The sequence below is a fragment of the Pelobates fuscus genome, chromosome 3, assembly GCF_036172605.1.
Source record: "Pelobates fuscus isolate aPelFus1 chromosome 3, aPelFus1.pri, whole genome shotgun sequence".
In the NCBI taxonomy this organism is placed as follows: Eukaryota; Metazoa; Chordata; class Amphibia; order Anura; family Pelobatidae; genus Pelobates; species Pelobates fuscus.
The window spans coordinates 276925719-276997807 of NC_086319.1; the positions used below are offsets into that span (position 1 = coordinate 276925719).

At 43.6% G+C, this 72089-nt stretch overlaps 2 protein-coding genes across 5 annotated transcripts; one reads left to right on the forward strand and one right to left on the reverse strand.

Annotated features, from left to right (window-relative positions):
* Positions 1-10558: 10558 nt before the first annotated feature.
* On the reverse strand, positions 10559-19610 carry CIAO1 (cytosolic iron-sulfur assembly component 1). 4 transcript variants are annotated; one of them, XM_063448616.1, is made up of 8 exons: positions 19543-19610; positions 16642-16791; positions 13796-13944; positions 13162-13273; positions 12368-12456; positions 11901-12102; positions 11018-11099; positions 10559-10923 (listed from the first exon to the last, which is right to left on the reverse strand). In XM_063448616.1, exons 2-8 carry the CDS (start codon positions 16778-16780, stop codon positions 10689-10691), a joined length of 1008 nt encoding a protein of 335 aa, XP_063304686.1. In that variant the 5' UTR covers positions 16781-16791; positions 19543-19610; the 3' UTR covers positions 10559-10688. The 4 variants fall into 4 exon arrangements, with proteins under 4 accessions (XP_063304686.1, XP_063304685.1, XP_063304687.1 ...); XM_063448615.1 differs by having other exon boundaries at positions 19518-19563; XM_063448617.1 differs by having other exon boundaries at positions 19539-19561.
* A 17-nt stretch (positions 19611-19627) lies between these two features.
* TMEM127 (transmembrane protein 127) lies at positions 19628-46073 on the forward strand. The gene is made up of 4 exons (XM_063448619.1): positions 19628-19695; positions 38427-38696; positions 39613-39777; positions 43539-46073. Exons 2-4 carry the CDS (start codon positions 38453-38455, stop codon positions 43841-43843), a joined length of 714 nt encoding a protein of 237 aa, XP_063304689.1. The 5' UTR covers positions 19628-19695; positions 38427-38452; the 3' UTR covers positions 43844-46073.
* The last annotated feature ends 26016 nt before the right edge of the window (positions 46074-72089 follow it).

Consider the following 72089-nt stretch of genomic DNA (forward strand, 5'->3'; position numbering starts at 1 on the left):
TAACGGTATTGGAACTTGATTCGAGAACTTCCACAGCTGATGTGTCTTATCCGGAACCAATAACTGCCATCACGCTGCAAAAAACAAACGAGTGTAAGAGGATGGAAGTAGACTTATGTCCACATGATATCATAGTTACCGTATCTATCCATACATAGTATCATAACTATTAATCTATCTTAATATACTATATTGAACATCATTAATATTAACCTATCCTCATCTATTAACCATAAATTATAATATCAGTAAATATTCAGCTATTACCTCAAAACTTCTAATCCCTATCCTCCTGATAAACTAAACAGTTATAGCTGATCTCTAGAAACGTTGACAGAAGACAACCCATATAAACGGGAGTGGAGGGTGGGAAAATACTCGCCTCCTGTCATTAAAATTAAGATTATAAGTACACTACGTTAGCATAATCTACAATTTTATTACATGACAGGAGGCTTCCTATTTTGCATTTTTAAAGCTGAGGTAATAGTGAGAAAGATGCGTGTGTGGTTTGACGAAAATAAAATAACCGGAAAGTATCTTCCCGTGTCCAGTCCGCGGAACGTAATATATCCGCTAGGGACGCTCCCGCCGAGAACGCTCGCGATGCGGCTGCGCCCCTGACAGAGTGAGCTCCGATAAAAAAGTTTCCACTCCTGCTAAGGATAGGATCCAACGTACCCATCGCGCCAGTGTAGTGGTGGTAACCGGTTTATAAGGTTTGGTGTATGACACCAACAGTTGACCTCTATTAAAAGCACGAAGGTTTGCAGTAACCTCCACGTAACGATTAAGTGTGGAAACTACACATAAACGGGGAACCGTAGGAAAAAAGGGATAAAATATAGATGTCGAATTCGTTTTAGTTCTTATAGACACCGTGAAGGTAACCCCTTCTGGTGATATAGAGAAACCGTCCACGTCGAACGCTCGTACATCCGAAACTCATCGAAAAGAGACCAAACATAGAAGTAAAGTGAGTTTGGCCGACAGCTGACGTAGGGATAAATCTGCGTTGTCTGGCCAATTCCTAAGGAAACTGAGGACCACCTCTACGTCCCACATATGATTATACTTGGGTTCCGGTGGTCTGGACAGTTTGATGCCTCGCAGAAGGCGACAAACCAAAGGATCCTGACCCACCGGGGAACCCTGTATTGGCACGTGTGCCGCTGAAATCGCTGATCGTGCCACGTTGATGGAACGATAGGATTTTCCCTCCGTGAAGAGGTGTGACAAATAATTCACCACTGTGGGAATAGATGCTGTAAAGGGATCACAATCCCTTCCCACACACCAGCGGGTCCATGTATTCCATGCTGATATGTAACTTCGTCGGGTACCCGGTGCCCAGGAATCCCATAAAAGGTCTTTAGCTGGTTGCGATAGACCTTCGACGGACCAGGTTCCCCTGAAAGATTCCAGGCTACCAGTTCCAGATTCTCTTGTAGTATTAGTGGATGTGGTTCCCCTTGCGGATCTGTCAGTAGAAAGGGGAACGATGGCAGAAGTAGGGGATGGTCCTGTGTTAGGGCTAATAATTCCGGAAACCATGCCTGACTTCTCCACAATGGTGTGATGAGAATCATCGAAATCTTGGTCACTCTGATGCGATGGATCACTCTCGCTATCATCGCAAAAGGTGGGAATGCGTACGCTCCCTTCGGGGGCCACTGTTGTAGGAAAGCATCTACCGCCTCGCATTGAGGATCCGGCAGCCAGCTGTAATATCTCGGAAGCTGTGTATTCGTCCGAGACGCGAACAGGTCCACAACCAGTGGTCCCCTGATGTCTTTCACCGCTGAAAATATCGACGTGTCCAGTCGCCAGTCGCTGCCGTCTCTCCAATGTCGAGAGAACCAATCCGCCGTGAGGTTGTTTATTCCCGGAAGGTATTCCGCCTTGATCGAAATGTTGCGGGGAATACAAAATTGGTATATCTCTTTCGTCGCCTCTGTCAGGTTTTTTGATCGTGCTCCCCCCAGGCGATTTATGTATTGGACCGCTGAAATGTTGTCCATGCGCAGTAAGATGCAGCAGTTCGTCATATCCTTGGCCAGACTGCGAATCGCAAATGATCCCGTGATCAGTTCCAGACAGTTGATGTGGAGACCCTGTTCCTCTTGGGACTGTGGACGTGTGAGCGCAGTGGGCTCCCCAGCCCCAAAGGCTCGCGTCCGACTCCACTACAAAGTCCGGGTTCTTCCCGAAGATGGCTTTGCCGTTCCAGGCTTCCATGTGGAGTAGCCACCATCGAAGTTCCGTCCGAGCTTCTGTGGAGACGGGAATCCAGTGATCGTATGTGTGTCCTGCCCGTAGGTAGTGAGCTTTCAGCCTCTGCATGGCCCGATAATGGAGCGGGCCCGGGAAGATCGCCTGTATTGATGAGGATAGTAGGCCTACTATCCTCGCTAGTAGTCTGAGAGGTATGGCGTCCCTCCTGAGTATGCGTCAAATTTCCTTCCGAATGGCCGCTATCTTGGATGCGGGGAGGCGTAGAACTCCCGATTTGGAGTCTATCTCGAACCCGAGGAACTGGACTACCTGTGATGGTGTCAATGCTGATTTTTCTCTGTTCACTACAAATCCTAGCGATTCCAGAAAATGAATGGTAAATCTCGTCTGAGATTGAATTCTGGATTTTGATTCGCAGAAGATCAATAGGTCGTCCAGGTAGATGAGACAACGTATGCCCCTTCCTCTCAGATGTGCCATGACTGGTTTGAGGAGTTTCGTAAAACATCATGGAGCCGAGCTGAGTCCGAATGGGAGACATGTGAATTGGCACGGGCGGCCCTTCCAGATGAACCGGAGGAAGGGACGACTCTCTCTTGCCATGGGGACCGACAGGTATGCGTCTTTTAAGTCTAGACTTGTGAACCAGTCGTGTTCGTTCAATAGGTCCCTCAGGAGGTGAATACCTTCCATTTTGAAATGGCGATAAGCCACCAATCCATTGAGTTCTCGTAGATTGATAACTGGACGATAGTCTCCCGTCTTTTTCCTGACTACGAACATGTTGCTGAAGTAGCCTTGGTCGTCTGCGGCGAATTCCACCGCTCCTTTTGCGAACAGGGCTCTTATCTCTGTGTCTATGATGCGTATCTGATTCTCGGACGCCCGTATAGGCCGTGGTCTTCTGGTCTGACATGGTGTCTGGGTGAATTCTATCACGTACCCTCGTACGGTCTGAAGGATCCATGCGTCTGTGGAGATGCGTTCCCATTCCTGTGGAAAAAGGGACAGCCTGCCAGCAGTTACACCAGAATGACATAACGGAGGACAGTTCGTGCCCGTCCTCTGCTCCGAGTGCCTCTGGTACGGAAGGATCCCCGTGTGAATGTGGCTCTTGCCGATGGAAAGAAATGTTGAGTTGCGTATGGACGGCCGGGGCTGGATGGCCAGAAGCGGCTGGTGGCCCGACCCCTCTGCCGACCAGACCTGCCAAAAACACTCCGTTTTTTTTGAGGGGTCCGAAAGACCTGTCTGATGGAGGATTGGGCCTTATTTAATGTAGTAAATAGGCCGACGTGCTTCTTTAGTTCCGCCAGGAAAGGTTCTCCAAAGAGTAGCCCGTCTGCCCGAGGACCTAGCTCCTTCTTTCCCAGATCCAAGAGTTTGGTGTCTATCTTCAATAGAGCCGCCTTACGTCTTTCTGCACACATGGCGGCATTTGAATTTCCCAGGAGGCAGATCGCTCGCTGTGCCCATTCTCTGATATCGTGCGCTTCGAGGGGGGTGTCCCCTGAGTAAGTGCCAGATCAGCGAAGTATAGGATCTTCGCCAGCGGGCCTATCATGTCTAGCATTTTGTCTTGGACCGATTTCATGCCCTTTTCAACTCCCTTCCGTGGGTCTCTGCCCGAGCGGGACATAAACACCCCTACTGTGGTGTCAAATTCTGGTGTGATGGCGATTTTGCCCGGCAGTACGGGACGCGGGCATTCTGCTTTAAGTTTAGCCCGGACTTCCTTGTCCATCGGCTTCCGTAGCCAGAAATGTATAAATTGGGTCAGATGGTCTGGCAGGTTCCATTCGGACGATCTGGGGTGTCGTATCTGGCGAGGGTCGAACATGGGGTTGCCCGTCTCGTCCAGGAACGCCCCGTCTTCGTCTATACTCGGTTTGTGAGAGCCTTTGCTGCCTGAGTGGCTTGCCCATTCTTGACTCTGGCTGAACTCTCCGCATTCCTGCGGTATGTCCTGCCAATCCTCCTCCTCCGAGGGTGAGTTCTCTGCCCTCCATTCGTCCATTATTTCCAACGACGGAGGCGATGATGGTCCCTCATCCCCTGATGAGGGGTCTTGTGTAGGGGAGCGATCCAGGTGTCTTGACTGGCGGCTCCGCTTATGCAGAATTCTTCCCTCGTATCTTGGGAGAGTCATACTGGAGTCCTTCCAGTGGCGTTTGGACGCCGCTGCCTCCGGCTTACGTTGTGTCGGCTCTTTATCCTCCTTTTTTGATGGAGGCCTGGTGTCCGCCGACTCCGGCGGTGACTGTTATCATCTTGGCCAGCGCCTTTTCCACCGATGCTGACACTGCGGCATTGATCATTGCCTGGAAGTCTACTCCTGATGGTGGGGTAGTGTCCGACATTATGTCTGCTTGTTCTTTCCCGTCTGTGGGGAGACAGAGTATACGTCAGTGCGTATATGGCTACACAGTGGCCTCCATGTACAACTGGGGTTCACCCAGGTACCCTGTCTTAAATGTCACTAGGGCTGTGACTAGTGGTTTGTAGAGGGGGTCACCCTCTTATCGACCGGGGTGTACGGTCGTTAATGTTGGGACGGAGCCCGGTAATGGTCGGGACGGAGCCCGGTAATGGTCGGGACGGAGCCCGGTAATGGTCGGGACGGAGCCCGGTAATGGTCGGGACGGAGCCCGGTAATGGTCGGGACGGAGCCCGGTAATGGTCGGGACGGAGCCCGGTAATGTGAGGTATCGAAGACCTCAGTACGCTTGTAATGAGTTCACACTTGTAAGTAAATTTGTGGAAGGTATTTGTCACTGTGAGTTGCGAGGGTCACCCCAGTTGTACTATGGAGGTGCCGCATACAATAAAGCGTACTTTTATTTATTTATTTTTATTTTTATTTTATTTTATTTTTTTTGATTTGTGTCTTGTGGGTATGTCATCAGAGTTTCCACATGTCTGAATCAGTCACTCTTGTGTTCATCCAATTTGTTAAGTAATGTAGCCTGAGCCTGATGGGAGTTATCCTGCTGGCTAAGTGTTTGGCAGTATACAGATCCACAGTGCAGTCTCTCCAGCCCAGAACTGTGATCCTTATATAGCATGTATAATATGACCCCACATACAATCCTTCCGTTTATTAGGTGGAAAAGGTACACTGTTTATACTTGTAAAAAACGTTTTATAATCTGTGTGCCAGTTCGAGGTTCTCGTGCCCCCCCACCCACCCCTCAGAAACCTGGGACTATGAGGGGACCTTGTGGTCCCGCGCGATCGCGGTAAAATGCCACGAACCGCGAGAGACCAACAGGTCAGAATCAACAGAAAACTGATCCCAGTAGGGGAGAACAGCAGTATGGCAACAGCAGTTATTAGTCCTTTAGGGTTTAGAAGGAAAAGCAAAGGAGAGGGGGAAAAGCAGAATAAAAGGGGGGTGACAGACTGGTAAAATCACAGTACAGTGCCCAAATGATTTAAAGGGACCACAAGATAAATAGCATTACATATATAGAAAAACAGTAGAGCGCTAATACTCTGACCTGTGCCTTGGCTGGAAGCAGCAAAGAAAGAGGAAGTCATGTGACATACAGGGTTTTATATATGGTTATGTAGACTGTTATGATTGGTTTAAAGTTTGATGATTGACTTGTGCTGCTGGAAGCATGAGTAAAGAAAGTCATGCAAAATAGGAAGCCTCCTGTCATGTAATAAAATTACAATTTGCAGGACCTGCCTGATAACCCAGTCAGAAAGTCCAGGGAATTTAATTTGCTAGCACTATATTTACCGTGTAACTTTCCAAGACACCCTAAAACCTGTACATTAGGGTGTACTGTTTTATTCGGAAGACTTCGCTGAACACAAATATTAGTGTTTCAAAACAGTAAAATGTATTACAATGATGATATCGTCAGTGAAAGTGACATTTTGTGCATTTTTCAGTGAAGTCTCCCGTGTACCCCTCATGTACAGGTTTTATGGTGTTTTCAAAAGTTAGAGTCAAATATAAGGCTTGCGTTTCAGTCTTTTCACATTGAAATTCGCCAGATTGGTTACATTGCCATTGAGACCATATGGTAGCCCAGGAATGAAAATTTCCCCCTATGATGGCATACCATTTGCAATAGTAGACAACGCAAGGTATTGCAAATGGGGTATGTCCAGTCTTTTTTAGAAGCCACCTAGTCACAAACACTGGCCAAAATTGGAGTTCAAACTAGTTTTTTGCATTTTTCACACACAAATATTAACACTAACTTTGGCCAGTGTTTGTGACTAAGTGGCTACTAAAAAAGAGTGGACATACCCCATATGCAATACCTTGGGTTGTCTACTATTGCAAATGGTATGCCATCATGGGGGTAATTCTCATTCCTGGGCTACCATGTTCTCAAAGGCAACGTAACCAATCTGGTGAATTCATTGTGTAAAAAAAAAACTGAAAAATGTAACATGCTATATTTGACCCTTTAACTTCCCAAAACACCATAAAACCTGTACATAGGGGGTACTGTTTTATATGTGGGACATCGCTGAATACAAATGTGTATTTTATTGAAGTAAAAGCAAACAGTATTATGACATTCACAGTTAAAATGTCATGTAGAACTAAAATAAATTATTTTCTCCTTTTTTTTTTTATCCATATTAAATTGTTTTTTAGCTAAATATTTGATAAATGAAAGCCCTGAATAAAATGATATATAATAAGTGTGGTTGCACTTAATATGAAAGAGCTGAATGACGGTTGAACAGACATATAGTCAAATTCCAGGTTTTGTTTTGCTCTCCAATGTTAAAATTCGTGTAGTGTAGAGGTAAAATTAGTGTATTCTCCCTAACAAAGGGGCCCTGATAGAGGAATTGCAGAAACAATGGATTTATGAGACATCATATAAAACCTTGTTCCCCCCTCTGTACTATACCGGATGACCTGGGAGCTCTGGCACACATGGAGATCTGGTAACGCAACAAATGCTATTAACAAGGCTCTTAACAAGTAATGTACGAGACCCGGTTGTATTGAAGTATACCGTGGGGCTGATGGGTCGATCTGTAATCGCAGCTATATGGGTATAAGATTGTCTTCTGTTGAGCTGTTCAATGTCGATATGTTGTTTGACTGTCTTATTGTGATGCAACCTCCCCTAACCCTCCCCCTCCCCCCCATAAAATTACGAAAACATTTACTTATTGTAAGACTACAGATGTGTTTACCATGTCCTTGAATGCAGTCCCTTTCTCTTCTGTACCCTGTTGGATGTGGTTAAAAACGCAATAAAAACTGTCAAATTGAAAAAAAAAATTAGTGTAGCACGAACCGATATTGGGGTACTGTGACATAATGGGCTTAAAACACAATATGGCCATATGGTGTTAATGAATCCCCATATTTGTTTGCTAGACGATTTAAGTAGCATTTTAAAATTGAAATCTGTATTTCTGATCATAATGTAATTTTTTTTTATTTTTTTTAAGACTTTGACAGAACCTTAGACATCTTTATATATTACATTGTTTAAAATGTTGGCCAATTTTCTCTCTCCCTTCAATTTAAATAAGTTGCCTAGTTAAGAAAAAGCTTTTAAGAGCTTGAAAGAAACTGTGATAAGTTATGCAATGACATTTACATACTTGTAACCATAGCACACAATATTGTCACATAGGAGCAGTGTGAATGTGTTAGAAGCACAGTCTTGGAATATATTTTGTGCTTTTCCTGGGCCCTGACACATTAAAGGGATATTCTAAGCTGGAGCATGTACATTTTAAGCATAAGAAGTGGGCAAATATATATTCCTTCTTGTAAAATATGTTTGGCATAAGAAATATTGCCTAGCTTTAAAGGGACACTCAAGACCCCTAAAACACTTGATTGTTTTTACACTAACTGGGGTGCAATGGTAATGCGGAATTTACATTTCTGTATCGTCCACAACCATTCCTTGCAGCCCAGGGAGCAATGATTTAGATGTGCTGAGCTGACATACCAGGCGGAGGAGACTGAATACTCTCATCTCCATAATGCATGACTTCTCTACATTGAGGGTAAAGTGAGATATGTCAGAGCCACACAACAGGTGGATAGATTAATAGGGGGAGGTTGAACAAAAAAGAAATATGAAAATGAGAAGGAAGTGGGATGCAAAGGGATATAGGCAGAATACAGGTAAGAAGAAGAGGAGGAGGATATATAGTAAGCCCCTCTCACATGCACTGCAATGAGCTTGCAAAATCACAATAAACCGTTACATAGCTGAAAAGAGACTTGCGTCCATCAAGTTCAGCCTTCCTCACATATGCTTTTGATCCAAAAGAAGGCAAAAAACCCAGTCTGAAGCGCTTCCAATTTTGTGTTTAAATTAGGGATCGACTGATAGATTTTTTTTTTTTTTTGAGAAGAGGCCGATAGCCAATAACTTACTGATATTCTGTACATTTACCATTTTGAAAAAATAAACTTTCTATGCAAATTTATATAATGCAGAGTGTGTGTTTTTGTAGGTATGTAATGTGTGTAAAATGGGGGGGCATTTATATTTTTTTGAGCCCCCCCCCCCCCCCCCCCGCTTCTTACTTGGCCAGGGAGGGAGGATGTGGCATTTCCTGGTGGTCTGGTAGCATGGACTGTGCAGTGGGGGCCTGCAGCAAACACTCTTACCTTCCCAGCAGCTCCCTGTCTAAATCTCGCGGCCAGTGTGCTGCACGGAGGGTTGCCACGGTAACCAGTGGCAATGCTCTGATGGCTGCGAGATTTAGACAGGGGAGCTGCTGGGAAGTTAAGAGCAAGCTTGCTGCGGTCCTGGTCTGTATTATCGGCGGTATCGCTATAGGCAGATACCAATATTGCCGCAAATACAGAATATCGTCAGATAATCGGTCGATCCCTAGCTTAAATGGTATTTTGTCTATAGGAAGAAATTGGCTAAACTGGTAGGCCACATGGATTTGCAGTACATATGGTTCTTCTATTGTATGTCTCTTTAATAACAAAAATGAGACTGTAATCTAAGAAATGTCATTAAATGTATACACTGTAGCTGGAATTATAGCGAATTGAGAGGGAATAACAGATTTTAGGTCCATGTAGTTTCATATGTCTAGCAAGGGTGTATAAAAAGACATTGTAACATTGGTATTAATGAAAACCTTGCCCCAGAGTTGTAATGATTTAACATTCAGGGGTCAGCAACCTATTCGAGATGCCTTTGCACAACACTCAAGGCATATCAGGCGTCCCAATAGAACTTCAGATATTTTCTAATACAAACCAAGCAGTGATTGCAGGTAGTGAGGTACAATCATCAATTTAGGCATTGCAGTACTTATGAACAGGAATCCCAACAGGAGTAGAGAAGCCCTTAGCAGCTATCACCGTTCCTGCCCTTGACCTGTGCCTGGACCCCAGAGATGTCTCCCACACTGCTACATATACACAGCATTGCAGAATAAGCCTCCCCGTCATACAAATAGCACACAAGCACAACACCACTGACAATAGACACACTTATCCAAACAGCAGTCAAATGCAATACCAGAAGTAGTCCCACAACAAACACACCATTCCCCAAGCAGCCCATATTCATAGGTATCATACACAATACCACTGCTCAAAACATATATAATACAATGCTACAAAGCAATCATAAAATACATGCAGAATATGGCAGCATACACACCTCAGTTTAAAAAAAAAAAAATATATATTTTCTCTCTCTCCATCCGACATTCTGGGACATCATGATTTTGTTATGGCACAGTACTTCTTATATTTGCCAGAACCTTAAATGTCATAGTAATGCTTATTTGTAAAAGGCAACATTTAAAATCTTGTTAAAGGAAAAAAAAAAAATCCTGCAGTTCTTTATATGTATAGCCTCATTTCAGTATTTATCCTCCAGAAAGTGATTTCTCCCTCAAAGCGGTGGGTATACATGGAACAATATTCTCAGGCAGGTATGCAGTGTCTTAAACCGCTGCTTACCAATAAAAGTATTTTCCAAACAGCATGTATGAGCATTAGGAAGTATTAGAACACTTTTATTATTACCAAGTTATACACAAACTAAAGATTTTATGTATTGATCCCTTATATGTTAATTACTAGCACACATAAGAAATACCATCCTATTTTGAGATTCATTCTGTGAAATATGTTGACTTGAAATTTAACGAAACAAATGATATTCGGTTTCTCTACCATCTTGTTTCTGTATAACTACCTTTTGACAAAAAAAAAAAAAAACCCAAGGAAAAAACATACCAGAATAACAAATCCAAGGTTAAAACATATCAGTGCAAAAAAAAGTGTATGGAGTAAGAGATCACTCTTCAGACATAAGGAATTGAAATTCCAGAATAGCTTGAATGATATTTGTAGATTAATAAAGCTACAATAAAATCCAATACCCGTGGAAGGCAGGAGATTATCCTATGCTAATATACAGTCAGCTCTTTTGAAGGGCACGACCATTAGATTGTTTCATTTAGAGTTAATCTGAACGTTGGTACTGCCAGAATGCGATCTCTCCATCATCACTACATGAAGCCAGCAAACCAGACTCTTTAGGGTGCCATGCCACACAGTTAACGTCCTGGGAGTGGGCACGAGGCATATGAGCCGTTAGAGAAAAAGTAGGCTGCAGTGGATCAGAGCCGCTGTCTTCCTCAAAAACACGAATTGCATCATCTCCACAGGCTGTGGCAAGAGAATTTGTTGAACGGCTCCTGTATTGAACAGATCAAGGAGAAGATGCAATATCAGAGCAGTTGTCCCATCAAACATGTAAATATTGCACCAAAAGCACATTTAAATCCTCACCAATCTACATCGTAGACGGTCCTTGTATGGTAACCAGTCAAAGTACATACACACTTCCAACTCGCCTCATCTTTGCTCACTCCTAGATCAGAAAAAAACAAAACGTAATTGTTTCATGATGCAGAACAAACCACCTTAAAAAAAAGAACCATCAAGGATGGTTTCTCATTTGCTCACCAGAAAAACAAATCATCAGTGGATGTAAGTATAAAACATACCTCCCCGGCACAGCTCCGTTATTAGAAAATGTTTTAAGAGTAGAATACTTCAAACATGCTTTACTTACCAGAGAAATTTTGCATTGGCTTGTTAAATAAAAAGTTTGGATACCTCCAAAACTAGCACAACCCACAAAAAACATAGTTAACATCCCACATCTGTCAACACTATCCTTACAACCTGCACATTAGATAAAAAATATTTATGATCACTAAAATGTACGTTATTCTAGAAGAATCTTTAGTCACACATGGGTAAAGCATCTATGCTACTCATCTAATAATTTTGCATAGTTACATAGCTGAAAAGAGACTTGCGTCCATCAAGTTCAGCCTCTCACATGTTTTTGCTGTTGATCCAAAAGACGGCAAAAAAACGCAGTTGGAAGCGCTTCCAATTTTGCAAAAAACTAGGGGAAAAAAAATCCTTCTTGACCCCAAAATAGCAGTCAGATGTCTCCTTGCATCAAGCAGCTATTATCCCACTAATTAGAAATTATATCCCTGTATGTTATGTTTTTGGAAGTATGTATCCAATTGCTGTTTAAACATCTGTATGTACTCTTGATAAACCCACCTCTTCAGGCAGAGAATTCCTTCCTTATAGTGCTTACTGTAAAATCCAAAACACATCTGAAGTCCCCCGAAGTAATAAATCACCTAACCTTCTTCCACAGCAGCTCCTTGCTGCTTCCAGATGCGCACTGTCTTGTCATCACTGCAGGTGGCCAACCTCTCTCCATTTTGATCAAATGCCAAGCTCCACACAGTGGATGTGTGTCCCTCCAGTGTGGCACTGCACACCCAGTCATCCTCCTCTTCCCGGTACAGTTTGACAGTGTCATCATAGCTAGCTGAGGCCAACAACTGGGAGGAGAAAGATAAAGGAAGAGTCAGTAGTAAGAAATGTACATTATTATTAGAGGGGGGTAAGGAAAGAGCTCACTGCCTCCCAGATTTTGGGCTAGAAAAGAAAAAAGTGATTTTTGCAATTTGTTGAAGTTGATATGTGACAATCTAAGTCTCCTGTTCATTTTAGGTGGAGGCACATATTCAATTCCTGATTTTTACCCATTTTACTTGGAAGTAATAAGTTAAAGAACATCAAAATATAACTTTAATTCTCACTTACCTCCTGGTTAGGATGCCACACTACATGCTTCACATCTTGTGTGTGTGAGTTTAGCACACTGACACATTCATACTCCTCCTCTTCATCCACTGCAAGAAGGGGGACATGGTTTTAGGCATTGCAGCATATGCCTCTTACTCATAAGACTTATTTTGTTACAAAGTGAAAGTATTAAATTAAGGTGGGTGTAGATGTGTAAAGAGGCAATTGTCTACTGTAAGAACAGCACACCCACTATCTTTTTTAAAGCTTCACCAAACATTTTATTATCAAGTTAAAGAACAAGATTGAGCTGTCCTGAAACTCAATGCAGCACAAACTTCACATTTCCAAAAAAGGCTGCATAGCAGCAATGTTTACCCTTCATCTCCCTTGTTAAGACTGGCGGAGGACCCAGTGATAGCAATATACTGTGACTAAATCTTCAAACGTATTTGCCAAGATGGTTTATACCCTTGTAAAATTTTAAACTGGTCAGGACTCCAAATACATACAGAAAAAAAATACAAATCCCTTTGGGTTGAAGCAGCCTCCACTTCAGGGGCCCCAATCGAAGTGACCACAAGAAATTATACACGTTAGGGAAGCCCGTTACTCAAATTAAACAGTAATTCTTGCAGCTCTAATTGAGCATTTTTATCTCATGTATTAAGATTAGTGTAGGAGCCAGCGATATTGGAGGGTTTGAAGTAATGTTGAGTTTAAACGTGGCATGGCCATATGGTGTGACTAAAAAGTTTATACTGTATTTTATGTATGCGCTTTTCCCTTAATGTGTATTTCGCAAAGCTCACCTTCCCATACCCAAACACTTTTGTCACGGCTGCAGGTTGCTAGAAGATTTCCAGAGGGTGCCCAGGCTACTGATTTCACCTCATTTTCATGTCCCTCGAGAGTAGTGATACACTAAAATAAAAGAAAATATTGATATAACTTCTCTGGACAGTAATTTAATGCCAATGACCAAAGATCTAAGGAGAGCACTAAGTTGTTCAGAAGTGTTTAAGGCAGAGTAAAGAAATTACATCTTTAAGGGTTATTCCAAGCGATCTGAAATGGTGCTTGGAGTCTGTAGGTGCTGCACTTTAAAATGCGTCACATGCAGACATATAGCACATTACCTCTGGCAGAGTCATTGCCCAGAGTGGGAGTTCCGGGCTAGCTAATGTTAATTCTTTGCATATTAGGCATCTGTCAACAGCACATATCACGCCGGCAACATTTGGCAAGTGGTGGCACAGCCATCCCCTCTACCCCCAAACTGTCCAAGTCCTCCCCTCAACCGGTCCTCTGGGATGTCCTTCCCACTCCAGTGAGGGGGAGTGAAATCACTGGAGGAGGATCCGCCTGCAGGGAGAACTTGGGCTCAGCATGGGATTTAAGGTACAATTTTGCTTTTAAGGAGATCTCAGTTTTATTGCCTCCTACCTCAAAATCCTCTTTTTTCTTCATCCAAATGCATGTAGTGGCATCAAAGCTTGCAGATGCCAAGTAGTTTCCACAGGGTGACCAGGCTACTTTTCGCACTGTGCGTTGGTGCCCTTCGCCAAGGACTGATTTACACACCCAAGAAACATCTGAAAGTGGCAAACAGACATATTTTGTATCAATGTGATACAATGATGAAAACAATGTCAGAAGCTACCTGCTCCACTTTAATTTTCATTGTAGATGCCACAATTAGCAGTGATTTCTGTTTCAGAAATCAATTCAGCCTGGAATGAGCCTTTAACCCCTTAAGGACCAAACTTCTGGAATAAAAGGGAATCATGACATGTCACACATGTCATGTGTCCTTAAGGGGTTAAAGAAGTCAGCGATAAAGCAAGGAAAAACAAAATATAAAATACCCAAGTACTGATTATGTAATTGTAGAAGTCAGCAATATTGTGACATTTTACAACAGGGATGGAAACATGGCTGCTCTCCAGCTGTAAATACACATCTACACAGTTTCTGATAAACAAGTCACAGACAAAAAAAAATGACTAACAGCATAGAGGAAAAATGTTTGCAGCCAAAACCAACTATTCCTTACATTAGCCAATCCACTAGTATATATTGTAGCTGTCTCTCATTCTCATGTAGCCCTAATCACGTAAAGCATCTGCTTCCCACAGCACCCATACCTTACAGGACGCAAAGCACCAGTTGTTCGTCAGTTTCACATACAGCATTTACATCTTTGCCACTGTTATACAGGTATCCCATCAACCATTTCTCACTTTCTTATCATGGTCATAAAAACCCCCCACCACTCTCACATTTAAAGGGGCACTATAGTCACCAACAGCTTTTGCTTTTTGAAGCAGTTTTGGTGTATAGATAACGCTTCTGAAATCTCACTGCTCAATTCTCTGCCATTTAGGAGTTAAATCACTTTTGCTTCTGTTTATGCAGTCCGAGCCCTTCTCCCCTGACTGTGATTTAACACAGACTGCATAAAAAAAAAAAAAAAAAATACTGTTTCACTTTAAATCAGATGTGACCGAATTTAAACGTTTTTATCTCCCGCTCTGTAAATTAAACTTTAACCCCTTAAGGACACATGACATGTGTGACATGTCATGATTCCCTTTTATTCCGGAAGTTTGGTCCTTAAGGGGTTAATCACATACAGGAGGCTCCTGCATGGTCTAGCAAGCTATGAACAGAGAAGGAGACAATTTCTAAATGAACCCCTTAAGGACAGACTTACCTTCCCATAACCAATTGCACACATTCTGATCAAAACAAAACCTGGAATTTTACTATATGTTTGTTCAATCATAATTTACTTCTGTCCTATTAAAGGAACACTATAGGCACCCAGACCCCCTCAGCTCATTGATGTGGTCTGGGTACAGTGTCCCTATTGCACTTATTGCTGCAATGTTAAACATCTCCCAGACAGCCACTGAAGGTGCTTTTTGCATCCAAACGAACCTTTGGTCCGGTACCTGACGCTTTAAGTTCTCACGCTCTGCATGAAGATATCCAGTGTCAGATTTTTCCGGCTAGGAAAGCACTGATTCAATACTTTCCAATGTGGAGGTCTAATGCGCGTGCAGCATTTACTGCGCATGTGCATAAGCACCCGCTCATCGCAGAACGTCGGCGCTGACATAAGGTAATTAAATAAATGTTTTTTAACCCTTTATTTAATGCGGTAGGGGGGCACGATAGTTTTGCTTTGTATTCCTGGCACTATATGATAATTTCACATCAAATATTCATACATGAAACATAATTTAATATGAAGCAAATCTAGAAATTAAGAAACGTTATTGTTTTAGTTCTGCATGGAATTTTAACTGTGAATGTCATAATACTGTTGGCTTTCATTGCAAAAAAAAAAAAGACATGTTTGTATTCAGCGATGTCAGTACATCAGTACCCTCCCCTCCCCATGTACAGGTCTTATGGGGTTTTGCAAAGTTACAGGGTCAAATATAGCACGTTTCCTTTTTTAGTTTTTACACATTGAAAGTTGCCTTTCAGACCTTATGGCAGCTAAGGAATAATAATTACCCCCATCATGGCATACCATTTGCAAAAGTAGACAACCCAAGGTATTGCAAATGGGGTATGCCCAGTCTTTTTTTTTTTAGCAGCCACTGTCCAAAGTTAGTGTTCATATTTTTTTTTTTGTGTGTTTTTCACACACAAACTGCACCTTCACTGATTATATCATCAGCGGGGTATTACCTATATACCGTAGTGGCTTCATTAAACTAAAGTAGTTTTTTCAAGACTATAGTGTCCCATTAAATAAAGATGTAGAAGCAGAACAAAATCATGTTTTACCTTTAAATGAAAAACATATTCCATCTACATCCCCGTTGGCTTCCTACAGGTTAATATATTTCCCACAGGTTAATATATTTCCCACATACTATACTATTTATCTTGTGGAACTCACCGTTGTATCTAGGCAGGAGCTGAATGAGAGTGATGGGAGAAGCAGTCCATCAATCATACAATAAGAGACAACAGCAGCTAAACAATGATCCACTTAGATACACACGAGGCCTGTAAATGAGCCTACACAGCAGACAACTCAAACTCTGGCCCACCCACTACTCTTGTTCTAGGCTGGCTAATGACACCCTAATGAGGCTGCTGGCGGTGAAGGTACACCATCAACAACAAAGGGGTGCAACACCCCTGCACCGCTGCTGCACAGATAGACTCCAAGCACCATGATTGCTTTAAATCACCAAAGACATCATGATGATGCTTTAGGTAATCCTTCAACAAAAAGGGTGGAAGGTCATTCCTGTACATGCACACACCATCTTTGCCCCAAATCCGGATAATCCGATCGCCTCCACATGAGGCCAGTAATGTTCCGGTGGGATTCCATGCCACAAACCAGCAACGGGAGTCAGGGTGAGCAGAAACCCGAGTCAGCAGAGTAAGGGAGTCCTTCATCCTGGAATAACCTGCAGGAGAAAATAATCACAACTATAACCCACAGATCATCACCATCCACGATTTATGTCCCTCATCCTTTACATACATTAAATATATAAACCCTAAGTTTTCATCTTCTGAAACTCATATCTATCTTCACTCTTTGCAGTTTCATTCAGTTTCTGAAATACAATAGCAAAGAATTAAGACAATATTTCCCTTGACATATTCATTTCCTGCTCCACTACTGATTATAACAGTGTTCTGGAAAATTAGAGCATTTAAGGCAGCTATGTCACTCCAAAAAACATTATGAGCATATTTTAAAGGATGTCATATTTATGAAATGCTCAAAAAGAGTGCATTGGTATCTCAATGAAATTCAGACACAGTCAAAAGATAGCATAAGACAATTTAGCTAATAGCTAGACAATACTGTGAAGGCTGCGGAAGTCTATTGTGATCCCCCATAATGTTGTAATCTGGCACATGCACGAGAGCACCATACTGACATGGGCTCCTGGTGGATGAAGCATCATGAGCTGAAGATCGAATGTGGTGGCACCAACAGGGGGACAGCATAAGGTAAGTATAATTCACTGCACCCGTGGGCCACTGCACCAAGAGGAGATATCACCACGGGGAGTCTTTGCAAAATATGCAAGTCAAGAGAGGGTGACAGGTCTGCTATAAAACTAGTAAGCCAAATTAGCTAGAATCATGCACCCTTCTCAGGTAGGGCTGCAACAAAAGGAAATGTTTATAAGTCACTGATGAAGAAAATAAACATAATAAAAATAGAGCAGTGTACAGCAATCTAAATGCAAATGTAGTAATATCAACATGTCTTAAGAAGACGCACTTACACGTCTAATTTTAAGTTAGCTCTGGGATATAGACGCTATTATTACCAAAATCAATATTTTACTAGTAAATAGTGTTGCCACCCTAAATATTGTACATAATGAGCATAGTTGTTAAAGGGATATTCAAAAGACCATAACTACTTCATCCCATTACAATGATTATGCTGGAGTCCACTGGCATTACCCAATGGTTAAGTGTTAATCGGTTTCAAACTATTTAATACTAACAGGGTTATTAACAAAAGTAAGAATGGCTGGGAATTCATAAATAATGTCATATGTAAGGCAACAATAGCCAAAATGAACAGGGTTGACTTGGACAATTTTTTTAAAATAAGCTATTTCAGCCGAAATGTTGAAATTCACTTCCATTTCCCGACAATTCTCATGTCACTGTTAATGAAGGTGCTGGACACCCATGACTCCACAACACTGCAAGAGGTATCGCTATGGTGGAGTGCAATTCTGCATTAGCTGCACCAATTGTTTCCAAACAATGAATGGCAGTGATAGACATGGAGCACTGAGCTGATGCTCTGAGCCAATCACTGCCAACCATCTCTGTTCAGGCTCATGTGGCAGCATTTACCTGAGCAGCAGTGAAAACAACAGTTTAACACTGAACAGTTGACAGTGCCAGGAGACTCCAGGCACCATAACTTCAATAGTTATCATGCACAGACTGTCATTTTAATATACAGAAGCTGCTGTTTATCTGCGTATTCAGTAGCTCTGATAAAAGGAGCTTCTGCTCAGCAGGGTTTACATGATAAGACTGCACAGCCCAAGATGAGAGGCTTGTGATTAGTGGAGCCTCTTCCAGGTCTCAGCTCTTTGCTGCTGTTAGGTATCCCCCTTCTCCTACCTGCCCAATACCTTTTTAATGCATTTACCATATACTAAATAACGGAGGGGGGGACGCATTCTACCATGGAGTCGCTTTAACCTATACTCCTTTTACCATGGTATGCAATGTCCAGCCCCAACCCCTATGCAGTGAACTGGTTCATCTTATTATACAGATGCTTGGGTGGGTGGTGACTAAAGCTGAGTTGGACAATTTGTATAAAACATAACAATGTGAACAGCTAGCAGTTTACAAAATAGCCACATGTTTTGTAATCTGGATATTTACGAATACATCTTTAAATTCACACATTCTCTAGAAAGTCCCACATGCTGGGAATTAAGTGTAAACGTATAACTATAGTTAATAAACACTGTGGGTGCCAGCTGGGAATGCCACATCCCCATGTTTCCCTCGGACCCTAACTCCCCCATGGCAGTATGCAGGCTCCTTACACTGTGGGACCCTAACTCCCCCATGGCAGTATGCAGGCTCCTTACATTGTGGGACCCTAACTCCCCCATGGCAGTATGCAGGCTCCTTACACTGTGGGACCCTAACTCCCCCATGGCAGTATGCAGGCTCCATACACTGTGGGACCCTAACTCCCCCATGGCAGTATGCAGGCTCCATACACTGTGGGACCCTAACTCCTCCATGACAGTATGCAGGCTCCATACACTGTGGGACCCTAACTCCCCCATGGCAGTATGCAGGCTCCATAAACTGTGGGACCCTAACTCCCCCATGGCAGTATGCAGGCTCCATACACTGTGGGACCCTAACTCCATACACTGTGGGACCCTAACTCCCCCATGGCAGTATGCAGGCTCCATACACTGCTGGAAGGTCCACTAACTACTAGACCAGCCGGTCCATGTGGGACCCTCCATGCTGATGGCTTCACAGGCTTTACTTCCAGTGGGATATGAACTCTGCACACTTTTCACGTGCTGCCCGTCGGCCTGGATAATGGGTGTGATGCCCCCCCTGTCTGGCACTGATCCCTGGTAACCCGTGCCCCCGCCGTCACTCTGTGTACCGTGCCGTGCCCTCTCCTCACTCGCTTCCTGCTTCTCTCGCGCTGCCTGTCGGGACGTCACCAGGAGAACTACACTCCCCGGCGTGCCCTGCGTCGCTGGCTGACGTCACGATGACGCAAGGAGGAGGCGGAAGTCAGCTGTGCTGAAGCTTCGAGTACAGGAAGAAAAGGAGCCGAGGTGAGGGGGATTTGGTGGGAGGCTGCTGGGGATACCGGGCGCTGTACCGGCATGGGGGCCTGGGAGTCACGCTGTATGGGGCGGCGACTGATCAGGGAGGCTCTCTGTGCTGCCATTACTGCGGGGATGACCAGGCTGGGGCTCTGCCTCTCTATTACACGGAAGCTGGAGCTCCAGAGTCTCATATCACCGACTTAATGTGTGACCATATGGCTGGCTGAGCATCATGGGAAATGTAGTCCATATCACTGATAGTGCCATGACTAGTCATCACTGGGTAGTGGCTGGCTGAGCATCATGGGAAATGTAGTCCATATCACTGATGGTGCCATGACTAGTCATCACTGGGTAGTGGCTGGCTGAGCATCATGGGAAATGTAGTCCATATCACTGATAGTGCCATGACTAGTCATCACTAGGTAGTGGCTGGCTGAGAATCATGGGAAATGTAGTCCATATCGCTGATAGTGCCATGACTAGTCATCACTGGGTAATGGCTGGCTGAGCATCATGGGAAATGTAGTCCATATCACTGATAGTGCCATGACTAGTCATCACTGGGTAGTGGCTGGCTGAGCATCATGGGAAATGTAGTCCATATCACTGATGGGCCCATGACTAGTCATCACTGGGTAGTGGCTGGCTGAGCATCATGGGAAATGTAGTCCATATCACTGATAGTGCCATGACTAGTCATCACTAGGTAGTGGCTGGCTGAGAATCATGGGAAATGTAGTCCATATCGCTGATAGTGCCATGACTAGTCATCACTGGGTAATGGCTGGCTGAGCATCATGGGAAATGTAGTCCATAACATGTGGAGTGCTAAATATTGACCAGCAATACAGGAAAAGAGCGTGTGTGTTTGTTGGTAATCAGTGGGTTGTTATCATTTAGACTCGGGATTGTTTTTTTTCCCAGTTACTTCCTTGTGGTCTCTCTTCCTTGTAACTTCAATCGCTCTCTGCACAGGGAGCGCTTTTTAGGCCCTTTAAACATGAACGTATCGTTGTTTGCATTGTTTTCACAATTTTATTACATTTTGGTTTTGTATTTTGCTTACGCACATGAACTATATTTAGCTTTTGGTTTGCCAGATTGGCACATCTTAGTCCTAAATGAAATCTGCATACAGAAGCCATTTTTTGCTTTATATACATCACTATCTAAATGTTATTAAAAAAAAAAATAATAATCTAAAAAGGGGAAAGGCACACTTTGAACACTTGCACTCCAAAATGCATATCCTTCATTTAATAGATTCTAATTTTTTTTATTTTTTTAAATTTGATTTTTATTGTTGGTTGAATATCTAATAAAACAGGTAGACATAACAATTACATAGCAAAATAGTGAGACACGCAGGTCTCCATTATCTCTGGTCAGCAGTTAGACAACCTTTTCGGGCACTTTGGATTCGCAGATCCAATTTGGTTGAGCTTACGTTAGAGTGTAGACTAGACATGACCTTATTGTGTTAGATTCTAAACATTTTAGACTTTGTAAGTTTTATTTAATAACTCCATTACTGACACCATAGGCACTGTAACTGCCTCATCTCACCAAAGTGGTTATAATGACCGGAGTTCCCTTAGATTGTCATTCCATTTAGTGGTAAATAGTTTTTAATACCAGGTTTCTTACTAAACAATAGTCCTCAGCGGCCACTCCCCTTTATGCTGATTGAGTCAATGAAGAAGCATTAGCCTGAACTGCTGCGGTTAGCAATGATTGACTAAGAATGACCGCTGACAGCTCATTGCTGGTATGAATTGGTAGCCTTAGCAATACCTCCAGCAGGTACTGAGCTGTGAACAACCCTCATTTAGTGTAAAATTCTTCCAATATTGCTTAATGTTGAATGGAGGGACAGTACCGTGAGACTCCAGGCACTATGATTAATTCAATCTCTCTTTTGAGAGAGAGATATGATGTATTACAGTCGGCAACTACCTCATATTGTATAATGTTTGGGATATCTTCGTGTTTTTCACATTGGAACCCACCTCCCTTATATTCTGTAATTTACCTTATGGCAGAGGTTATCAGGTCCCAACAGTCCAACTGTTCCAGTAGAGAATCCTTGCCTCTTGAAAATGGCAGATAATTCCACCATGGGTGTGGCAACCGAATACACTAGTCGTTTTTAAATAAGTATTTTACTGCATATTTGTGAGATTTTGGCTTAAAGGGACATTATAATCAACCAGGCCACTTCATCTCAATGAAGTGATTTGTGTGCAGTGTCCATGTCATTTAAACCCTGCAATGTTAAACATTGCAGTTTTTAAGGGTTACATACACATCTAGTGGCTGCCACATGACTAAGACTCAGTCATGTGATGCGAAAGCCTTATGGGGAAGTATAAATGCGTGCAGCATTTGTTGCACATGTGCATAAGGTCCCCAATGCTCCTCTGTGAAGAGCATTGGGTTGGACATCGCCAGAGAAGAGGTAGTGGGGTGGAACATTAAATTCAATCACAGACACAGCACACATTGCTCCCTCATTCCCTGTTTCCATTTAGTTCTTAGTGGATGGTCTTCAAAATAAAGAATTGTGTTGAGTTGTTTTATTACGGTCATGAAGAGGGACCTATTCTGGTGTACGGTGGGAGAGTCAGTCTTTTTTTTTTTTTGACAATCTTTATTTTGAATTTTCAAAAACAGGAAGATACAGAAAGAAGAATACGAGAGCTTTGCAATAGTGACATGTTCCAGGGTACACTCAAGAACCGTATAAAAGTCACATCTATAAAACAGTACTATCTATAAAACAACTGTGAAATACAGCCCTTACTTCTTATTCCCCTTCTATTCTTATTTTTTGTTTTTGACAATCTTCATTTATCTGTTATTATCCAGGTTAGATGGGGATATAGGAGAGAATCGGGTAATGATGTTAGTCAGGAGTAGAAGATTCGCCTTAGCTGTAGCGAACATCCAGAGTCACAGGATCGTTACGTTAAATTTTGTCTCTCTTTTAGCTTCTTGCGATTATCTAGGTTATAGCGGCATGAATAGAGTTTGCTTGCTTATCACCATGTTTCAAATTAGCGTTGGACGCATATATCATACGTAGTGGTTCTCGTCAATGTTTTAGACGGTCGGCCGCATTTGTATGGTTACTTCGCCTCTCAAGTATGTTCGTCCTGGTGGAGGGTTGTCTGTGTGTGGGCTAGTCGGGCAGGAGTACCTATGTGGCTGGCCCCACTGCAGTATCCCTAATGTGTGTAGTTATAAGTCGATGGGCCTCTAGGGTGACTTAGGCGCATGCGGTTTAATAGTCTGATTATGTGGGTCTTTGTCTGTCAGCCTCCCTATCGCCTGCGTGGGCAGTGGCGTCTGTGCGCTGGTCTTTCATGGCCGTGCATGTCCTGGTCCATATCTAAGAGTGAGACAGTCTGGTCCAGCAACGGTCCAAATGGGGGGTGGGGATGAGGAAGAGGGGAAGGGTGTAGGGGGGGTCGAGAGAGAGGAGGGTGGGTGTATCTAATAGGAAGAGGTGGAAGTGGAGGAGCGGGGGGGGGAGGGAAGAAGAGGGCCAGGGTTAGGGTGCCTTTTTTTTAGGGTATAGCTCTGTCCGCAGCAATGTACAGGAGCCAGGGGGTCCATGTCAGGTTACATTTTTCTGTGCGGCCCTGGATGGATGCCGTCATGCTTTCCATGGTATGAATTTCTCCTACTCTATCTACCCACTGCTGGAAGGTGGGGGCTGCCGTTTGTTTCCACATTGTGGGTATCAGGGATTTTGCTGTCAGCAGGTGTTTCGTCAAAGATTTCTTATAGGTTTTTAGTGTCATGCTCGTGTGGTGTAGTAGCATGGGGCTGGAGCGGGAGTTCCGGGTCCGATATTTCGCGTATTTTGGTGTTTACCAGCTCCCAGAAGGGGGCGATGGCTGAGCATGTCCACCAGATATGGAGCATAGTGCCTTTCTCCTCTCTGCACCGCCAACATGTATCTTCCATATCTGGGTTCATGCGGTGTAGCACGTCAGGTGTTCTGTACCAGGTTGTTAACCTGTAAGCTCATCTCTTGAAATTTTGAGCTAATGGAGCTTTTGTGTGTGAGCAAAAATATCTTGTCCCAGTCCTGGGTTGTCAGGGATTCTCCAGTTTCTCTTTCCCATCTGGCGATAAATTTTGGAGGCGGCTCATCTCCCCCATCTATAAGCATTGTGTACAGGGTCGAAATCCCCCGATCCATGTGCCGCCTACTTGCGCAAAGTGTTTCAAAGTGCGTGAGATCACGGTCAAATTGCTGCTTGGCTACCGTGGTAGAGTAGTACGACCTGACCTTCATGTATCGGAACTGGTCGAGGACCGTAGGGATCGCGTCAGGGAGCAGATCCGTCAGGGTTTTGAGGGCGCCATTTTCGCACCATTGGCGCATGTAGATCCAGTCCAATCTTGTAAAAAATTTTAGGTCCCCTGGCATCAGTCCTCCTCCAACATCTGGGTTACATGAGATGGGCGTTAGTGGGCTGGTGTGGGTAGTCAGCTGCTGTGGATAGCAAAGAGTGCACCATAGCTTCACGGTTGCGTCAATCAGGGGGTTACCCGTATGGAGGGCGGCGTGTGAGATTCCCGACCTCCATAGTTGCACAGGGATTTTTCCCTCTGCCTGTGTTATCTCGGCCCGTACCCATAGTTTGTCTGTCGATTGGGTGTGGCAGTCTACAACCCTCAGCAGGTGCGTCGCTCGGTAATATCCCGTGATCGATGGGAGTCCGGCTCCTATTCTGTGTTTGGGTTGCTCCAGTTGGTATTTACTGATTCTTGGTGTTCCCCTCTTCCACACCAATCTCCGAATCGCTGTGGATATAGAGTGGAAGAAGTCTCGTGGTAGGGATATCGGGAGTGTCTGAAAGAGAGAAGACGCGGTAGGATGTTCATCTTAATTGCGTTTATGCATCCAAACCACGAGATGTAGAGGTCTGTCCATCTTTGCATATCGGCCTGAATGGTGGTCAGGATGGGGACAAAGTTTGCCTGGTAGAGGTGTGTGAGCTTTTTCCCTCCGTATAGTGGCAGTACTTACAAGTGGGATGTTCCTTCCGGTGTTGGACAAGAAGCTCCCCCTTCTTTGAATAATATAGCTGTGCTCCGCCTGCTGCCTCCATATAACCTGCAAGATTGAATCACCCGCCAGTTCTTCTTGTCCCGGCAACGGGACGGACAGGTTCCCCAGTTCAGGTGGAGAGGTGCGATCAGCACAGGCTGCTGATCGAGGAGGTAATTGCCCGATGGTTCCCCGGGTGGGAACTGAGTGGCGCAGTACTTCCGGTCTAGCGTTACGGAACGCGACCGGGTACTTCCCTTTTGTGGCTGCTAAGATGAGTTCCCGGGCGGTCCTCCTCGATTGCTTTTCGCATGCGCACAGTGGTGGAACGCACGCCGGGAGGCGTTTGCGTTCCACCAAACACGGAATCGCGCAACTGCGCATGCGCGAAACCGGGTTTTTTTGGCGCCAAATTTAAAAATTAAATTTTTTTTTTAATTGGTATATAAACTGTGCAGAACCTTGCTGACCCCAAGGGTGGGTGTACAGCTCTGGTTCTCCGTGTCACCAGCCCTCCTACACGGACTTTAGTTGATTTAAGGTGAGATTTTATGAATCTCTCCTTTTATTCATCTATTATTTTGCATGCGTCTATTTATATGTCTATTTCTATTTCTATTGAAACATTTTTTGTTTGATCCACAGATATGTCCAGTCCTATTCCCCCGGACAAAGCGGATAAGGACAAGATGTCAGCATCTGTCCCTAAAAAAGCCACAAGCAAATCTAAGCACTTATGTTGTCTGGAATGTGCTGTACCTCTGCCTGACGGATGTCGCAAAAAGACGTGTAATCAGTGCTCTGTGGAATTGCTAGAGAAAGCTAAGCAGACTGATATGGCATCCTTCCTGGGCTGGTTCCAGGAAAATTTGTCCCAGACGTTTGAGTCTTTTAAAGATTCTGTGAAGCAAGAGCCGGCTATACAAGAGAAGCCTAAGAAACGTAGAAGGAATAGATCTCCTTCGGTGTCTGACGTTTCTTCAGGAGAATGCTCTATTTCTTCGCCTTCGGATATTTCCAGCCTAGCTTCCAGTGTGGAGGAGGGCTTCCCACCAGAAGAGCTGAAAAAATTTATTAAGGAAGTAACATCAGCTATACAAGAAACGCAACCTACCAAGGGTAAGGTTAAAGGTTTCCCGATGCCACCTAAAATCTTGGATCTCCTTCATAGAGAATGGAAGAATCCTGAAAGACGTGCATTTATTTCCAAACAATTTAAACTGTTGTTCAAACTACAGTCGGAAGAAAAGTGGGAAGATCTTCCTAAAGTAGATATTCAGATTGCCCAGCTATCTAAGAAAACCACTATACCCATTGGCGAAGTCTCAGGACTCAAAGACCCAATGGATAAACGAGCCGAAACTTCATGTAGAAGAATATTTCAGGCCGCAGGGTACCAATGCAGAGCCGGTATTGCAGGTTCAGCGGTTCTCAGGGCTCAGAGCGTTTGGCTACAATCCCTGGAAGAATCTCTTATGGGAAAATCAGATGCAGATCCTTCCCATCTTATGTTCCTACTGAAATTATCTAATGAATTTCTTTTGGATGCCTCTGATGAGTCTATGCGTTTAGCAGCAAGAATCATGGGATTGTCGTCAGTGGCCAGAAGAGCTCTTTGGCTACGTACATGGACAGCAGATTCAGTGTCCAAGGCTGCCTTGTGTGAATTACCCTTTGAGAGGAACAAACTATTTGGAACACCTTTGGAAGACATTATTAAACAAATGTCAGACACAAAGAAAGCCCTACCTCTGGAATCAAGATCACAGGGTTATAAACGTTTTCAGTATAAGGGTCAGCGGTCCTTTCGTTACCAAGGGCGGTTTCGAAGGTTTCAAAAACAGGGTGGAAACAGCAGCCAGTGGTCTAGACATGAATCCAACAGGCAAGACAAAAAGAGGAAGTTTTGACGCCAAAAGAGTGGGAGGACGCCTTCGGTTCTTCGCCCAAGAGTGGAAAAAGAGTACATCAAATGGGTGGATTATAAGAACAATTTCAGAAGGTTACAGAATAAAGTTTTCAACAAAACCACAACCTTCCTTCCTACTATCAGACTATCCTTCAAAGAAAAAAACGGAAGCACTCCTAACAGAAGCTCTTCTTCTTTTAAGAAAAGATGTGGTAGAGAAGGTACCCAAACGTTGGGAATTTCAGGGGGTTTACTCCCGCCTGTTCCTGGTTCAGAAACCAGACAGATCCTTTCGGCCAATACTAGACCTAAAACAAGTCAACACCTGCATACCGTACCAGAAGTTCCGCATGGAAAGTATTCTGTCTGTAACGCACATTTTACAAAAAGGAGATCACATGGCAAAGTTAGATTTAAAAGATGCTTATCTACATGTACCGGTTTCAGAATCTTCCCGGAAGTTTCTCAGGTTTGCGGTTCTTACAAGAAAGCGAAGGATTCTCCATTTGCAATTCAAGGCTCTACCCTTTGGCCTGTCTTCAGCTCCTCGAGTTTTTACGAAGATCCTGGCACCCGTAGCAGCAGTCTTACGTCTGAAAGGTATCTCGATTGTTCCATACCTGGACGATTGGTTCTTGAAAGCCAAATCGAAACAACTGCTAGAATATCATCTCAGGATTACGATGAAGGTTTTAAAAGATCACGGTTGGATCCTGAACCTGGAAAAATCCAAGTTGAATCCGTCACGGAGTCTGGAATTCTTGGGTCTTCAGGTAGAATCACAGTCCCTGTCTCTGTTTTTACCAATAGAGAAACAAAGGAGGATCTTAAAAGCCGTATTAAAGCTGCAGAAAAACCTAAGCTCAATCAGGGATGCTATGAGTTTGCTAGGCCTCCTCACTTCTGCAATCCCAGCAGTGGCTTGGGCAAAAGCAGAATCAAAACCATTGCAATGGGACATTCTTTCACAATGGACTCGAAAACAGGAAGATCTAGACTCTCCCTTCCACTTATCCGCAAAGGTGAAAAAACAGCTAAACTGGTGGAGAGACAGGAGCAACATTTCAAAAGGCCTATCTTTTGCACAAAAACAGTGGATTACGATAACCACAGATGCTTCCCAGACTGGTTGGGGAGCCCATCTCGGTTCTCAATTCCATCAAGGTCTTTGGAACAAGGAAGAGGCAGGCGCTTCCTCAAATTTCAGGGAATTACTAGCGGTCTGGAAGGCACTGGTGTCTTTCGGTTCAGTCATCGCCAATCGGTCGGTGAGGATACAGTCGGACAACGCCACCACTGTGGCTTATTTAAATCGCCAAGGAGGCACGAAGGTAAAAGCTCTCCAAAATCTCTGCTACCGTATAATGTCTTGGGCCCAAACCAATCTTCTTGCAATCTCGGCTACCCATATCAAAGGGTCTCTAAACATTATTGCAGACGACCTCAGCAGAAATCATTGGTCTCAAGCAGACTGGGCACTATCAAACCAGGTTTTCTTGGAGCTAGTTTCCCGCTTCGGCAGGCCAGAGATAGACTTGTTGGCGACAAGGAGAAACCGGAAAGTGCAGAGATTCGCTTCTCTCCAAGCAGGAGACTACCCAGATGTCCTAGACGGTCTGTCGATCCCTTGGAACTTCAACATGGCTTATATTTTCCCGCCTGTCGCTCTTATTCCCCGGATTGTTCAGAAGATAAGATGGGAGAAGGCAAGAATTCTAGCAGTCCTGCCCTTCTGGCCAAACAGAAGTTGGTTCTCAGAAGTGGAAAATATGACCATATCACGTTGGTCTCTCCCGATCTCTTCCACCATATTAGAGAATGTGACTCTTCCAGTAGAAACCCTGGAAATGTTTCGCCTGACAGCATGGTTGCTGCAAGGATGATCCTTCAGGGTCATGGTCTCTCAGAACACTTATGTGACGTTTTGTTATCCTCTGTCCGCTTGTCCACTTCGAAAATCTATTTCAGAGTCTGGGTAAAATTCAGAGCCTGGTGTTCTCTTCGAGGTTCGGATCCTGCCAGTACGTCTATCCCGGAAATCCTTTCTTTTTTACAGGATGGTTTTGAAGCCGGCCTAGGGGTCTCTACACTCAAGGGCCAAATTTCGGCTCTAAGTCACTTCCTGGTTCGTGACATTGCCTCAAACATACTTGTCCGAAGGTTTGTTAAGTCCATACGGTTAAAAAGGCCTCCCAGATTAGTGTCTTTTCCTACCTGGGATTTGTCTCTGGTTCTTCAAGCCCTTTGTGAACCTCCGTTTGAACCATTGATTAAGGTCCCCATCAAGCTACTAACCTTCAAGACGGCTTTCCTGGTGGCTATCACCTCCGCTAGGAGAATTGGTGAGATCCGAGCTCTATCATCTTCTCCGGAGTTCACCATATTCCATCAGGAAAAGGTGGTCCTGCACCCCAGGCCTTCTTTTTTGCCTAAAGTTATCTCTAGGGCTGCGATTAACCAACCTATTATTCTGCCGTCCTTTTGTCAATCTCCTACATCGGATCTGGAAAGAAAGTGGCATTTCCTGGATGTTAGAAGATCCCTGAAGATCTACCTTCAGAGGACTCAAGGGTTTAGATCCTCAGATCATCTCTTTGTCTACTTTCAAGGCAAGTACAAGGGTCGTGCTGTTTCCGGACCCTCTCTGGCTAGGTGGCTTACAGATACCATCAAGTTGGCTTATCACTCCAAAGGGATTCCTCTCAGATTCCCGTTGAAAGCTCATTCCACTAGGGCTATGGCAACCTCCTGGGCTGAAAGAGCAGCAGCATCACCTGAAGACATCTGCAAAGCGGCTACTTGGTCTTCATTGCATACATTCATCAAGCATTATAGGCTGGACATATTTTCATCTTCTGAGGCTGCTTTTGGGCGTAAGGTGCTGCAAGCTGTGGCCTGCTGAGTCCCCACCCTTTGTTGTATGCAGGGTTCTTGCTATATCCCACTTGTAAGTACTGCCACTATACGGAGGGAAAAACAGTAATTTTACTTACCGTAAATTCCTTTTTTCTTAGTATAGTGGCAGTACTGGGTTTCCCTCCTCTTTCATTTGGATTAAATGTTTTTTGCATTAGTCTGTCTCCGTTTGGTTCTTTTTTATTACTGGCGGGTGATTCAATCTTGCAGGTTATATGGAGGCAGCAGGCGGAGCACAGCTATATTATTCAAAGAAGGGGGAGCTTCTTGTCCAACACCGGAAGGAACATCCCACTTGTAAGTACTGCCACTATACTAAGAAAAAAGGAATTTACGGTAAGTAAAATTACTGTTTTTAGTCAACCAGATGCCGAGGTATTTCAGTTTGGCATCGCACCATTTGAACTTGAATTGGGATCGAAGGTGCAACTCAGATTCGGCTGGGACCGAGATGTTAATGGCCTCCGACTTCTTTGTGTTGAGTTTCAAGTTCGAGACCCTCCCAAACTCTCGGAGGAGCCCCAACAGGTTTGGCATGGAGATCAGCGGCCGCTCTAGGAAGAAGAGCATATCGTCGGCGTATGCCGCAACCCTGTGCTCCGTTCTCCCTATTGTATGTCCCACTATTCCCCCGTCAGCTCTGACCGCCTCCAGGGGGACAAGGGGCACCCCTGTCTCGTACCATTCCGTATGGGGAACGGGTCTGAAAGGGCGCCGTTGACTCGGATTCGCGCCGTCGGATTTGTGTATAATGCTGCTATCCAGGTCCTTATATTGGGACCGAAGCCCATGTGCTGTAGTGTGGCTGCGAAGGTATGCCCAGTCCACTCGGTTAAAGGCCTTTTCCGCATCTGTGGAGAGGAAGACTAGTCCCTCTCCCGACTCTCCGGCCGAGTGGATGATGTTGAGTGCCCGGATAGTATTGTCCCGGGCTTCTCTGCCCGGAACAAAACCCACCTGGTCCTGGTGCACCAGGTCGGGTAGCACCCCGGCCAGGCGGAGGGCCATGGCTTTCGCAAATAGTTTTAGGTCAGCATTTAAGAGGGAGATGGGGCAGTAACTTGCACAGCATGCTGGGTCTTCCCCTCTTTCGGCAAGACCGTTACCACGGCACGGAGCGAGTCGACTGGAAAATTCCGGCCTCGAGGATCGAATTTAGGCCCGTCAGTAGGTGTGGCAGTAGTATATCTTTAAAGGTGCGAAGGTAGCTGGCGGGGAGGCCGTCCGGTCCCGGCGCTCTGTTGAATTTGGTTAGTTTGAGCGCCGCATATAGTTCCTCGGGAGACAGGGGTTGTTCCGTGACTGAGGCTTTCTCTGGGGTGATTTTCCGGGAGACATGTCTGGAGAGAGATTCTGTCAGTTCGCGGCCGTGTTGTGTTGGGTTGTGAGCGCTAGACATATCAGCCAGGTTGTAGAGGTCTGTGTGTTTCTTTCCGGTCTTGTGTATTGATTTTGTGTATGTGGTTTTGCCTCTGTCTCTGTTGCAGGGTTCTGGCTAACATTCTACCGCATTTGTTGGAGTACTCATAAAAATAGCGGTCCCTGAGTTGTCTTCTCGCATCCGTCAGTTGCAGGTATATGTCTTCTGTCAGGTCCTGTTTATGTAAGTTTTCTAGGTCAGCTATCCGCTTGATTAGGTCCAGGACTAGTCTGGTGCTCTCTCGTTTGCGTTGTGTGCAAAGGCTGATGTAGTGCCCTCTAATTACGCATTTATGCGCCTCCCAGGTAATCATTGGTGGGACCTCGGGGGAGGAATTATCTTCAAAGTATTGGGTGAGCGCTTGTGACGTCAGAGTCGTGCATTCCGCGTCCGATAGAATGTTTTCGTTGAGTCTCCATTGGTGTTTTTTCAGCTTAAAGAGGGGCGATTTAAGTTGTAGGGACACGGGGGCATGGTCGGAGTCTCCGTGGATCCCTATATCTGCGGACATGAGCAGAGGGAGGTATTCCTGCGCCACGAAGATTTAGTCTATCCTGCTATACTGGTTATGGGGGGCCGAATAGCAGGTGTAATCCCTCCCGTCAGGGTGTGCCGTCCGCCAGCAGTCGACCAGGCCAAGTCTATTTAGGGCTTGTTTGGTCCTGCACACACAGTGGTCTGGTATGGCGCTGGACCCCGAAGATGTGTCCACCCGAGGGTCTAGGGGGAGATTTCTGTCCCCTGCCAATATCAGGAGCCCCTCTCTAAATTTCTCCAGGTGGGATAACGTCCGGCCAAGTTCCCTTCACGTAAAGGTACCTCCCTTGCGGGTCTACCTTGGTATTGGTGCACCGGAATGGTACATTTCCCGCTAAGAGGATGGCCACTCCTGAACGTTTGGTATCTCGGTGGTTTGCAAAGAATCCCTGGGGGAATCTTCTGTCTCTCATCACGGGGGCACTCCCCTCTTCGAAGTGTGTCTCCTGCAGGAACGCTACAGATACCCTGAGGAACCACAGCTTCTGCAGGAGGTGCTGGCGTTTCTCAGGAATGTTGAGGCCTCTGGTGTTGTTAGACCAGAACGGAGCTGGTAGGAATCCCTGTGACATTGCTGCAGAGTGCGTGTATGTAGTGGGAAGGGAGGGGTAAGGAGGAGAGAGTGAATGAGAAGAGTATGAGAATAGTATTGGGGGTGGGGGAGGTGACAGAGACAGTCAGGTTAATAGGGAGGGAAGGGGGGATGTAAGGGTGGGGGTAGGAATTAATGTGTGTCAATCAATGAAAGTTAGTCAGTTATGTCAATATGGGCGGGGGATTTGGGAGTGTCTAGTATGGGTAGACAACTATGACCCTAGATCGGTCAGGTGCACCAGGGTATACGTGCCCCTTCTGGAATCGGCGGGGTCCCTGGGCTCGATCAAATTTACAGGTAGGGTCCGCTGTGCAGGGCTGTAGCGGCCGGTATGAAGTAAGAGGTGTCAAGAGTCGTGAGGCTACTGCACACGTCCGGCTCAGTTGAATTGCTCATTGTTCCTGAGCCTAGGGGGAGTATTTACGTGACTGAACATCTCTTCTGTGGGCTGCACATTTATAAGACAGTACAGATAAATAAGTGATCAATTTATAACAGAAGTGATTTTGCATGAGATGGCTTAACTGAGGTTACATTTTAACAATTCAACAGTTTAGCAACTTTAAACAGATCAGCAGTACCCTGAGGGCCAGTCAGAGCCCTCTTATTGCCCTGTATTCCCCCCCCCCCCAGGGTACACACTCACTCCTGGTCACCTGTCTGTCCCCCCAGAGTGGCTTTTAACTGAAGCAATTTCGCATATGGAGGTTCTACTGAATTTACAGTTTAACAATTTAACAGCTTAGTGACAGTAGGCTGATCAGTATGTCCCCGTGGGTCAGTCAGAAGCCTCCCAGTGCTCTGTATCCCCCCCGCGGGAGTCTACCCACTCCCGGTCACCTGTCCCCCACCCAGGTTTCCTGTGGTGGCTAACCGTAGTATTATGAGAGGTAGTCTGTGGCATTGACCTGCGGGCCACCCTAGCCATCCGTGATGGTGAGGGCCCGAGGCAACAGAGCGCTCACCCCGAGGTCTCCTTCAGGTGTCCCCTTATTGACCCCCGTTTACCTCCTGGGCAGGCACATCCCCCCCCTCAGTCTCTGCAGTGTGTCCCCACTTGGATCTGCCAAGGACCCGTCCGCCTCCTCGTGTCTTCCGGGGGGCTAGTATGCGTATAGGTCTCGGGCCTGTCCTCGGTCCCCTGGGTGGGCCTGGTTAGTGGGAGCTATGGGTCCGGGGGTCACAGGGTCTGTCAGAGCTCATCCCACTCGTCAGAGCTTGTGGACACATTCTCCATGCCAGGTAGGCCCCCTTTCCCAGCTCCCTTCCCGGATCCTCCCTCCCCTTCCATACAGTTACCCTCATGTCCCAAGGGATCGGTCAGGGGCAACCAATTGTGTGAACCTTTGGGATTAGCAAGGTGGGTACTATACATGGGTCCCTTCGCCAAAGTTATGTCCAGGCCTGTGTGCCGCTTGTGATCCTTGGGAGATGTGACCTCCGCAGCCCAATGAGCTGTGATCCAGGGCGGGAGTGGGTAGGGTTCATGACCGGATCCCCCTCCCAAACAAGTGTTCCCCCCCCCCCCCCCCCGTTGTTACTCCCTACCTGTGTAGCTTGGCCTTGTTAGTCCTGAGCTAGGGATTCTCAGCGGCAAAGACTCAGGGTGGGCCAAGCCCGCAACAGGGTGTGGGCCTGTTGTGAGTGGGAAACTTGGTGCTTAAAGGGCAGCAGGGACCCCGGGGTGGGCCGGGGGTGTCTATACGGTAGTGGTGTCGGGTACATACCGCCATTGGCATCCTCACTGCCAAGTCCTGGGTGTTGGTGTCCGGGTGAGTGGTAGTCCAAGTCCCGCGGGCATGCCCCAGGCTGGCTGTGTGTTCATAGTCCTCAGGGTTAACGTGATCTGGGTGCTTCAAAGCTCTATTCCTCCGGGCCATCCGGACCGCCTCTTCTCGGGGGTCGACCCCTCCCGTTACCCGCTGGCGGCTGTCTGACAGGGTTTGCAGCTTGTTGCGGTGGGCCCATGAGGATCCAGTTGGGAATTGCTACCGCCGGTAGATCTAGAGCTCGGAGGAAACCAGGCACGTCATTCGGCCATCGCATCGTACTCCTGGTGTTGTCTTTCCGGGCTTGCAGGCTGAATGGATGGCCCCATTTGTATGGGATCCGCCTGTCTTGCAGCAGACGGGTAAGTGGCCTCAAAGTTCTCCGAGCTTCTAGCGTCAGAGGGGACAGGTATTAAAATAGTGAGACCTGTGTGTCCATGAAGGTGATAGTCTGCGTCCTAGCTGCTCGCATGATCGCCTCTTTCAGTTGAAAGGATAAGAGGCAACATATGATGTCTCTGGGGAGACCGTCGGTTCTTGGAGGGCTCTGTGGGCCCTTTCAATGTGGTAGGTGTCAGGGGCTTCCTCCCCCAGTATTTGCGTGAAGAGCCGTGTTAATATGGTTACAAGATCCTCACCCGTTTGTTCAGCTAGGCCCCTCACGTGGATATTATTACGGCGTCCGCGATTGTCAAGATCTTCAACCTGTCTCCTCAGGTCCAGAAGCACCGTGCCTTGCCTTGAAGTGGCGTTATCCGCCGCCTGGGAATGTTGGGCTGCCTGTAAGCAGTCTGCTTCTAAGTCTGTAACTCGCTGCTCCAGGGCGGTAAGATCTCTCCGTACTTCCTGGATCTCTTCTCGTATGGCTGAGTGCATTTCTTGAACCAAAGCTGCTTTATCAGCCTTAGTCATCATATTGGAGGCAATTGTAGCCAGCTCTGCCGAAATTTGCGTTGGCGTGTCTGTGTGCATCGATCCTGCCAGAGATTTAGCCGTGCTGCCGGCGCCCGGTGAGTCCGGCGCCATATTGCCTGTCGGGCACGTGGGTCTTAGGCTGTCCTGGGTTGACAGGAACCCGTCCATGGGACCCGCCGGTCGCCTCGGCGATGCTGACCCTGAGGGGCCAACAGCAGGAGGGCTGTTGATAAGGGGCTTTGGCAGCCGGGGTTGCAGAGCCTCGTGTATGTGCGACCTACTCAATGTCCGGTCGGCCACGCCCCCCTCGGGAGAGTCAGTCTTACTGTATCCCATAATCTTCTGTGCTTTGTGGGATATGTGCTTCAGTCCTTGGCAGGTCTAATTAACTTACAGAATCGGATTTTTGACAACACCCTTTATAGGGTTGGTCAGGTGTACCACTGTGGCTCTGTCAGACAGCTGAAGAGGGGAGGACGAAAATGCCTAACAAGCAGATCCTCACTGTATCCATAAGTTTGATTGTAAAAAAACATTTTTCGATGGCACAGGAAGATCTCTTGCAGCACTTCTTTTTGCAAATCTCTGCCCCTATAAACAGTTGTGTGCAAGGGAGCAATGTGCATAGGTTGCTGTAGTGGTTATGGTTCCAGGAGTTCCCTTAAACCAGACTAAATACATCCAGTAGAACACACTTTGACAAATTATTGTTCACTTGCTTTTTGCTGGCAGCACTCAGATATTTAAAATTCCCGTTGGCATTTGTAATTGGAGCCCCAGTAGAAACCCATAAATAAGCTATAACATACCTGAAATCAAGACTTGTTCTTCCTGGTTAATGGCAAATGCACGCGTTCTGGGTTGGGGAGGGAGGAAATGTATTTAAAAAAAGAAAAACTGATGGAGGAGGAGACTATTACATCCCTTCTGGGTATTAAATTAATCGCCTTCACCAGCGCGCCCCTTGTTTACACGAAGATGTCCCTCTGTGTTTTTTTTGTTTTTTTTACATTTAATATTCCTACAGGTATTCCCTATTCCAAAATGGCTTCTAAATTCTACAAAAACATGTTTCCACCTTATTGTTTCTTCCATGCATTTTACGAATTGCATAAAGTATAATTATACCTAAAGGAAAACCTGTTACTGAAAATATTAAAGGACCACTATAGTCACCCAGACCACTTCAGCTCAATGAAGTGGTCTGGGTGCCAGGCCCCCCAGGTTTTAACCCTACAGATGTAAACATAGCAGTTTGAGAGAAACTGCTATGTTTACATTGCAGGGTTAATCCAACCTCTAGTGGCTTTCTTCCTAACAGCCACTAAAGGCGCATTTGCGACGCTGGATGCGAAATTTGCATCCAGCGTGCAGAAGGTCCATAGGAAAGCATTAAGAATGCATCCGCATTCCGCTTCACTCGGGAGCTGACGCTGGCGGGGAAAGAGAGATCACCAGCGCAGAGGGAGCCCGGCGCTGGGTTAAGGTAAGTAGCTGAAGGGGTTTTAACCCCTTCAGCGCCAAGGGAGGGGGACCTTGAGGGTGGGGGCACCCTTAGGGCACTATAGTGTCAGGAAAACCGCTTTGATCCTTTAATGTATTATTTTGTAATCCATACACACAATCAAATATATTTTTTGAGTGCACTTAAAAAAAAAAGAAGAATCTTTATTTTGCACACCGCAAGTGTAAGGTACAATATACATATCAAGTCATTCTCCATACAGTAGTTTGACAGTTGGTGTTCTATAAGCAGTGTTGGGTTTTTATTATGTAAAGCTGCAGTAGAACATATTACGCCGCAGAGCGTTTTATCAGTATCCCCTCGGGGACTAGGAGTGACAGGTGAGAGACTAGCTCTTAGGAGTTTTGCACCCGTTAAGGAAGTCACACCCCGCCAGAAGAGTAAAAGTATTCAAGTATGTCCCCTAGAACGTTATTCCCCGATCACAACAATATATGAGGGTTGGCTAACAAGTGGAGATTAAAAGAATGGTAGAGTGTAACATAAAATAAAACATTTCTGAACATTAACATAAAATAAGAGTAAATCTTGTATGGTGGTGGAAGATTAGATCCTCTAGGAGGACAAGCTGCTTCACCCAGTCAGGGACATCTCATGTCTGTGCTCTGGCAGGCAAAGCACGTTGAGTGGCCTTTTAACCAATTATTCTATATAGCGCCGTGGTCACCTGTATACATTCAGCTGCCATTTTATCACAGCTGCGCGAGCCTGATAGCGGAAGTCTGTATTTGGCATCACTGTGGTATTTTATCACCCTGATTCTTTACTTAATTTTCACTTCCTCTTCATAACATCTTCTTTTTAACCCTCACAAGGTTATTCACTAAAGCAAGAATTTAAGGTAAAGCAAAATGAATTCCAAATCTCAGGTCGAAAGAGCCTAACTGGAATAATTCTCTTAGTCCGCTATGCTTTCAGTTTGACTGCTTTGGCCTTAAATTTAAAATTCACTTTGATTTCTCTCTTAAATAAGAGTATCACTCTCCAAAATCACTTTATAGCACTTTGTTTTAACTTCTGTTTTAAATATATATGAAACATATTTCCTTTTCTTGTTAAAGGAACACTTTGGCCACTCTGACAGCTTCATTGGAATTAAATTGTTATGGTGCCAGGAGGAACCTAGTGCCATCAAACCTTCAGGAATTAAATCGTTCACAAAAGGTTTAACCCCAAAGTCTAGTATACAGTGCCTAATTGCTCTGCCCCTCTGCTGCTTAGAATCTTGAGCCAATTGGTAGCTCCCAATTAAAAAAAAAAAGTCCTGAGAAACATACAGATTTCTCTAAAGCCATTTTGTGAATGGGGAACTACTTATTTGTTTAGAGCACCATAGCAACAAAGACATAATGGCACCATAATAACTTTATTCCAGGACATCACCTAAAGGAGAAAGGGAGATATCTCACCACGGTAACACTAGAGATAACCCTCCCTGGATCTATCACGTTAAGTAGTACGAACGCACCGAGGACAGGGATAACACAGGACCATACGGAGGACCATACCATATGGGGGGATATTTAATACAATATAATTTGATACTTATTATAACCCACATTATTTTATTTTAATCTCTCTTGTATTAGTTGTTTTGTACTAAGCTAACATACTTCCACCACCTAAAAAATTACCCTCTTAAACACACTTATTGACAAATGTTGAAGAAGATTAACGTTTGTAAACATGCAACCTCAAAGTACTTATGGACATTAGTGTGTCCACCTTGATCTCGTTGATGATAGGTTCAATTGGATACACGCGGTATCAACACGAAACAACATTGCAATTTCTGTTAAGGACCACTGTTACAATTGAAAAATGATATCAGATGGAAACTGAACCTGACTGTAATCCCTATTTGGATATATACTGTTTTTACATTATGTACTTATATTATGTTATTGATACGGGCCTGCAAGCCTAAGCCTTTATCTTGTTCACACCTTAATAAAAACTGATTATTAAAAAAAAAAAAAAACTTTATTCCAGTGAAGTTGTTTTAGTGCCCACAGTGTTGTTTTAAACTGTGTTTATGATCCATTCTCTAAACCATAATTCTTTACTTTGTTCACTTATACAGAGTCATACCTCTCCTCCACTCCCAAGATGTTTACTCCCGGCGGGTCCGGTGGTTCGTCCGTGCCATTGAGAAGAGGTCATGGAGCCCATGCTCTACCTAAGCAACCAGAAAGGAGCTTAGCTTCTGCTTTGCCTGGTGCATTGTCCATTACTGCATTGTGTACTGCACTGGCAGAACCAGCCTGGCTCCATATTCATGGGGGTACATGTACACGCCAAGAGCTGGGAGTGGCAGATGTTCTAGGTAGTGAGGATCCTGAGCTGCTTACTGGTAAGTAATTTGATTCACTCGGATAATAAAATGGACCTCTCTAGTGTACTAGTAACCCATGCTGACAGAGGAACAGGTTATTTCAGCGTGCCACAGCATCAGAGTCAACATCTAACTTCTCCCTACTTTCCCACTTGGCATCCAGTCCAGTACCCCACTAATCCAATGGACTGTATGCTACATTTCTTGATAACTCTTACCACTGACTGGTGGGGTGGAATATAGGCAGAATGTTTCTATATATCGCTCTATTATATATATATATATATATATATATATATATATTTTTTTTTTTTTTGTCTAAAAAATAGGGTGTACTCACAGGTCTTCGAGAACATAATCTTCAGAAAGATCTGCACAGGTTGAAGCGTTCATTTATATATTCTTATAAGAATCATCACTAATAAAACCACATTCATGGAAACCTGTGAGTGAGGTTGTTGTTGTGTTTTTTTTTTTTTGTGAAAAAGTGAATATACATTGCTTATTGCTTTCAGCCCATCATTGCTGGCATGCATTAGTATGGCTAGAGGGAAGTGTGTACTCACTGTCCTAGCTATACCTCTAGTAGGGATGTTCGGCTGTTGGTGGGCAGGTGCCCTAATTTAATGTTAAACTGGTGGAATATTGGGTAGTGCCGTTGAAGACAGCCTTTGGCAATCCAGATGTTGTAAACCACATTTCCTGTTATTACAGCTATAATGCTAGCATAGCATCAGGAGAGATGTAGTCCACATCTGGAGTGCTGAATGCTGCCTAAGCTGGCCTAGAGTGTCAATTTAATGACTGCTTCTATGTGATTATCCCACAGATAGAAAGACAGAAAGTGTGTGTGTGTGTGTGTGTGTGTGTATATACGTACACAGAAATGAAAAGGTGAATCTGCTAACTTGTTCCCTGCATTGTCTTCCTGCAGATTATTGCATGAACCGACAGACTATACTCCTCCTCCGTGTTATTGCTGGATTCTGCTTCCTGGGTATTGCTTGCAGCATGACTGCCTTCCTTCTGGATGTTTTCGGACCCAAACACCCAGCTCTTAAAATCACTCGGCGTTATGCTTTTGCCCACATCCTCACAGGTATGAAAAAGATGCTAGGTGTTAGATTGGTCCATTGTATAGAACCGTGCTTTAGTGTATGCTCTGGAAAGAAGAGAGTGGAATTCTGATGTTATTCTATAAACTCCTGTCCAACATGAAATTGTGGGATAACTAGTTTATTCTCCAGCAGCAGTTACACTCGTCACAGGAAATGAGGGGAGCTAATCTATAAACAGATAGTAGCCACAATGATCAGCAGAGATGACAATGAGCATACATACAGCCATGACTATCTATCCATTAAGGAGAGAGACATATCAGTGTGCATGTGCAGTGAACATGTTGCAAGTACAGCATGGCCAAATTTGACACAAACTAGAAGAATTCCACCAGCCTGATTGACCTATCTGCAGCACTGTATAATAACTGACAAAAGTTTTCTAAATTACCACCCCGGGAGCTGAGAGCGAGTGTAGTGTACTCTCTAAACCAGGGTTAGGCAACCTTATGGACTACATCTCCCATATTTCCTCTTACAGCCATAATGTTGAAAAAGGATCAAGGGAAACCATCATCTGAAGTGCTGAAGGATTCCATCCCCTGTTCTAAACCATAAACTTTGCAACAAAGCAATAATTAATAATAAAGTTGTCATGGTACTTAGAGTGACTCTTCATTATCAGTAATTGAAATAATTTCCTGATTTGCACCAGACTACATGCTTATTAAATTCAGATCAGAATTATGTCCAAACGACATTCTTATTGTTTCTGGTTTCAGCATTGAGCCCATCTAAGTACCTCTCAGTGTTCATCTTATTTTCACTGAAATATAACATTGCTAAACTATTTTCACATTCTACTTTTACCTTTGCTGGCATGTGCATGCATAGATTGCAGTCACATACAAATCCATCCATCTTTATAAGTATATATTACCTTGGCTTTAGAAGAGCATATAAAGTAATCATCACATGCAAAACTGATTTTTTTTTTTTCTTTTTTGTTCATTAAAATGGTACATTTGTATGACAATGAATAGTAGATGATTCGATATGGTACAGTAAGGAGAAAGGAAAAATACATTGGGACTCCTTGTAAAATTGAGTCTTTTGTGTCTCTACTATGAACGAATTAGAGCAATGCTACCACAATGTGATATTTCATATAACAGCAATAGCTGAACTAGGAAAATATGAAACGCTTATGATCCTACTTGGCTTATAGATTATACATGGGTAAGTATAAGAAGGAGCATTACCCAATAAAAAGACAAACAAGCTGACTTGGAATGTACAACTGTGCCTTCCCCAGAAACCAAAGTTCATCCATTTTTAATATTATTAAGTGACAAGCCATGGCCAATGCGAAAGCTGGAAGTAGCAATTTCATTTAGTAATAATTAATAGTAAAAACCACAAACCACTTGCACAAGTTAAAGGGACATGCCAAGCTGGAATTGACCCTCATTTTGTAAGTCCATTATACAGAAAATGAATAAAAATCTGCAAACCTACCCAAATTAGGAACTACATCACCGCTATACCACAACATCCCGACATATATAGGGACCTTACGCCATTCGAACAGCTATGCCAAGACCCGGAGCCCATGCCCCATAGTATTTCATACCTCTACTCCATGCTACAACGGCAACAGGGACACCCCCCACCTCCCTTCATGTCCAAATGGGAGACTGCCGTAGGGGAAACACTTACCGAGACCCAGTGGCACAAGATCTGCGACCTAGTGCACCATTGCGCAATCGCTAGCAAAACCCAGGAAACTGCCTATAAGGTTCTCACACAATGGTACCTGACCCCAGAACGCTTACAGAGAATGCATTTGGACGCGGACGGCCTCTGCTGGAGGTGCAACAGAGGGGCAGGATCCTTTCTTCACATATGGTGGGAATGCCCACTCATAGTACCGTTCTGGGAGAAAATAGCTGCCATGGTGGCCATGTTCACGGACAAGGTCCCACCCTTCCAGCCCGCCCCATACCTCCTACACCACACGACAACCCCCACATCACGTTACAAACGCTCCCTGACCATCCGAATTCTTAATGTCGCAAAACACCTAATACCTTTGTACTGGAAAAAAGACACAACCCCAACACTCTCCCTGTGGTTTACCAGAATGGAGGAGTTACGAGTCACAGAGGAGATCTGGTATTCAGCCCAAGACCGAACGCAGACATACTTAGACACATGGACACCCTGGTTGGCACGGGTGGGTACAGAGGCATTCCGGACTATGCACTTGACCATGGGGGGAGGAACGGACAACCCCAAGGAGAGGACGCTGGGAGACTAGCGGGACGATCCACACCTGGCCCAAAACGTGATGCCTCACTCCCGCCCCCCGTCAAAAGGGGGTGGGGCACGGTCCGGGGGACCCGGGGGGCGGTGCCTGGGCCGACCCCGCGGGGGTGTGCGGGGAAGGCTACGGCGCCCGCTGGTGTGCGACCACATGCGGAGCCCGGGGCGGCCTGCAGCCCCGCTAGTGAGGGGGGTGGAAGTGCGCCAGTTTTGTGAGCTATAGAGCTTATGAGTTTGGAAGGAGTCGTAGGATACCCCTTAGGTTATCCCCATCAGCACAACCTACACCGCTGGGCAGAACCGAACCATACTAAGGTAGGGGGCCAACACCCCACAACACTGCCATCCAGGACCATAGACACAGGGTCACTGGAGGGTTGCACGTCCTGAAGGGACCCTATACAACAGATGGCCACATGCCTCACTACTGCCTAGAGGCTACAGGGTGGGCAGGGGGAATAGACAAACAAAACACAACAGTGGGGCATGCAAAACCACCCAACGTAGAAATGGTGCATATTGAATATAACAGAGTACGAAACACCACCGGGTAACACCGGACCTGCGAGTCCATAATACACATGCTATTTACTCAAGAAAGCGACCTGCGAGTCGCCCAGACACGTACGTCATCATATGCCCTCCGATGTATAAGCTTTTGTGAATGACCAGAGGGACCTGGGAGTCCACGTTTCTCTTGTACATGTTGCAAAACCAACAAAAACGAAAGGTTCAATAAGAAGATATTTACAAAAAAAAAAAAAATCTGCAAACCTAAATAAATGTGTGTATATAATACTGCTCTCCTTTATACTTTCTGTATACCCTTAGATGCCTGGCGCTTGTCAGCAAAAATCCAAAAGCCAGTATACAAATAACACTCCCAGGAATTTTTCCAAAATTAGTACTTTTTATTTATTTTTTTAATTCTTTATTTTTACGTGCATGAGATTTATACATGGTTCAGCATATGCATCATTTGAGAGGGTAACAGGTGACAACGTTGGTTAAATAATGCATTTGACAAGTTTCAGCACAATTTTTGTAAATTATAACATGCATAAAATCCTAGGTAGAGGGTGAGGTTGTGTGTGAGTGTAGTCGAGCTACTCGTCTGCGGATTCGATACCTAGGTCATGGGTCGGTGTTGGAGTACATTTTTACTTTTAGTAGCTACAAAAAAGTAAATAAAACAACATTTCAGTTTACAAAAACAACTTTCATCGGGACAGACCACCACAGAAAAGGTTAGTTCAATTAAAATCCGTTTTAGGTTGGAGTAACCCTTTTAAAGAACTGTGAACATTTTGTCATGCATATTTTAGTTTTACAATTTGTTTATGTACATTGTGATTGGAACTGAATAGTGTATCAAAGTGCAAAGGAGAAAAGTAATTTCTGCTTCAGTAGTTTTTGTTTTATAATGAACCTAGAAATATGCACTATACTAAATTTTTGTTTTCTGTTTAATCCCCAGTTCTGCAGTGCGCGACAGTAATTGGATTTTGTTACTGGGCCTCAGAACTCATTCTAGCTTTACAGCAACAGCACAAAAAGTACCATGGTTCCCAGATCTATGTCACCTTTGCTGTCAGCTTCTACCTGGTTGCTGGAGCTGGTGGTGCATCCATTTTAGCCACAGCAGCCAATCTGCTGCGTCATTATCCTACAGAAGAGGAAGAGCAGGCTCTGGAGTTGCTGTCTGAAATGGAAGTTGACTCCTACCCTAGTGAGTACGATGTCATGAACCCCTTCCAGCCACCTCCTGCTTACACTCCATAAAAGGGTCAAACGATGAGAGATGACCCACGCAGACTGTCTCCTTGTACCAGAAAGCACCTGTGTGTGCCATTGCTTACATTGATAGGAGGACATTCTAGCCAAATTGTACTAGATATGGAAACATATAGACAGTCTTCTATCCTTCCACAGCCTGGTCCTCACAGCAGACTTTACCCCCCTATTCCTTTGCTTCCCGTTATTTTCCTCTGTATATTTCTGCGATCATTCACAAGACCCAAAATTTGCTTCTCCGATGTTCCTTTTGAAACCGCACCTGTCCTCCGTTAAACCATTTGAGAAGATACCTGAGGAACCTTTAAAAAGGACATGGAAAAGACGTTGTGTTGGACCTACCTCTTACCATTATATGGTACTGACAGGAAACAAGTGATTCTATTTCTTGTTTGCGACTGTTGGCTTTGCTAATCCCAAAATAATTTTGCTTGGGGTAGACATGAGGCTTTACCTATGTTATGGTAAGCCATCACAGAGCACTGAGATATTCTGGATGTTCAAAGAATTTGGACAAGGTGGGATATAGGTTTGTGACCTGTCAGGTAATGTTCAGTCATTAGATGCAAATTAAGTTGCCAGTAGTATGCTAGGGTAGCATACTAAATTTGTTGTTTTCCCATCTAGATAATGATGGGCTATCCAAACATAGGCTTGGTCTACAAATTGACACGTGTCCTAAGCTTTAGTCAATGTATCGGAGTGTGAATTATGGATAAAAAGCACTTTGGTAGACCCTCACTTAGTTTAATGGGGCTGTTTGTATACTCATTGTGTATATATATAGTTTGTTTTTCAATATGGAAATATATCTTTTCCCCTTCTGGTTTATGGAGATGCACAGATTTAACAAAAACGAAACCGTAATATATCTAATAGAAGGAAATAACAGAGGAGACCTATTGCAGCACCATTTTTCCGTTTTCACAGCCAAGCCTTAAATACTAATATAATCAACATATTTGTACAATTTTCAAATGAATAGGTGGACTGGATGATTCATACCTGGGTAAATGCAAAAGGAGCTATGAATTAAATGTCACATGTTTTCAGTTCTTTTTTTCAAACCTCCCTATTTGACGTTTTTGGGGCTTGTTTTTGTTCACTTTTGCTTATGTGTGTGTGCAATAATGTATACTTATTATTTTATACATACCTTTATATGAAAAATATTGCTATTTTATCTGTATATTTTTGCCCTCGTCGACTGTTTTAAGTAGTATGGCTAAAAGCTGCAAAATATCTTGTGTTAAGCACTCATAAAGCTGTTCCATATTAAAGTAAGATCAGCTTGTCCCAGTTGAAGAAAACATGTAAACACTCAATATTTTAAGCACAGTGCAAGGAATACATCCTATAAGAATATTAGTTAACCAGTACTGATCAGACTGCCTACAAGTGAAAAATGTGGGAATCACATATAGCTAACCACGGTGTTTATTTATTTAATATGAATGCTCCCAACAGTCCCAAGTCAGGTGGGACTTTCATGTAATGAGATTTTTCTTATACCATGGTGGGCTTTGTTGTTTCTTTGCCCTGCTTCCGGAGACACAATATACATTCAATAGAAAGTAAGGTGGAAGATTAGATGCATTCTCTATTGAGCAAGACCATTACCAGGTATTTCTGACCTTGCAGGCGTCTGTACATATTCAGGTCCCTTTATTTATCTGACCAGTTTGTATGTCAACTCTGCCTCCCACTTTGCATCAGTGGGAAGGCCTATCCGCATCATTGCTATGCCCCCTACTCTCCAGCTTCAATAACCCTCAGTGGGGATATGAAATATTAGGCTGTAGTTATGTTCATAACACAATTCCCAAAGGTCGGTGAAATATTGGAATTTAGGACCCATCCCTAATTCTATAATTTTAGGTCAAATTGTGGAACTCTGTTTTCAGCATAACTACTAACTATTTAGTGAATAAACCTCCAGAGGGTTGTATGTGTAGTTTCTCAGCTTCTGTCAAAATATGGGTTGTATCTAATGGATCTAAATGATGTTAATAATGTGGTCATATGCTGGATAACATGTAATGTACCTTATGTGTCTTAAGGACAAACAACAACAACCCCGTATTAATTTGTTTGCTTACGCAATGATTAGTACTGTAACACCCTTTCTTCTCTATATTTTATTCTCACCTGGCAGTGCGTATCCCACTATTTTTCATTTCCATCACAAGCCATATGGATTTGTCTTGTTTCTTTCAGACTGATTTGTTTTATTTTTTTTTATTTTTTAGGAAAAATTAAAAAAAAGAAAAAAACGTTATCCTTTCATGTATGCTTTGTATGTATTGTGATCTTAATTTTGTTTCAGTAGTGGCATTAGTGGGACATTACTCATAGGAAACACAAACCCGGACATGACTATGTTAACCAGGATTCAAAATCTCCACTCATTGTTAGTGAATTGTAAGGATAGGGTTGAGATATCGGTTTCTGTTGGCAATGGGGACGAGAGAGGATAGGTTACTACGGGCAGTTATGAAGGAAGGCAGGAGAATAAGCTACTACTGAAAATGTGGAGTTGTGGGCATAAACTGCTGATATGGGGAAAGAGAACCGATTGCATTCAATAATTTTTACATGCACGCTTAACCTACATTAAAATACACCCCAGCATTTACAAACACTCTATACTAATCCACTATTGCATTCACACATACTGTCATGCTGTGCACATTGTGTATGTAAAACAATGGTCTACAGAGAGCTCAGTTACAGGAGTGATTCTTATTTTCTTTAAGTTGCAATTTCACATGGCATAACCAGGTTCTGTAGCTGCTGTCCTATTTTTGTTGGTGGCTGAATAGATGAAATAGTGAATAAAGGGGGGGAGTGAGGATCCGTGCTTCATTAAACATATGTATTGCACCAGAAAGTATGCGTGAGGGTCTGGTGTAAGTAAATTGCAGCAGTGGGAGTGACTGAGGGTCTGGGGTAAATACATTACATGGTTATTCAGTAGCCATAAGGTGCTATATGGTGGCATTCAGACTGCAAAATCCAGACATTGTTCACAGTATTTAACAACGTCCACATTTTGCAGTTTGTCATCCGAACACTGCCAAATGTCTGAAATATATGCCTAGGTGCTTGCAGAACCACTAAAGTCACCCAACACACTTCATCTCAACTAAGTGGTCTGGGTACAGTGGTCCTGTTCTTGTAACCCTGTAATAAAAAACGTTTTAGTTTTTAAGAAACTTCAATATTTACATTGCAGGGTTAAATGTCCTCTAGTGACTGTCACACTAAAAGCCCCTAGAGGCACTTCCATATCATGTAATACAGAAACCCCATAGGAAAACTTTGCTTAAATGTGCATGTTGGGTCCCCAATTCTCCTCTGTGAGATGCATTGGATTGGACAATGGCAGAGGGGGCCATTCCTTTTTCGTGACATACCAGGAGATGAGAGGTAAGTGGCACCATCTTGGAACTGAGTAAGAAAATATACCAAAAAAATATATACTGTATAGTACCCCAAAAACCCAGAGGATAATGCTAACACCCAAAGTGTACCTCACTTACACCAATGCATATTTATTTCTGCTGTTATCTGACTGCCACTCCACTTGCTGTACCTACAGACTTTTCCATACAGTTCCACTTGCTAGTGGAGATATGCTGGCTGCAGTTTGAATGTAAGTGCAATCAGTGCAATAAATTGTATTTTCTTTTAGCAATACTGCTCTATATGTTTTTTTTCGCCCCTTGAGGGTCTGGCATATCAAGAGCACCCTTGCTTTCCTCGCAGGATTCTTTCAAAGAGAGACGAGCATCTTCCTAAGACACCCCGAAAGAAAGGGGAGATAAGCGCAGATCATCAGTGGCTCTTGTAAGTTCTCTACCTCCGGGATTGAGTCACATTTTCTCCGCATACTTCGCTATTGTGTGATTTTTATATTCTCTAGATTCCTCCAAGATCACTCCCTGTAATACACAGTTTGTATTTTCTTCATATCTGTATGCTACCCCCTTTTTAATCTATACTCCTACTCCTTTGGCGTTGTATAGATTTGTTTGGTTTTGAGTAAGAAAATATCACTTATTTTATATGACAATCAGAAGGGGTAACTTTTTTAAAATAAGGACACGGGTACTATAGTGTTAGGAATATAGATTTGTATTCCTAAAGCTTTAGTGTTCCTTTAAATTACACACCAAACCCCATAACCGCTACAACCTGCTGTAGAGATTATGGTTCTAGGTGTGCCTTGGCTTCCTACCCGAGTAAGTAGTCAAACTGCTGAGAATGGTTTGACAACTTAAAGTGTGCTTTTTCTGCAACTGAAAGTTCTACAACTGAGTTAAGCCTAATTGGGCAGGAATGTGCTCATTGGCAGATAGTGGCATGGCTTAACCAAGTGGAGCTTAGGGTAGTTCCTTGCAGCACCTTCCCAATCCAGGGCTAACAGCGATGGGCCAGTAAATTATCAGGGGACCTGGCACTTGTCTCCCTCTCTGCTCCCATACGTGGACATCAAGTGGGGGCTTAACGGGGGTGGTAGACATGTTACTTTCCACCCACCCTATTTGGCCAGTGGGTGGGAGCTCTATGATAATACATCGAGAACATGCCAGTGTCTGCCATTATCCCCACCAGTTGATGGCTGGTGGAGATATAACGTGGCCTTGAAAATGTGCTTGGAAGTACAAAACACACAGACTGCCGTGGCTGTACTACGATAACAGCAAATTTTACTGGATGTCAGTGCTGGGATTCAAATAAAGATTACGTTTTGGTGGAACCTGCAGTGGTGAAATACTTTACTGGCGTTTGCTGAACTCTTTCCTTTAAACTGCTTTGTAAAGCAAGTTAATTAGCCAGTCAAACTTCAAATAACCCCGTAATGGCAAGTATGGAGGTTGTGGTATGGGGAATGTGAATTGCAAAAGAGATACCTTTCATCTGGTATATTTTGTGCTTTCAAATGGTGGACTGTATAACATACATGTAGGGGGCTTACCTCCATCTACCAACCTTTGTCTTTAACACCCCACCCCCTCCAATGGGCAGCAAGTAGGGGCTATAATATCCATTAGGGCATGCCCCTAACTAATGTTAGTGTTCCTTTCTGTCCTTAGACTCAGGGCTTCCTTTATTCCTGAATGGTACAGCCCTCTCTCAGAAAATGGAGAACAGAGGTGCTTCTAGGGCAGTGTTGCACAGTGTGCGTTACTGCCATTCAGTGTCTTCACCCTCTGCATGGAGACACTGACCTTTCTTCATAGAGATGCATTGATTCAATGAGAAGATAGTCCAGGACTGTGTTTGGCTTGTGCTGCCTCTGATCTGCCTCCTTGACAGTCTCAGATAATCCTATGGGAAAGAATTGTGATTGTTTTTTGTTCAACACTTCAAGACTGCAATAAAAAGTAAGATTTTGCTATTTTTAGGGGTGGGCTAGATTGTGGTTTTAACACAAAAGGGTCAGAAATACATGTTTGTGTTCCTGACCCTTTAGTTGTCCTTTAAGTTTAGCTCTACTGAGCTAAATAAACCAGAAAGTCAGAAGACCTGTTGTCTGATTACCTTACTACAGTAATGTCAGTTGCGTTCAACACTAGCTCAGCATGTAACTGGGATGTAGTTAAAGTACTGAAGACTGTATTTTCTTCAATAATGTCTCTTGGTTCATGAGAACTTGGGTATTTTATTAAAATATCTTGATGAAGTACCTAAAATGAGAAAGATATTTAAAACTTAGCTTTAAAGTCTTGAAGGAGGACTATTTTTTTATTTATTTATTATTTTTTTTATTAGAAAAGTATCAAAATACAATGTATAATAAACACTTAAAACATTTTGAATACATTTTCAACACCTAACTTGCTACGGGGGCTAAAAAACGTGGCTTAATGTTCTGATCTTGTCTTATATTACTTTTTTTATCATCCAGCGTTAATTACTGTTTGCTTCTATTCCATATCTGTCTATTCAGTCTAACCAGTACTTATATATTTCGGTATTCTGTCTTGCCTTCATACTGAGCCAAATATAGCCTTTTTCCATTTTCATTTGGAATTTAACACGGTATATTAGTGTAGCGTTACTCACCTTTCCCAGGGGACGGCCGCGGTCCTCTCTTCAAGCCGCGCGCGGTCCTGCGGCTGCACGAGCCGCGCGCGGCTCATCCGACGCTTCAGGCAGGAAGGCGGGCAGTGACCGCGAGATGCGGTCACATGTCCCGCCTGAATCTAAGAGCGCGCCGCGAGTCTCGGGCGCGCTCTTAAAGAGACAGTGGGAGCCTAAATTGCCAAAAGGCTCCCATTGGCCCCTGTCATCCCACACACCCCATACACTTACCTTTTGGGGGTGTGGAAGTGACAGGAGCCAATCACATTAGTTTTGAACCTATTTATACTTACCCTTTTCCCTTAGTTCCTTGCCCTATCGTGGTTTCTGCTACAGTTCCCTTTAGTGCTTGTTGTGTTCAGTTGTGTTTCTCCGTATTTGACCTTGGCTTTGTATTCTGACTTCATTTTCGCTTTATCCTTGTCTGTACTGTTTGCCGGCTTGCTGATTCCTGTGTACCAGACCCCGGCTAGTTCTCGTTTACGCTGTCTCTTTGTGCCCTTGACCTCGGATCGTTCCTGACTCTGTACTTCTCCTATTACGTCGAGTCCGGCCACTCTAAGGTCCGGTAGACGTATCTCTCCTCTGTGCTGTCTTCTGTTTGGCTGGATCCTGCATGTAGGGGTATATACTCGTTACATTACGATAGGGCCTTGGACCCCGCAGATTTAGCTCAACAGATGGCGTCCCATGAGGCTAGATTTGTAGAGCAGGATCACCGTATGGATCAGATAGCTCAGGCTCTCCAGACGCTCTTAGCTAGGACCATTCCAGCAACCGCACCTAACCCTCCTACACCCCTGCTTCCTGAAGTGTCGACTGTGCCTAATGCTACGGCCCATTTAACGCCTCCTCCTAGGTATGGAGGGGATTCTAAGACATGCAGAGGGTTCATTAACCAAATAGAGTTTCATTTTGAGATGTATCCACGTTCATTTCCCACAGAGAGGTCTAAAGTTGGGTTCTTTATGCACCAACTTACCGACAAAGCACTTGAATGGGCAAACCCTATTTGGGAGGCTAATGAACCTATGGTGCATGACTTTCACAGTTTCCTTACAGCTTTTCACAGAACTTTTTACACTATGAAAAGGTCTAAGAATGCCGCAAGAGCATTAATGAGGGTTAAACAGGGTTCTAGGTCTGTGGCTGATTACGCTATTCAGTTTCGTACCCTTGCCTCACAGGTAGATTGGACCAACAATGGGTTAACTACTGCCTTCATGGAAGGCTTATCAGACTCTATATTGGATGAGGTAGCAGCTAAGGAGCTTCCTGTTGCCTTAGAGGACCTTATTGACTACCTCATCGATATAGATAATAGGATTCGTGACAGGCTCTATACCAAGAACAGGAATAGACGTTTTGTTACACCTATTCACCCCAGAGTTAATACACCGGAGAGTGTAAAAGTATCTGAAGAGGAACCCATGCAATTAGGGGTTGCCAAACTCTCTGATAATGAAAAATTACATAGGAGAAGGGAGGGACTCTGCCTATATTGTGGTAAGAGAGACCATATGGTAAAGGAGTGTCCTTTGCTCCCGGAAAACTCTTGCACCTAAGACCTTATAGGGGACTGGCCTTGGGTGTGATTTCTAAGTCTCCTACATTGCCTCCTAACCGACTGCTTCTCCCTGTTTCTTTACATATGGGAGAGAGTTGTATAGTTGAAAATATATATGCCCTGGTTGACTCTGGAGCAGCTGAGAATTTTATAGACTCTGGTTTTGTAAAGAAAAACAACATTCCCATCAGGGAGAAGGAGATACCCTTAGCCGTTGAGGCCATAGATCAGGGGTAGGCAACCTTCGGCTCTACAGATGTTTTGGACTACATCTCCCATAATGCTTTTACAGCCATATTGCTGGCAAAGCATCAAGGGAGATGTAGTCCACAACATCTGTAGAGCCGAAGGTTGCCTACCCCTGCCATAGATGGTAGACCATTGATATCTCCAGTTGTTACTCATGAGACTGCACCGTTACACATGTACACAGGGGTTTTACACTATGAAACCATTCGGTTCCAGGTCATCACCTCTCCCTCTTCACAGTTAGTGTTAGGGTATCCATGGTTACGTGCCCACAATCCCATTTTTGACTGGGAGACAGGGCACATAAAATCATGGAGTGAGTCCTGCCATGAATCGTGTACTATTGAAGTTACGCCTGTGAATTCTATTAATGTTCCTACCACTCCTCCTTTGTCTACGGCTATACCTCTCAGTATTTATCTTTAAAGACTGTCTTTGATAAAAGAGAGGCTGACAAATTACCGCCTCACAGACCCTACGATTGTGCTATTGACTTGTTGCCTGGCACTATACCTCCAAAGGGCAGGGTGTACCCCTTATCGGTTCAAGAAAACCGTGTCATGGAGGAATATATTAAAGAATCATTAGATAAAGGATTTATTAGGAGATCCTCTTCTCCGGCTGGAGCGGGGTTCTTCTTTGTATCGAAGAAAGAAGGTGATTTAAGACCTTGCATTGATTATAGAGGTCTTAATAAAATCACCATCAAAAATGCTTACCCTATACCATTAATAACAGAATTGTTTGACAGGCTCAAACATGCTACGGTATTCACCAAATTAGATCTTAGAGGAGCATACAATTTGATACGTATAAAAAAGGACCACGAATGGAAGACAGCCTTTAACACTAGGTCAGGTCATTATGAGTATACCGTCATGCCATTTGGGCTTTGCAATGCCCCAGCAGTATTCCAAGAGTTTATTAATGATGTCTTGAGAGACTTTATTCACTCATTCGTTATTGTGTACTTAGACGACATTTTAATATATTCTACAGACTTACACACTCATCATAGACATGGTACGACCGTTCTGAAGACCCTTCTTGCTAATGGTCTTTATTGTAAATTAGAAAAATGTCTATTCGACCAATCCGAAGTCCAGTTTTTGGGGTATGTGATTTCCGCTAAGGGTTTTCGTATGGATCCCCAGAAGCTCGCTGCTGTCATAGAATGGCCTCTGCCGCAAGGTCTAAAAGCCATCCAGTGTTTTCTGGGTTTCTCTAATTATTATAGACGTTTTATCAAAGGTTTTTCGTCTATTGTAGCACCTATTACTCGTATGACAAAAAAGGATGGCAATACTCGTGTCTGGTCTACCGAGGCACTTCAAGCTTTTGACTTCCTTAAGACTACGTTCGCCTCTGCACCCATTTTACAGCATCCTGTCCCCTCATTGCCCTATATACTTGAAGTTGATGCTTCAGATATCGGGGTAGGTGCTGTTTTATCTAAAAGAGAGTCTCCTGAAAAGCCATTGCATCCTTGTGGCTTCTTTTCTAAACAAATGTCCAAAGCAGAGAAGAATTATGATGTGGGTAATCGCGAACTCCTTGCTATCATTTTAGCACTCAAAGAATGGAGACATTTGTTAGAAGGCACTAAGGATCCCATCCTCATATTTACGGATCATAAGAACCTGTCCTACCTTAGCGAAGCTAAAAGATTGTCTTCCAGGCAGGCTAGGTGGTCACTGTTCTTGTCCCATTTCAATTATATAATCACCTATAGGCCAGGTGATCGGAACACTAAAGCGGACGCTCTGTCCAGACAGTTTGAAACTATTGACAAACAGGAGATAGATATTACTCCTGTCATTCCCCCAGACAGGATAATAGCTACTACTGTATTATCTATTTCCTCGTCCCTATTGCAGGCCATACAAGCGAAACAAAGCATGGCACCTAGCGAGAGGCCTAATGATAAATTGTTCGTTGACGTTCCCGAGAGACGGGATATTCTGTCACTATATCACGATACTAAGACTGCTGGACATCCTGGTATTTCCAAAACAGTGTCAGCTGTTTCTCTGTATTTTTGCTGGGATTCCTTACGAAAGGATGTCACTAACTATATAAGTGCTTGTACTACTTGTGCCTGTATGAAATCCTCTCGTAGAGTTCCTTGTGGGCTGTTGCATCCGTTACCCGTTCCCGAGAGACCTTGGTCCAACCTATCTATGGATTTTATTGTTGAATTACCCCCTTCGAATGGTAACACAGTCATCCTGATGATAGTTGACCGGTTTTCCAAAATGGCTCACTTTGTGTCTCTTCGCAAGTTGCCCACATCCAAGGAACTGGCCCTTATCTTCGCTAGAGAAGTATTTCGGTTACATGGCATTCCCTTATCTATTGTGTCCGATAGGGGTAGCCAATTTATTTCCAGGTTCTGGAAGGCCTTTTGTACAGAAATGGGTATTTCTCTCTCGTTTTCTTCCGCTTACCATCCCCAGTCTAATGGAGCTGCTGAACGTGCCAACCAGTCTCTGGAGCAGTACCTCCGTTGTTTTGTGTCTCACCATCAGGACAATTGGTCTGACCTGCTTCCTTGGGCTGAATTTGCTCGGAATAACGCCACTCATGATTCTTCCGGCCAAAGCCCTTTTTACGTCGTCTATGGCCAGCATCCCGTTGTTCTTCCGGCTGCATTCTCCTCACAGGGCATGCCAGTCCTGGATGAACATTTGGCTGGTTTGCGTAATACTTGGGAGCAGGTTCAGCGTTCTTTGGTTGACTCTGCTGCTCGCCAGAAGGCTCAGGCTGACAAGCATCGCAGAGCGGCTCCTTCCTATGTTGTGGGGGACAGAGTTTTGCTTTCCACGCGGAATATTCGTCTCCGGGTGCCTTCTATGAAATTGGCTCCCCGCTTCATTGGTCCTTATCGTATTATACATAAGGTTAATCCCGTTTCTTATGCCTTGGGTCTGCCTAAGAATCTGCGCATACCTAATGTTTTTCACACCTCGTTGTTGAAGCCTTACGTGCGCAACCGCTATACCTGGCATACTCCCCCTCCTGTCTCTGTGGAGGGTCATGAGGAGTTCGAAGTGTCTGCTGTTATTGACTCTCGTTTCCTTAGGGGTCGGCTTCAGTACTTGGTACATTGGAAGGGTTATGGGCCTGAGGAGCGCAGTTGGATTTCTGCTGATGCTGTTCATGCTCCCCGCCTTGTGCGTTCTTTCCATTCACGTTTTCCTGCCCGACCTAGTCCTGCCCGCCCGGAGGTCGTGTCCTCAGGGGGGGATACTGTAGCGTTACTCACCTTTCCCAGCGGCCGGCCGCGGTCCTCTTTTCAAGCCGCGCGCGGCTCATCCGACGCTTCAGGCAGGAAGGCGGGCAGTGACCGTGATATGCGGTCACATGTCCCGCCTGAATCTAAGAGCGCGCCGCGAGTCTCGGGCGCGCTCTTAAAGAGACAGTGGGAGCCTAAATTGCCTAAAGGCTCCCATTGGCCCCTGTCATCCCACACACCCCATACACTTACCTTTTGGGGGTGTGGAAGTGACAGGAGCCAATCACATTAGTTTTGAACCTATTTATACTTACCCTTTTCCCTTAGTTCCTTGCCCTATCGTGGTTTCTGCTACAGTTCCCTTTAGTGCTTGTTGTGTTCAGTTGTGTTTCTCCGTATTTGACCTTGGCTTTGTATTCTGACTTCGGTTTCGCTTTATCCTTGTCTGTACTGTTTGCCGGCGTGCTGATTCCTGTGTACCAGACCCCGGCTAGTTCTCGTTTACGCTGTCTCTTTGTGCCCTTGACCTCGGATCGTTCCTGACTCTGTACTTCTCCTATTACGTCGAGTCCGGCCACTCTAAGGTCCGGTAGACGTATCTCTCCTCTGTGCTGTCTTCTGTTTGGCTGGATCCTGCGTGTAGGGGTTTATACTCGTTACAATTAGTTCTTGAATATTAGGCATTTTTATCTGTTTCCAATTCCTGGCTATTAATATCTTTATGGCCGTCAAAACTAAATTATTAAGACCTGATGTTTCTCAGGTAAGTTTATATCTTTAATATGTAATAGTACAGTTTCTGGAGGAATATTCAGCTGTAATTCTCCCATATCTATCATAAATTTAATTGAAATGTTCCAAAATTTTTCTAATGTCTGGGCAATCCCACCATATATGCAAATATATGCATTATATACCTCTGTACCTATTATATCTCCAACACAAATCATTCATTTGTGGGTACCGTATATACTCGAGTATAAGCCAAGTTTTTCAGCACATTTTTTGTGCTGAAAAACCCCAACTCGGCTTATACTCGAGTCAATGTCTGTATTATGGCAACTTACATTGCCATAATACAGACAAGGGGCTGGCAGAGAGCACTTACCTCTCCTGCAGCTCCTGTCAGCTCCCTCCTCCTCCGCGCCGGTCCGGTCAGCTCCTCTGTCAGCTCCCAGTGTAAGTATATAAAATAGAGTAAAAATACACAACGCGTTTCGCCAAACAGTAGGCTATTTCAAGTGTAAAGCTTTACACTTGAAAAAGCCTACTGTTTGGCGAAACGCGTTGTGTATTTTTACTCTATTTTATATTAAAGTATTTTGTTACTACCTTTTACTTTGGGTTAGTTCATTTACTTTATATGCTGCTGTTTTATCCTGGCTGATTTTTTATCATCATTTTTAACGAGATCCAGTACTGCAAAAGAAATCCCTGGTGGGGATTATTCCACCTACGCCTGGTTCATAGAGCAGTGTGGCTGCTCTGAACACTGTAAGTACGTTTCTTTTTATTTCTTTGTCTTTTTTATATATGGAAAACACTATGGGCCTTGTCTTGTGATTTTATTTTTCATAAGACCGGCACTACAAGCATCACTAGAGGAATATCCTACACGTGGGGAGTTCAAATACCACTGTATGCTGTTTTACTCAGAGCTGGATATAGCTCTTTAGATTGTAAGTTGGCACTCTTAGGACCTCTGTGTTGTCTGTTCGTTGCAGTACTACCAAAGTTATTGCACCATTGGGTTTTTTCCTTTTATATATTTTATATGCTGACGTCTGTCTCAGAAGTTTTAAAGAATCATAGAAACATAGAAACATAGAATGTGACGGCAGATAAGAACCATTCGGCCCATCTAGTCTGCCCAGTTTTCTAAATACTTTCATTAGTCCCTGGCCTTATCTTATAGTTAGGATAGCCTTATGCCTATCCCACGCATGCTTAAACTCCTTTACTGTGTTAACCTCTACCACTTCAGCTGGAAGGCTATTCCATGCATCCACTACCCTCTCAGTAAAGTAATACTTCCTGATATTATTTTTAAACCTTTGTCCCTCTAATTTAAGACTATGTCCTCTTGTTGTGGTAGTTTTTCTTCTTTTAAATATAGTCTCCTCCTTTACTGTGTTGATTCCCTTTATGTATTTAAATGTTTCTATCATATCCCCCCTGTCTCGTCTTTCCTCCAAGCTATACATGTTAAGATCCTTTAACCTTTCCTGGTAAGTTTTATCCTGCAATCCATGAACCAGTTTAGTAGCCCTTCTTTGAACTCTCTCTAAGGTATCAATATCCTTCTGAAGATAGGGTCTCCAGTACTGTGTACAGTACTCCAAGTGAGGTCTCACCAGTGTTCTGTACAATGGCATGAGCACTTCCCTCTTTCTACTGCTAATACCTCTCCCTATACAACCAAGCATTCTGCTAGCATTTCCTGCTGCTCTATTACATTGTCTGCCTACCTTTAAGTCATCAGAAATAATCACCCCTAAATCCCTTTCCTCAGATGTTGAGGTTAGGACTCTATCAAATATTTTGTACTCTACCCTTGGGTTTTTACGTCCAAGATGCATTATCTTGCACTTATCCACATTAAATGTCAGTTGCCACAACTCTGACCATTTTTCTAGTTTACCTAAATCATTTTCCATTTGGCTTATCCCTCCTGGAACATCAACCCTGTTACATATCTTAGTATCATCCGCAAAAAGACACACCTTACCATCAAGACCTTCTGCAATATCACTAATAAAAATATTAAAGAGAATGGGTCCAAGTACAGATCCCTGAGGTACCCCACTGGTGACAAGCCCAAGCTTCGAATATACTCCATTGACTACAACCCTCTGTTGCCTGTCACTCAGCCACTGCCTTACCCATTCAACAATATTCGAATCCAAACTCAAAGATTGTAGTTTATTGATAAGCCTTCTATGTGCAACAGTGTCAAAAGCCTTACTGAAATCTAGGTAAGCAATGTCTACTGCACCACCCTGATCTATAATTTTAGTTACCCAATCAAAAAAATCAATAAGATTAGTTTGGCATGATCTCCCTGAAGTAAACCCATGTTGTCTCTGGTCTTGAAATCCATGTGTTTTTAGATGTTCAACAATCCTATCCTTTAACATGGTTTCCATCACTTTCCCCACTACTGAAGTAAGGCTTACTGGCCTATAGTTGCCCGACTCCTCCCTATTACCTTTCTTGTGAATGGGCACAACATTCGCTAACTTCCAATCTTCTGGGACTACTCCTGTTATCAATGATTGGTTAAATAAATCTGTTAATGGTTTTGCTAGTACACCACTGAGCTCTTTTAATAGCTTTGGGTGTATTCCATCAGGTCCCATTGACTTATTTGTCTTTACTTTTGACAGTTGAAATAGAACCTCTTCCTCTGTAAACTCACGTGTAATAAATGACTCATTTATCCTTTTTCTTAACTGAGGTCCCTTTCCTTCATTTTCATCTGTAAATACCGAACAAAAATATTCATTGAGGCAGTCAGCTAGACCTTTATCCTCATCTACATACCTTCCTTCTTTTGTTTTTAATCTAACTAATCCTTGTTTTACTTTTCTTTTCTCATTTATGTATCTAAAAAAAGTTTTGTCCCCCTTTTTTACTGACTGTGCTATTTTCTCTTCTGTGTGGGATTTGGAAGCTCTTATAACTTGCTTAGCCTCTTTCTGCCTAATCTTATAGGTCATTCTGTCTTCCTCACTCTGGGTTTTTTTATAATTACTAAATGCTAACTTTTTGTTTTTTACTATTTTGGCCACATCTGCGGAGTACCACAGTGGTTTCTTGAATTTTTTGCTTTTACTGACAAGCCTAATGCAATTTTCTGTTGCCTTCAGTAGTGCAACTTTTAAATAATCCCATTTCTTTTGGACTCCATATAAATTGCTCCAGTCTGATAATGACTCCTTTACACATATTCTAATTTTAGAAAAGTCTGTTTTTCTAAAGTCTAAAACTTTTGTTTTTGTGTGGTGTGACTCAGTCACTGTTCTTATATTAAACCACACTGACTGATGATCACTGGATCCTAAACTTTCACCTACAGTAATATCTGATACCAAATCTCCATTTGTTAACACTAAATCTAGTATGGCCTCTTTACGAGTTGGCTCCTCAACGACTTGTTTTAGAGACAATCCCAGTAGGGAGTTTAGAATATGTGTGCTCCTGGCACAAGTAGCTATTTTTGTTTTCCAATTCACATCAGGAAGATTAAAGTCACCCACGATGATAACTTCCCCCTTCATTGTCATTTTAGCTATTTCTTCAACTAGTAGATTATCTAACTCTTCAATTTGTCCTGGGGGCCTATAAATCACACCTACACGAGTTACTGTGTGATTACCAAATTCTAACGTAACCCAAACGGACTCTATGTTCGCCTCACTAACCTTTATTAGGCTAGATTTTATGCTATCCTTTACATACAGGGCCACCCCTCCCCCTTTCTTGCCTTCCCTGTCTTTTCTATATAAAGAGTACCCTGGTATTGCTATGTCCCAGTCATTTTTCTCATTATACCATGTCTCGGTAACAGCGACTAAATCTACACTATCAGTTGCCATTATTGCCACAAGTTCATGGATCTTATTCCCTAAACTGCGAGCATTTGTAGACATGACTCTAAGCTTATCATTTTTTAACACACTTGCTACAGGCACCTTCTGTCCTTGTTTTGGGGGACAATTGGATTGATGTTTTATCACCCTTTTGCCCCCCCCTCCTAGTTACAAACATCCTAGCAAAACCTCTGAACTGCTCACTGAGAACATTTGTTCCCTTTTGAGAAAGATGCAAACCATCTTTTTGTACAGTTTATTTCCATTCCAAACAGAGCTACCATGAGCAATAAAGCCAAATCCTTGCTCCCGACACCATTCACCAAGCCACAAGTTAAAGTCCCTAATACGCATCCGCCTGTCGTTCTGAGTGTTATGCACAGGCAGAACTTCAGAGAATGACAGTGTGGAAGCAACCTGCCGTATATCATTGGCAAAAACACTAAAAACTTCCTTAACCTCTGAAACCGCATTGCAAGCCAAGTCATTTGTCCCTAAATGGACAAGTACATCCAATTCCCCTTCCTGCTTTGCTTGCTTAACAATATTACAGATACGTCTCCTGTCTCTGTGAGCAGTAGCTCCGGGAAGACACCTCACAAGACCACCATTGTCCATCTCCACACCTCTTATGATGGAATCCCCCAACAACAACTGCTTTCTATTAGGCCTCACCATAGTCTTCAAGCCTCTCTGCACAACACCACTAGCCTCAGTGCCTCTCTGCACAACACCACTAGCCTCAGTGCCTCTCTGCACAACACCACTAGCCTCAGTGCCTCTCTGCACAACACCACTAGCCTCAGTGCCTCTCTGCACAACACCACTAGCCTCAGTGCCTCTCTGCACAACACCACTAGCCTCAGTGCCTCTCTGCACAACACCACTAGCCTCAGTGCCTCTCTGCACAACACCACTAGCCTCAGTGCCTCTCTGCACAACACCACTAGCCTCAGTGCCTCTCTGCACAACACCACTAGCCTCAGTGCCTCTCTGCACAACACCACTAGCCTCAGTGCCTCTCTGCACAACACCACTAGCCTCAGTGCCTCTCTGCACAACACCACTAGCCTCAGTGCCTCTCTGCACAACACCACTAGCCTCAGTTCCTCTCTGCACAACACCACTAGCCTCAGTGCCTCTCTGCACAACACCACTAGCCTCAGTGCCTCTCTGCACAACACCACTAGCCTCAGTGCCTCTCTGCACAACACCACTAGCCTCAGTGCCTCTCTGCACAACACCACTAGCCTCAGTGCCTCTCTGCACAACACCACTAGCCTCAGTGCCTCTCTGCACAACACCACTAGCCTCAGTGCCTCTCTGCACAACACCACTAGCCTCAGTGCCTCTCTGCACAACACCACTAGCCTCGGTGCCTCTCTGCACAACACCACTAGCCTCAGTGCCTCTCTGCACAACACCACTAGCCTCAGTGCCTATCTCCAGGACACCACTAGCCTCAGTGCCTATCTCCAGGACACCACTACACTCTGAAAGTGCAGAAAATGAATTATGTAGAACAACAGACTGTGCAATATGCCTTTTATCCACAACTCCAAGTCTACCAGATCCTACAGTAATCCATCTGCCATTCCTAGTATGTCTCTGCGGCAATGGCTTTGCAGCAGTTCCAGACGGAATTTGTTTACCAGATAATTTACAAATCTCAGACTTCAAAAATACAATCTCCTGCCGCAAGATAGAGAACTGTCTACAGATTAGACAACAACCAAACCTCCAAAAAGTGGAACGTGAAACAAATGCAAAGCAACTATTACACTGAACTAAGTCTGCCATTCCAATGAGGCGAATAATTTAAATCAAACAAATTTTACCTTTTTTTTTTTTATTTATCCTCCTGGATACCTCAGATTACCTCCAGTTTATCTCCAGAATATCTCCAACCACACACACACTTAGAAGCAACACTCTCCAGAATATCTCCAACCACACACACACTTAGAAGCAACACTCTCCAGAATATCTCCAACCACACACACACTTAGAAGCAACACTTAGATGAAGCAACCAAGCTCTATTAGCCAAGCTAATGACAACTACCCTTATATACTCCTAAAATCACCTCCCACTAGGAATGTTTAACACCTGGGTAGGCCTCTGCTTATTAGCAAACAATAGCTAATTTAAATAGCAATCAATAGCAAGTAGCTACCTAATCCAATCAAATGCCTTATAATTACCAACAGGAAATCAAACCTTGTGCAGTCAGTAACCTTTTCCTACAGATGAATCTTACCTGTAACAGTAAAAAAGAACTCTTAGCACAACTCTTAGACAGTTGAAGCTTCTGTAAAACTCTCCAGAATATCTCCAACCACACACACACTTAGAAGCAACACTTAGATGAAGCAACCAAGCTCTATTAGCCAAGCTAATGACAACTACCCTTATATACTCCTAAAATCACCTCCCACTAGGAATGTTTAACACCTGGGTAGGCCTCTGCTTATTAGCAAACAATAGCTAATTTAAATAGCAATCAATAGCAAGTAGCTACCTAATCCAATCAAATGCCTTATAATTACCAACAGGAAATCAAACCTTGTGCAGTCAGTAACCTTTTCCTACAGATGAATCTTACCTGTAACAGTAAAAAAGAACTCTTAGCACAACTCTTAGACAGTTGAAGCTTCTGTAAAACTCTCCAGAATATCTCCAACCACACACACACTTAGAAGCAACACTCTCCAGAATATCTCCAACCACACACACACTTAGAAGCAACACTTAGATGAAGCAACCAAGCTCTATTAGCCAAGCTAATGACAACTACCCTTATATACTCCTAAAATCACCTCCCACTAGGAATGTTTAACACCTGGGTAGGCCTCTGCTTATTAGCAAACAATAGCTAATTTAAATAGCAATCAATAGCAAGTAGCTACCTAATCCAATCAAATGCCTTATAATTACCAACAGGAAATCAAACCTTGTGCAGTCAGTAACCTTTTCCTACAGATGAATCTTACCTGTAACAGTAAAAAAGAACTCTTAGCACAACTCTTAGACAGTTGAAGCTTCTGTAAAACTCTCCAGAATATCTCCAACCACACACACACTTAGAAGCAACACTTAGATGAAGCAACCAAGCTCTATTAGCCAAGCTAATGACAACTACCCTTATATACTCCTAAAATCACCTCCCACTAGGAATGTTTAACACCTGGGTAGGCCTCTGCTTATTAGCAAACAATAGCTAATTTAAATAGCAATCAATAGCAAGTAGCTACCTAATCCAATCAAATGACTTATAATTACCAACAGGAAATCAAACCTTGTGCAGTCAGTAACCTTTTCCTACAGATGAATCTTACCTGTAACAGTAAAAAAGAACTCTTAGCACAACTCTTAGACAGTTGAAGCTTCTGTAAAACTCTCCAGAATATCTCCAACCACACACACACTTAGAAGCAACACTTAGATGAAGCAACCAAGCTCTCAGGTGTGCAGCTTTATTCCCCCCTTGTGATCAGTACTATAGCGCTGTTCCCTTCCCACCTTTTCTCACGACATGCAACCACTGCCTGCAGGAACCAACTGAAACAAAAAGTATTAATGGGATAGGAATGGGTGTGGCAACAAAAAACTATTATTTAAAGGAATCCAAGAGACTGGGAATTCCAGGAATGGAATACAGGAATGGACCTAGAAAACCCAGCATAAAGGACACCAGACATGGAATAGAGAACCAGAAAAACCAAGAAAAACTAAACAAGAAATGTAAAAAAAGTACTGGATACCAGAAGCCATCGCTAGAAATGATCAGAAGTAGGAACAAAATGTGACATTACTCCCCTCCTAAGGAGCAACCTCCGGACGCTCCCAGGCAGAGACCAGAAAAGGAGCGAGGATCCTGCAGCGAAGTACTCTTGACATAACCAAAGGCGAGGATCCCTCACCAGAGAGGTCTCCTGCAATGGAAGCACCAGCCAGGAACCAAATATAGCAAAATGGCACCTGTAGAGACCACCGAACCACTTAGCAGATCAACCTCCAACAAAACATGAATCAGACTAACTGAACAGGAATGAGGAAGCCATCTCCAGCACACTGGTCCAGCTACAGGATCTCTTACAACCAGAATACCTCAGGCAGGAGGAAAGCTGCAAAGTCCACTCCACGAACTCCATGTTTTGCCTACAGCCATATGTCACCAGTGACGGTACGGAGTCCGGAAGCCCTGTGTGCCTGATGATGATAGGAGTCAACCTCGTGGAAATGAACAATCAGGGCCTGGTGCAGGGTAACCACATGCCCCCTGGTGTTGAGCACCAGGGTTTGTGCGGCCACATACCAGGGGCCTGATGCAGCTTCTGCAGATCCCAGGAACTATGAGAAAATATGCAGACCTCACAGGATCTGCAGATATGTATCCAGTACTAGGAACATGGCAAGACTAGAACAGGCACCAAACAAGATAAGACAAGAGTAGACAAGACAAACCCAGAACCAGAGAAGGACAGAAAGCAGAGTCCAGAACATGTACACAAGACATGAGGAAAACCAGAACAAGGCATGGATGGGACAGGACTGTATGTGAACTGGGAAGACAAAATAAAACAAGACAACAGATACAAGGCAAAACAAGAGGGGGCGGAGCCTAACCTCGGAGCCGTGCAGACGCGGGTGGCACGAGCTCCTGGCCGACGGGACATATTGGTGGCACAATCAACGACTATATAACCGCAAAACACACCGGAGCGCACTTCTGAGTTTCGGGGTACACTGCAGAACAGAGTGACACCTCTTGGGAGCCCGTAGGGGCCGGGTGAACGGAACGCCGCATGCGGCCTACTAGAGTTTGACCTGGGGAGTGGCGGCCACTCTCCCTAGCGCTGGACTCCTCAAGCGACTTTGCAGGCCTCCTACCCCTCCCCCCCCCTTTGGACCGGTGGGGGTTATCCCGGTCTCTACTGGGTGAACAGACCTACAAACTACCTGGCACTCCAGACTGCAGCCCAGAGCAAGCACCCAATAGCGCCCGGACCACACAAGATGTTGGAGGTGCTTTTAAAGGAACCGCACACCGTCAACCAGCCACAGGGGCCCAACCAAAGCACCCTTGAATCCAGGATGGATGCACTGTTTGAGGACTTTTGGAACAATCTACAGATAAGATCCACAGCTGTTCAGCCCAGCCTGAAGATGGAAAAAGGTCAATGGCAGAAGCCTCACAGCCGACAGAAGCACATGGGGGCAAAAAGGCAGCATGTACCGTATATACTCGAGTATAAGCCGACCCGAATATAAGCCGAGGCCCCTAATTTTTCCCCAAAAAACTGGGAAAACTTATTGACTCGAGTATAAGACTAGGGTGGGAAATGCAGCAGCTACTGGTAAATTTCTAAATAAAATTACATCCTAAAAAAAATATATTAATTGAATATTTATTTACAGTGTGTGTATAATGAATGCAGTGTGTGCGTATGAGTGCAGCGTGTGTGTGTATGAGTGCAGCGTGTGTGTATGAGTGCAGTGTGTGTATGAGTGCAGCGTGTGTGTGTATGAGTGCAGCGTGTGTATGAGTGCAGCGTGTGTATGAGTGCAGTGTGTGTGTGTATGAATGCAGTGTGTGTGTGTGTATGAATGCAGTGTGTGTGAGTGCAGTGTGTGTGTATGAGTGCAGTGTGTGTGTGTATGAGTGCAGTGTGTGTATGAATGCAGTGTATGAATGCAGTGTGTGCAGGGCCGGTGCAAGGATATTTGCCCCCCCCCCATATGTCCTGACCTCCCCTCCTCCTCCCTCAGTGGTCCTTACCTCCCCACCCCCGTGTTCCTTCACCCCCCTCCCCCTGTGGTCCTGACTCACCCCTCCCCTAGTGGTCCTTACCCTCCCCTCCCCTAGTGGTCCTTACTTCCCCCTCCCCTCCCCTAGTGGTCCTTACTTCCCCCTCCCCTCCCCTAGTGGTCCTTATCCCCCCCTCCCTCCCATAGTGGTCCTTATCCCCCCCTCCCTCCCATAGTGGTCCTTATCCCCCCCTCCCTCCCATAGTGGTCCTTATCCCCCTCCCTCCCATAGTGGTCCTTATCCCACCCCCTCCCTCCCATAGTGGACCTTATACCCCCCCCCCCCCACAGTGGTCCTTATACCCCCTTTTTTTATTATTATTTTTTTTATTATTATTATTATTATTTTTTATTATTATTTCTTATTTTATTTATATTTTTATTTATTTTTCGTCCCCCCTCCCTGCTTGATACATAGCAGGGAGGGGGGGCTCTCCTTCCCTGGTGGTCCAGTGGCAGTTCAGTGGGGGGGAGAGGGGGGCTGGCAGAGCTGTAACTTACCTGTTCTGCAGCTCCTGTCAGCTCTCTCCTCCTCTGCACCGTCCGTGCAGCTCCTTCTATCAGCTCACACTGTAAGTCTCGCGAGAGCCGCGGCTCTTGCGAGATTTACACTGGGAGCTGACCGAGGTGCTGAACGGACGGCGCGGAGGAGGAGAGAGCTGACAGGAGCTGCAGAACAGGTAAGTTACAGCTCTGCCAGCCCCCCTCTCCCCCCAGTCTGTATTATGGCAATGCAAATTGCCATAATACAGACCTTGACTCGAGTATAAGCCGAGTTGGGGTTTTTCAGCCCCAAAAATGGGCTGAAAAACTCGGCTTATACTCGAGTATATACGGTAAGTGGGATACACCAGGCACCACCCAACACTGCACATCTCAAGCACCTCCAAGCCTCACACTTACACAAGCGCCCCAAGCTTCCCGCCAGCGCACAGGCCATGAAAGTCTAAATACCCGAAGCTGCGCTCTCCAGCAGGGGGTCTTAAAGAGACTTAACACCGTTCCGCACCCACACAAGAGCGGGCAGCCGATAAGACACAGGGCACTCCAAATCAGCGTCCCCTGCAAAAGGAACAAGGACTTGACCTTTAATAAAGCTACAGCCTACAGAACGGGGGCACTAACCGGAGGTTGGAGCAGAGCCCAGACATGGCGCTATGCTACAGTCCCACACCTGGACATTTCTGTCCATGTACCACCTATGCCACCAACAGGACTGGGTCGCGACAACCAGGACACTGTGCATTCTCCGATAGGTATCGGCTAAGCTGGTCACCAAACGCAGCAACCCCTGCACAGAGATGTGGGTCCTCTGTTCCTATAAAATGCACCCTCACACCCAGTGGACTTTGTTAAATGCTATCCTCTACTGTTTAGCAACCAGTCACTTGATGTAGCTAAATTTGTTTAAACTTTGGTACTTCCTTTAACCGTTTATCAATCTACAGTATATTCAACTTGCCTACCTAACCTTTTTACTCTCAGATATGCCTAGCCTGAGTTAATCTAATCTAAGCGTATGCACACTCTAAGAAACGCTTTTCATAGGATCATTCCTTTATTGATAATCGTTATGTCTTAGTCTCACCTCATTTTTACCGAAATAGTACAAGCTATAACTTAAGACATAAGTACCTAACTTGCATTCACTAAAAAATGGTGCCGTTCTTGCGTGCCATAATACTGTATTCATTGTATGGTTGTTTTAACTTGTACACGCTGTTGTGGCGATATGAGCTTGTTTGTCTTACTCACGCCCTGCATAAAATAAAGAATTAAAAAAAAACAACAAAAAAAAACAAGAGGAGACATAACTAAGTACTAATCTGTGTAATGAACATTGGAGATTTAGACATACATAAATGGCCAAGATGTATGCAGCCCACCACTGCACCAAAGTACTCCAATTACAGTGGGTCCTAACAACCTAGATATGCATGACTAAATAAACAATAATAAAACACACAGCACTTACCTGCAAAGAAGGGGGACAGATGACATGAAACCACTGCCTGCAGGAACCAACTGAAACAAAAATAATTAATGGGAAAGGAACGGGTGTGGCAACAAAAAAACAAACATTTAAAGGAATCCAAGGGTCTGGAAATTCCAGGAACGGAATACAGGAATGGACCCAGAAAACCCAGCATAAAGAAAACCAGACCTGGAATAGAGAACCAGAAAAACTAAACAAGAATTGTAAAAAGAGTATTGGATACCAGAAGCCATCGCCAGAAATAATCCGCAGCTGGAACAGAACGTGACAAAGACAAAGTACACAGTTTGAGAAATACAATATTTGCATTTGCCCATAACACCATGACAAAGGTAAGTTTTCCATTGTTTAAATAGGTCATTCATCTCCCTTAAGAGTTTCATAAAACTTCTTTCCATAATTAGGTTTGGGTCAGAAGTGATGCTAAGGCCTAGATAGTTACACTTAAATTCCCTTTGACAGGCTTCTAACATCTCATTACTAATATTTTTAAACATAATCACAGTATTTTCTATATTTAATTTATAATTAGAGGCTGACATATAAGTGTAAAGTGATCTTGACAGGGCCCTCAATAAATGTAATGTATCTAATACAGTTATCAAAATATCGTCTTGCAGTAGGGCATGAATAAAAAGATTTAATAGCACTATACATAAACCCATCTACTCCAAAACTTGTTAGAGGTTGGAACAGAAACCCTCAATACACCCGATCGAATGCTTTTTCTGCATCTATTGATATTGTTATAAGGGTTTATTTGTCTTTATTTGCTTTATCTAATAAAGTAATTATCCTTCTAATATTGTTATGTGATATTCTGCCTGATATAAACCCTATTTGATCACGATGTATTATATTTGGGAGTAACTGTTTCAGTCTCTTTCCTAAAATTGCCGCCATTAATTTAGCATCAGTGTTAATAAGAAAAATAGGCCTACAATTCTCAGTTTTTTTCTGGATATTCTTTAGGATTCAAAATGGGTATGATATTGTCCCTCAAGAATTCCTCTGGAGAATGCCCCCTGTCGCCCATTTCATTAAATGCCATTCCAGATAGCCACTAATATTCTCGCTCATAGTTTTATAAAACACACCACTAAACCCATCTGGGCCTGGTGCTTTTTGTTCTTTTACATTTTCTATTGCCCATATAACTTCCTTCTAACTGATAGGACTATTTAGCTCTCTATTTTGTGTATTCGTTATTTTTGGTATTTTTATTTTTTCCATATAATTTTTTATTTCTTCTGCGGCTACAGTGGTTGACCCATTATAGAGTCGCCAGTAACATTTAATAAAAAGCTAAGCCTATTTATTTTGGTGCCATATATATTTTACCTTCTTCATCTACTATTTTTTATATACAATCTTTTGCTTGTTTCTTTTAAAATTGATTTGAGAGTATTTTATCTGGTTTGTTGTTTTTATGATACCAGGTCTGTTTTAATCTTTCCAGATTCCAGCTCATCTTTTTTATTTATTCTTCTTTAATCTGGTTTTGGAGACTAATAATCTCTTTAGATCTTTCATCTGATGGATTTTATCTTGTTTTCTTTTTGTTGATTATATAAAGTAATATATAATGTATTAATATCTGCGGCTTTGTTTATTTGCTATTGCACCCATTTTTAGTAAATATCCCCTGCACACGCTTTTATGGGCATACCATAATACTGCTTTTGAGTTGAGTGAATTTCTGCTTTCACTAAAATATAAGTCTGCCATATTCTTTAAATAGGCAACTTTCTCTCCTCATTTAATCTCCATTGTTTTTGTGGATTGTTTTCCGAACCCTCCTTAGTTACCCAAAATAAAGCATTATGGTCCGGCCATATGAGGAGTGAACTGAAGAGAAATGTGTACAATCTCTTGAGTGTGGATTTAAAATCCTCCATATGTCATAGAATTTATATATTTTTTGCCAGTAATCGTAAGAGTATGCAGATTTTATGAGTTTTTTTCACTTATTTTTTTATTTTGGGGTATCCTCTTATCAAGTTCACTATCCATAATGGAGTTAAAGTCCCTCGCTAAAATGACAGATCCTTTATACATTTTTTCAATTTTTTTCCATCATTTTTTTGTGAAAACCGTTTGTATTTACGTTCGGTGCATATATATTTATCATGGTATATAGCTTCCTCTCTATCCTGCAAATCAGGATTATGAATCTCGCGTCTGGATCACACTCTTGGTATATTATTTCCGTTTTTAATTTATTTGAGATTCAAATACTTACTTTCTACTTTACTTTTCTTTTCATCTGACGAAGCTACAATAATTTTGGAGAAGTGGCTATCCGGCAATGGTACTCAATTTCTTTTCAACCAATGTGTCTCCTGTAGGAGGGTGAATGTAAACGCTGGATATTAATAGACTTAACCATGAGAAAAAATAAATTTCTGACCTCCCTCTGCCATGTTTTCGTCCCTGAGCAATAAACCTACAAATAACATTACACACATAAAAACAAAAGTGAAGAACTTAATGTGTTCTTCTAGAACCTTCAACTTCTCAGGTTGTCCAAGTATAACACCCGTTGGGACCCCAGATGATGAATGTTTACTATTGCCAAAGCAATAAATCAGGTCCTTATCAAGCACCTCAACATTTGGCTCAATGTAATCACTTTATTTTGCTTCTCTTTTTTCCAACTTAACGAATACATATAGAAGGGGGGGGGGGGATTAAATTATCTTATTTAACTGTACATTTTTAAATTTCAAATCTTGTCTTAAGTTTAGTTGCATTTACAGAAATACCTTTTGTCTTATTTATTTCTCTGTATTTAATGTATCCCAAGTCTAACCATGTCTGGATATAGTTCTTATTCTTTATTAAAAGGTCAGCCTTACTTTTTTCTTTTCTCTACCTCACAGAAATTAAATACATACTGTAATAATAAGATTGCATTTTCACTATATATTTATATTTATATCATCTTTTGCTGACTTCTTGTAAAAAAATATTTATAAAAAAAAAAAAGGAAAATCTTTTACTTTCTCTCTCTTTTTCTTTTCTTCTATTTTCCAACCTGTGACAAACTGCCATTTGCCACTGGGCATTGGAGAGGACTTATTGCTAGCCTCCTGCCCTGCGACTATGGCCCTGCAGTTCAAACCTGTTATTTTCCCTGCCGAAAGATTTATTTGTGCCTTTCTACGGACTGTTAAAGCCATGCTACCCCAGATAGCTATGCCATGGAACCCAGCCGTATACTGAAAGACTGTATGAAAGACTTTGGCTCCATGGCGATTGAACTGTATGTAGGTTATCTGAGCGCCATCTGGTAATAATGTGCGCTCAGATATAAGCTATCTGGGGATAGGTAGAATGTGTATGTTTTATGTGATAAATGTAACAGTATGTATTTTTATGTATTTTATTGTACTTTGTCTGCCTAATGTGGCTAATGGAGTTTTGCCTCTGTCCTTGGAGATAATTGGATTACTTCTCAATTATCTCCAGGATAGAAGACTCTGAAACCGGCTTGGGCCAGAAAAGCCATGCTGGCAGTGGGTTTTTAAAAATACTTTTACTAACTTTTGAACCCCTGGTCTGATTCGTGCCATTTTTAAATATGTTGTTCCCCTCAATGGATTGATTATGAAAATGTATGTTTTATGTTTGTGACATGTATATTTTAGAAGTTATAGAAATGTATAAAATGTATAAGTTTTAGCTTGGAGATAATTGAGTAGATACAGTAGGAAACTCAATTATCTCCCAAGCAGAGGGGAGGGAATATGTGGGATGTAACCGATATGTGATTGGTTAATACCTAATTGCCTGTGGGCGCCTCCCTTGCAGGGGAGCACTGCATAAAAGCAGAGTCCCTGTCATTAAACCAGAGTTCCTGCTTAACCCTCAAAGCGATGTGTCGTCTCGTTCTTTGGGGGAATTGGATTGTATGCTGACTGCCAGGAGTGTAAGCGGATTGTATGCTTTTCCTGTTTGGCTGATTCCAGGGTTCGTGTGTTTCTAGTTCGGGAGTTGGCGAATTCGTACAGTTTGGATTTCGGGAGATTGGTGATTGCAGTAGCTGCTGGTCTATGGGAAAGGGGATTATCGCCTAAACGGTTTTTATCCCCTTGTGAGTGAAACGGTCCGCAACACAACCCATTATTAAATATCACATCCTTTCCCGTAATTGACAAATTCGAGGGAAGGGAGAAGGGTAAAGGGAGTAAGAAAAAAAAAATCAAATTTTTTATATACAGATATACAGTGCCGTTATTTTTTTTTTTTTTAATTCTTTATTTTGTAGTGCATAAGAATGGTACATGCAATTCTGAGGTGCCCCGAAAGCAGCCCTCAGTCAAGAAATTACAGTTTACTCTTCCACACAGGGTCCCTGTTCTTTGAGGAAGGTGCAGCAAATAAAACACACAGACAAGTGTAATAAAATAAATAAATTCACTGGTAATACATCAGGTTTAATAAAAAGAGTATTAAACATAGAAACTTCCACAATTGATAACATTCAAATCACAGTGTGTCACAGAAGAATGGAACAACCACAACACTTTCCACAAATACAATATCTCAAATATTCTCAAATAATCAATTAAAGCAACCACAATGTATATATTGATTAATAACTTGCATCAGAATAATAAACAGTTCATATACAAGCTACAAAACAAAGACCACTCATAGATATATAGCAGTAAATGCATTAACTATGTGCT

Excerpts from the sequence above, each read along its gene's own strand:
- TMEM127 (XM_063448619.1), top strand. The coding sequence starts at position 38,453 with ATGTTTACTCCCGGCGGGTCCGGTGGTTCGTCCGTGCCATTGAGAAGA. Across the intron at positions 38,697-39,612 it reads GGATCCTGAGCTGCTTACTG|ATTATTGCATGAACCGACAG; the intron begins GTAAGTAATTTG and ends GTCTTCCTGCAG. Across the intron at positions 39,778-43,538 it reads TTTTGCCCACATCCTCACAG|TTCTGCAGTGCGCGACAGTA; the intron begins GTATGAAAAAGA and ends TTTAATCCCCAG.
- CIAO1 (XM_063448616.1), bottom strand. The coding sequence starts at position 16,780 with ATGAAGGACTCCCTTACTCTGCTGACTCGGGTTTCTGCTCACCCTGAC. Across the intron at positions 13,945-16,641 it reads CCGGATTTGGGGCAAAGATG|ATGTTTCTTGGGTGTGTAAA; the intron begins GTGTGTGCATGT and ends TGCCACTTTCAG. Across the intron at positions 13,274-13,795 it reads AGAAAAAAGAGGATTTTGAG|TGTATCACTACTCTCGAGGG; the intron begins GTAGGAGGCAAT and ends CTTTTATTTTAG.